The following is a 71775-nucleotide window of genomic DNA, read 5'->3' as shown; positions in this document are numbered from 1 at the left end:
TACTTGATTTCCAATACCCGTGATCATCTCCATTCCCTGCTGCAACTCCCACCCATCATCATCACGGGCACACACGCAAACTTTGTTTTCCTCCATTTACTCAACCAAACCTCATTCCCTCATCCAATCATTAACCATCATCCATCATTCACACCTGATACCACGGCCATCGTCTTCATCCATTTCCTCTTCGTTTTCATCTCCAACACCTAACACTCACGGCTACTACCAACGCCCTTCTAGCCACCTTTTCCTTCCACTCCCAATTTTCAGAGACCAGGGGACTAAGCCTTCAAGCCTCCTCTCATTTCCAATCACCATCACCAGCAAAGGATTTGAACCCATAGACACGCACAAAACAAAAACCATAAACACATCACAGTATCAGATCAAAATCCTAAAACCCCAAATATTTTCTCGGCAAGCCTCTGACTGTCCTCTCTGATAACTAAACGGTGGAACCACACTGGTGGTGGTCGGCGTACTGGTGGCGTCTTGGGCTGCAGCTGGCGGCGGCGGTTTTGGCTGAGACAGTGGCGTGTGTGCATGACGGGGTGGAGGTACCTCCGTTGGCTGCCTTGGAAGAGAGACTCTAGGTTTTGTGCTTGAATGAAGAAGAAGTACCGTGATTGATGTTTAGAGATTTCTTTCATTAAAGAATTAAGAGGTGTTTAGGTGGGATTTAGTGGAGATTCACGTACTTCCAGCATTAGGTGCGCTCGGTGATTGGAGAATGATGGTCCGGATGGTGAATTTATTGGGAGGCAGCAGCACGCGCAAAGAGAGGACACACTCATTTTCTTCCTTTTTGCTTTGAACATTGTTTATTTTGGAAGAAAATAATGTGGCAGACTTGCTTTTCTCGGAGGATGAGCTCTTAAATTATTATTCCCTCTTGCCATTTTCATTTTGGGTTTTTTATGCAGTGCATACGGGTTGTGAGGCCGTGACTTTATTCCTTTTCCTTGCTGGAAATTAAGCACGCAGTTGCACATTTAATTGGTTCAGCATATTTCACCCACAAAATGGATTTTCATCATCATGACCAAACACTAAAATCCTTTCTCCACTCATCTCTTCAAAAATTGAGCTGCAGCTAGTCCAGAGGTCCAAAAATTATGTGAGAGAATTCAAATGAAAGCCCTTTGAGTCTAGAATCTAACCCAAAAAGTTTCATTGCATTTAGAGCTATGTGGAAAAAAATATGAGCCAAACAGTAAACCAAGGTTAGTGCCAGAAACGAAACAGCCAAACCTGATTTCGAAATTATACTGCAGCTAGTCCAGAGGTCCAAAAATTATGTGTGAGAATCCAAATGAAAGCCCTTTGAGTCTAGAATCTAACCCAAAAAGTTTCATTGCATTTAGAGCTCTGTGGAAAAATATATGAGCCAAACAGTAAACCAAGGTCAGTGACAGAAACGAAACAGCCAAACCTGATTTCGAAATCATACTGCATCTAGTACAGAGGTTCAAAAATTATGTGTGAGTTATCAAATGAAAGCCCTCTAAATCTAGTTTCTATGAAAAAAAGTTTCATTACGTTTGGAGTTTTGTAGAAAAAATTATCAGTGAAGCATTCAGCAAAGATTAGTGGAAAAGAAAGGACTGAAGCCCATTTTGTCTCTGCAAAAAGAGAAGGTTGGGTCTGAACACATTATTTCGGGCTGCACTTCCAATTTCATCCTTACACCACCCCTGGCAGATCCAAAGTTGGAGAAGAGGGTTTTGGCCCAAACAAAAGAGTCTCATTTTTTTTCGCACCCCTGGTATTTATCTCTGTACAACCATTCTTGTTGGACTTTTCTCTTGCTTTATTTTTTATGCTTTTGTTCCTTTATTTGATTATTTGGTCTTTATTGTATGTAAAACTCCCTTGTATGATAATCCCATACCCCTTTGTTTTATATCAATTGGACTTATTTGTTTGGTGTTTTTGCATAAAAATTATAAAAATAAAATAATAAAATAATAAAAAAAATGAAAATGAAAAAAGATAAAATTTTAAAATTATAAATATTTTATATAAAAAATAATAATAAATACAAAATATATTTTAAAGGTTTAGGCACATGTGTGATCGCACGCATCGTCCTTGTGTTAAAACCTTTTCTTCTTCTTTTCTCAAATAAAATACAAAAATATATTTTAAAGGTCAAGCACATGTGTGATCGCTCGCATCGTCCTTTTGCTATAAACCTTTTATCTTTCTTTTAGAAAAAATACAAAAATACATTTTTAAGGGTCAAGCACATGTGTGATCGCTCGCTTCGTCCTTGTGCTAGAAACCTTTTCTCTTTCTTTTATAAAAATACAAAAAAAAATGTTTTAAAGGTTAAGCACGTGTGTGATCGCTCGCATCGTCCTTGTACTAGAAACATTTTCTCTTTCTTTTAGAAAAATACAAAAATACATTTTAAAGGTCAAGCACATGTATGATCGCTCGCATCGTCCTTGTGCTAGAAACATTTTTTCTTTCTTTTATAAAAATACAAAAACACATTTTAAAGGTAAAGCACATGTGTGATCGCTCGCATCGTCCTTGTGCTAGAAACCTTTTCTCTTTCTTTTATAAAAATACAAAAATATATTTTAAAGGTCAAGCACATGTGTGATCGCTCGCATCGTCCTTGTGGTAAAAAACCTTTTATCTTTCTTTTATGAAAAATACAAAAATATATTTTTAAGGTTTAGGCACATGTGTGATTGTTCACATCGTCCTTGTGCCAAAAATCTTTTCTCCTTCTCACATAAAAATACCAAAATATAAAACATTCACATCTTCAAACAACAATCAACCTTTCAGCCAGAACTACGTGATCCTTGATTCTCCATCAAAAGTGGAGATACGTAGCAGCAAGGCTGGTCCTTGTCAGGTTCACTCCCCCAAAATCATTTCAAAACGAATTCTCAATCAATTTCTCAAACAAATTCCTAAACAAAATTTTCAATACAGTTTCCAAAAGAACTACGTAACCCTGATTTCTCATTTTGAATGAGAATACGTAGGAGCAAGGTCAATCCTTGTCGGGCCCAAAAAACTAAAAAATATATTTTGTTTATTTAGAATTTTATTTTAGGGGATAGTTAAAAATTTTGAAAACCACATCATATTCGCGCATTTAGTTAAAGGTACTGCCTTAGGGCAGGCGTTGTAGGGTGCTAACACCTTCCCTACACGTAACCGACTCCCGGACCCAGAATCTGGTTCTTGTAGACCATGCCTTATCCTTTTTATGGTTTTTCTGTAGTTTTCCAGAATAAACTATGGTGGCGACTCCAAAATCTCTTTTCAAAACCCGTTCCGTTTTTTGGATCGTCGTCCCGTCGCGATTCCGGTTGCGACAGACAAGAAAACATCTTTTCCAAAACAATTCACAACCACATCACAGAATTTACAACAATCACTTAACATTTAATCAACAACTGAGATACACATCAAACTTAACACCCAATGTACCAACCATTTACATCTCAATTAGAAGTAAAATTCAGCAACATAGGCAAACAATTAAAATTCTAAAAACTGATGGAATTTATGACACATTAGTTAGAAAAGGAGGAAGCTAAAACTACTATGTCAATTACACCCAAAATGCACCCACTAGTAAAAAAATTGCTTTTTAACTCGCGGTATAGGTATCGGTTTAGGAAAAACCGAAGTCTATCAAAACGCGGTGGCATTTTTGTAATTTAGGTGAACTTATATGCCTCGGTTCAAGGGAACCCGAAACATATAAGTAATATTCCCTCTGCATCCCCAGGACGCTGCGGCTTCCATTCTCCAGTCCCCTCTCCCTCAACTCCACTGCGGCTCTCATTCTCCAGTCCCCTCTCCCTAACCTCCATCATTCTCTCACCAGATGGCTTCTCCCTCTGCATCCCCAGGACGGTGCGATGACGGTGCGGCGAGGCGAGACGAGACGAGACGGTGCGACGAGGACAGATCTCACGACGGTGCGACGAGGCGAGACGAGACGAGGCGAGACGAGACGAGGCGAGATGAGACGGTGCGACGACGGTGCGACGAGGACAGATCTCGCGATGGTGCGGCGAGGCGAAAGAACTCCGACGGCGCAACGAGGGAGCTCGCGACGGTGCGGCGAGAGCCCGCGACGGCGGCTGCAATGGCGGAAACCCTTTTCTGCGTTTTTTGGTTTTTGATTTTTGGTTTTTGGTTCTCTTTCTTTGTAGGTAGGTGGCGAAATGCATTGATTTTTTGTTTTTGGTTTGGATCTCTATCTCCCGTCTGTTCTCTCTGCTTCCTATTCCCCTTCTTCTTTGATTGTCAAAGTAATTTTGTGCAAAGACATGGATGAAAAGAATTGCAGAAAAGAGAAAGAAGTTTAACCAGAAAAGAGAAAAAAGTTTAACCAAATAAACAAACATAAAAACTCTAATCTCGTTCTGATCTCGTTGAAAATAAAAAAATTAAAAGACTCTACTGCCTCGGTTGTTTTTGAACCGAGTCAGAATCTGAAATCTTTTGATTCGGTTCAGGACCGAGCTAAAAAATCCATTTTCTTTTACCTTGTGTGCATATACACCGGTTATAGAACCGGTGTCTATTTGAAAAAATAACCGAGGCAGTATAGGTTGATTGCACTAGTGACCTAATTAATAAACCTAATTACGTTTATATATATATATATATATATATATATATATATATATATATATATATATAAAAGATTAAATAAAAATTAATTAAAAGTAAGAAACCATGCATAATGTGGTCCTGCATGAAGAAAATCACAAATTTGTGAATTACAAAATGTTTCATGTAAATAAGTAATAAAATAACCTTTATTAAGTGGGTAAGTTCATCATGTATCATGAAAGACACCCATTCGTGTTCTGCTTGTACGTGTGCCATGCATTTTATAAAGTATTCAAACCATCCTAGGCATCACATCAGATTGGATAATACACAGCTTAAACTAAGAAATTTGAGGAACCTCGTACAAATGCAAGTTGCTTCCATGCACAGTAATTCCATACGAACACCACATATTGATTAAAGCATTCAGAATTATACCAAAATAAACAATAAGGATAACTTTCTTACAATAATCATTCAAAATCATACAAAACAATCAATAAGGATAGCTCCATATTCCTGGTTTCCCACTAATTCTTTTCCAGGAATAAAAAATGTCCTTTTATTGCACCATCAAGCTCTTACAAACCTTCACTCAATCAAACTTTCACTTTCACGACATCTTCAAAGTTTCTGTCTCTTTTTCCTTATGGATAGGGTTTCTATCTTAACATAATATAAATATGAGTCATATATAACTTTATTGGATTTATTTTTTGAAATCTTTGTAATAGTCCATTATTTTAGAATATATTAAAATTAAATTATCTTTATCTTAATTGATTCTAATAAGCTCCTAAATAATATATTTTATTATTATTACTATTATCTAACAATAATATCTAATTATATCTAATCATATCTCAATATATCTTTTAATATGTACCAATATCTCAATATATTTTCCTAATTGAATAATTCTTCACCAAATCTTAAATAAAATAAACTCTTTAAATATAAATAACAAATCATTTTATCTTTTATTTAAAATAGTTAACCATATTTGTATATTTATCTTAATTCTTAAAATTTTTAGGATCTCACGTTCCCCCACCAAAAACAATTTACATCCCTGAAAATGTACTTACAAAATAATAAAGGTATATTTTACTTATGTTTTCCTATGATAAAACCTAAGAGAAATATTTAAAATTATAGTTAAACAAACACAACAACATATTCATACTTTAGTAGACAATGCACAATAATTATTATAAATATTAATACACATCACACTTGCACGTAAAACAAAGAATAAAAGAAATAAACATATATTATGCACACAACAATAATAAAACACATGACTACTATCCATATCAAGGATCTCTAATCAACTATGTGACCCTTCAATTTTATAATAATTATCTTTTCTTATTTTAAATAATGACTCCCATGATTACCAAGCTATTAATAGGGGGAGCATTAGACTTCAAACAAATTGATTTTTGGTGATGAATAGTTGATAATGAGTCGAAAATGTTCTAATCATTCTTGCATAACACAAATTGGTAAACAAATGTTTAAAACAATACAACTTTGTGTTAGATGTGTAGATCATGAATTTTTGAATGAAATAGGCATAAACAATTCAAAATTACGTAGTTCTGGTAGTATTAATCGATTACATAAGCGCCACTTACAGCGTAGTCTTGCCTGCTTGCCCTCCTAGGGGCGCTGAGCGCTAGTTTCAATGCACCATTGAGTGCCTGCTTGCCCTCTAAGGGTCGCTGAGCGCCAGATCTCTCGCAGTGTTGCCTGCTTGCCTGTAGTTGGGGCGCTGAGCGCCAATGACTTGGGCTTATGGGCCTATTTTTAATCTATTTAAGGACTTGCACACCCTAGGGTTGGTATCTTTGGAAGCCTGAAGTGCAAAAACAAACTTTTCGACCCTTTGGAGGCAAATTTGGATGCGAGAGCTCTCCTCTTCGTTTTCTAGGGTTTTTATCTCACTTTCATTCCATTGTACACCAAGGTTCTCCATGACGATGGAGAACTAAACTCATTTGTTGTTGGGGAATATGTAACATCTAAACTTTCATGTATTTGAATACGATTTGAATTATTTTATGCTTCTTTCATTAATTGTTAGTGATTTCCTCCTTTGCTCAATGCTTGTTATGTTTTGATCACTCATAGCATGATGTTTGAATTTCTTTGTTATTGGAAAATACCTAGAAACCTTGATCTGGAGAATTTCACCCAAGAGAAATATTGCCTAGGGATAAGAATAGGATGTTTGGTTGTCTTAAGCTTATGTTTGTAATGCAGAATTGATTATTAGGGATGTAAGGGATTGTGGTCTATAATTAAGGGTAGACTTTTTATGCTGAGGGATTGGGTTCTAAGTAATTTAGAAAGTGACGTTAACAAATTAATGAAGAAGATGAATTCTTATATACATGAAAGTAAGGAAGGTGAAATCTAAACCCCAACAACAAATCATCTCATATTATCAACACCATTCATTATTGTGTCAAGCCTCAATTGATCAATTTGCATTCATATTTACTTTTGTTGCATTTTGATTTAAACACCAACAAAATAGCTTTTCTGTCTTAATTAGTTAAGTAATTATACGATTGTTTAGTGTCGTGAGTCTTCTGGGATACGATACTTGGTCTTACCATTTATTATTACTTGATACAATTTGGTACATTTGCCAATGAGTTAAGAACTTTTTGGCGCCGTTGCCGAGGACTCGTGGTTTAAACTATACTTTTGTGTGATTCTTAACCAATTTTGACTTTATTTTTATTGTTCTTTAATTTTGGTTTGTTTATTTTTATTTTTAATTTTTAGGCTAATTGGGTGCTCTAGTGTTTTGTTTTTTTTAGTGGATGTAGGATAAGATTTGCACTAGGAGCACAAAAATATTTGAACCTCTCTTTTGAGGTTTGGAAAATAGTAGAAGAAGAAGGAAGAAAAGGAATTCCAGAGAATTTTTTCCCTCTCCTGATACTCTTCAACAGCCTTTCACATTATCTGACCAAGAAACAGAAGATATGGCTAACAATCAGAATGTAGACGTACCCTGGCAAATTATGCAGCGGTCATTGGACCTCTTCATTTTAATAGCATTGCAAGGCCAAAGGTCAATGCCGCAAGCATGGAGATGAAGCCTACTCTCATTCAATTGGTAAAGAGCAACCAATTCAATGGATTACCTCATGAAAATCCATATGAACATCTGACCACTTTCAATGAAATATGCAATACAGTGAAGATTAATGGTGTGCCAGATGAGGCTATTAGACTTAGCTTGTTCCCTTTCTCTTTAGGAGGCAATGCTAAGATGTGGCTTAATTCATTCCCAGAGAATAGTTTCACTAAGTGGGAAGATGTGGTGGCTAAGTTCCTGAACAAATATTTTCCTCAATTCAAGCTCAACAAAGGCAAGCAGGAAATTTCTTCTTTTCAACAGAGCATCGACGAAACTTTAGGTCAAGCGTGGGATAGATTTAAGAACTTGTTGTGGAAGACGCCCACTCATGGATTTGATGAACCGACGGTGGTTATTCTTTTTCTTCGAGGATTGAAATCACAGACAAAATTGATGTTGAATGCCTCAGTTGGAGGTAACATCAAGAACAAGACTCCAGATGAAGCTTATGAGTTGATAAAAAATATGGTCGCCAATGATAATGAGATGCATAATGAAAGAGCTCAATTTCAATCGAAAGGAGTTCTACAATTACAATCTTGTTAAAAGATTGGCAAGTGTACCAAATTGCACAAGTAATATAAAGGCTTAATTACCTACTTAGTCCCCATGTTCGGAGGTAATTTGCTGTTTAGTACCCGGTTTTAAAAATGTAGGCATTTGATACCTATGTTTTGAAATTTGTATCAATTGAATCCTACCCACTTAACACCGTTATAAATCTAACGTTTTTCTGACTGTGTATGTGATTTGTGGACGAGCGGTTATGGACGAGCGTTCGCTTCGTTGGACGAGCGTCCTCTTCTGCCTGACTGGGCGTTCGCTTCGCTGGACGAGCGTCCTCTTCTGCCTGACTGGGCGTTCGCTTCGCTGGACGAGCGTCCTCTTCTGCCTGACTGGGCGTTCACTTCGCTGGACGAGCGTCCACTGAACGTACTTGCGTCCACAGGGCGAGCGTTATCAAACGCTCGTCCACAAACGCTCGTCCACAAATCACATACACAGTCAGAAAAACGTTAGATTTATAACGGCGTTAAGTGGGTAGGATTCAATTGATACAAATTTCAAAACATAGGTATCAAATGCCTACATTTTTAAAACCGGGTACTAAACAGCAAATTACCTCCGAACATGGGGACTAAGTAGGTAATTAAGCCTAATATAAAATGGTAAGACCAAGTATCGTATCCCAGAGGACTCTTGGCACTAAACAGTCTTGTGATAACTTAATTAATTAAGACTTAAAATAAACGAGATCATTAGTTTGAGATGCAAAAACAGAAAATAAAATATGAATGTAAATTGTTCAATAGTAGAGTAACACAGAGATGAACAGATGTTGTTTAATATGAGATGAATATGTTGTTGGGGTTAGATTTCACCAAGTTCCCTCTCATGTATATAAGAATTCCTCTTTATGCATTAATGTTAACGTCACTTACTAAAGTATTTAGAACCCAATCCCTTGGCGTAATAAGCCTGCCTTAATTCCTAGTTCGTGCAATTCCTAGCGTTCCTAGAAAATTAAGTCTGAAGATCAAGAGCTTAAGACGACCAAGTACTCATACCCTTATCCCTGAGAAATATTAACCTTGGGAGAATTCAACAAGAACTTGAATTGTAAGGAACCTCCCGACACTCATGCAATTCATAAATCATGTAACTAAATGAGTTAAATAGAGCAAGCATTAAAACAGATGAATTCCCTAACAATAAATAGAGTTTAGTTCTTGAGAGTTCACAAGGTTACATCATTCCCCATCAACAAATAGAGTTTAGTTCCCCATAGACATGGAGAAACTAGATGTACAATGGAAAAGCATGAGATAGTAAAACCCTAAGAATAGAAGAGGAAGCTCCCGCCTCCATATCCGCCTTTAGAGAGTATAAGAGTGTGCTGTTGTGTTGCTCCAGCCAGAGATACAAAACCTAGAGCGCTTAGGTCCTTTAAATAATGTTGGAAAAGAGTAGAAACAGGGTCCAATCCAAAAGAGTTGAAACAGAGCAAAAACAGGGTCGGATCAGCATCGCACGCCGCTCGGGCGCCCTATTTGGCCGCCCGAGCGGTGGACGTTGATTTCCGTAAGGCTTATGCCTTCAATTTCGCCCGGGCTTCGGAGGTCCGACGCCCGGGCGGCCGTACCCACCCGGGCGGCGGGCATCGATTTTTCCACGCCCAAGCCTCTTGCAGGTCGCCCAAGCTTCGTGCGGTTCCCTCTTTTAGTGCTTTTCTAGGCCTTTATGAGCTCTATATCCTTAGCACTTCATCTTTGCTTCATGTATTAACTCATTTTCTATCAAAACAAAGGGAATTAGTCATAAAATCATCAAATTCAACCTCAACTCTCTTATTCACTCAACTTAATGAAAAAGCATGAGTCCAAGCAAGTTTCTAAGTCAAAAAAGGTGTATTTAGTATCAAAATTACATAACAGATAACGGTATTTTAAACCTGTTATCACAACCCCAAACTTAGAACTTTGCTTATCCTCAAGCAAAACAAAATGTAACTTAACTCTCAACAAATATCACAATGGTTCAGCAGTTTTTCAAAATCTTTTTCCAAGATAAGTAATCACTTAAATCAGCTCATCATAGGAATATCAGTCAAGATGCACAGATGCTTTCTCTCAAATAACTTAAAGTGCTACTCAAACAGTTCAACAAATGCTATCCTTAAGAGCAATTAATCAACCAAACATAGATGTAATCAGAAATTCAAAGAACTATTCCTCACCAAGGAAAGTGTTTCACTCAAATACTCAATAGTGTATCGCTCAAGCATTCAAAAGTATCTCACTCCCTTATAGGTGTGTAGTGTTGGTGCCTTTTTCACTCTTCTATCACATTGCCACACAAATTAATTTTGCTTTTCATTTAACCACAATCAAACAGACTCACAAGCAAGTTGTCATCATAAGGGCTTTTCATGGCTTGTAGCTTGGCTAGGTTAAGAAGAAAATTGGTTTTTTTTTGTCAGCAAAATTTCCTGAGTTAAGAGAGACATTTATGAATTTATCAATTACTCACAGGTTCTCTTTTCAAGAAGATCTTTCCCAACCTTTTTCCCTTGCAGTGAGCTCTATTTTCTTTTCTTTTTATTTTTCCTTTTTCCTTTCATTTTCTTTCCTTTTGATTTTTTTCCTTTTCTTTTTTTGTTGCTTTTCAATTGCTCACTACATAGAAAAGTGGGGTTGCTTACCAGCAACCCCAAACTTCAACCTTTATCAATACCTCACAAGTATTCTCAACTCAACTCAAGGTAAAGAATTTAAAACAGGATTTTCAAAACATGCTTAAGGCTAAAGGTTCAAAGGGTAGAGCAATTATTTTCTTTTCAGTGGAAAAATTTATGAAGGCTAAAAGAATAAAGGAAAACAACATATGGCCTTGGTCATATGAAACCTGCAAGCAAGTAGTTCAACCATAGAAAATTTGGGCAAAATCATTTATGCTTCCAAAGTAATAGCAATTATTCACAACAACTCTGAAGCCCAAAGGTAAACTCTCAAGTTCTAGAATTCAGAAAAACATCATGCTCAATATCTCAATCAAGTTTTACCTCAAGCACCTGTTTCGCATGTTAGAAGCAACCACCTGTGTATTTTTACATCATGCATCATCTCAACCTCAATTCAAACAATAAGCATAAAAAAGTAACTCTCATCAAAACATAACATCAGAAGAACTAAACCACTGTAATAAGATAGAGCATAGTACATCACTACATAAAAAACAATAAAAACAGGAATATTAAAAGAGTTCAACAAAAAAAAAAAAAAATAACATAAAAGCAAGGAAAAGTTTAGAAAGTTGGGTTGCCTCCCAGTAAGCGCTTCTTTAACGTCACTAGCTTGACCCAATAGATTCAATCTGGATCAACCAACTCCATGATTGTGGAAAGGTGTTCCACCTCACCACCCAAATAATTCTTGAGACGTTGTCCACTGACAACCCAACTTCTTTGTGGATCTTCAGATGCTAGATCTGTTAACTCGACTGCTCCATGTGGAAGAACATTCTTGATCATAAATGGACCAGACCACTTGGACTTCAATTTTCCAGGGAAAAGTTTCAGTCGTGAATTGAACATCAGTACCTGTTGTCTTGGATTGAAGACTTTTTTTACTAGCTTCTTGTCATGATAAAATTTCACCTTTTCTTTGTAATTCTTTGAAGAATCATAGGCATGCAGTCGCATCTCTTCATGCTCAATAAATTGCCTTCTCCTTTTTTCGGCACTGTCACAAGAATCATAATTCAAGAATTTTAAAGCCCACAGAGCTCGATGTTCCATCTCCACCGAAAGGTGGCATGCCTTTCCATAAACCATTTGAAAAGGAGATAATCCAATAGTTGTTTTCATTGCAGTTTTGTATGCCCAAAGGGCATCGTCCAACTTTAGAGACCAATCTTTTCTTGATGAAGCCACTATCTTTTCTAAAATTCTTTTTATCTCCCTGTTGGAAACCTCATCTTGCCCATTTGTCTGTGGATGATATGGTGTAGTTACCTTGTGTCTCACACCATAATGCTTGAGTACCTTTGCCAACTGAAATTGCAAAAATGACATCCTCCATCACTGATAAGTACCCTGGGTGTTCCAAACCGGGAGAAAATTTGCCTTTTAAAAAATTTGATGACAGTTTTGGAATCATTCTTGGGACAGGTCAGGGCCTCCACCCATTTGTTCACAAAATCCACAGCCACCAGGATATACTCATTATTGAAAGAGGGTGGAACAGGCCCAACAAAATCAATGCCCCAACAATAAAAAACTTCCACTTCCAATATGTTTCGCAGTAGCATCTCATGTCCTTTGGAAATAGTACATGTCCTTTGACACTTATCACAGTTTTTGGCATGATTATGAGCATCTTTAAACAGAATAGGCCAATAAAATCCTGACTGAAGTACTTTTGCAGATGTTTTCTCTCCAATAAAATGACCCTCATAAGGTGAGTCATGACAGTGTCATAAAATTCCTTCCACCTCTTGCTTAGTCACACAACGCCTTAGAAGGTTATTTGCCCCAATTTTAAACAAGTAAGGATAATCCCAAATAAATTGTTTGGCATCATGTAAAAATTTCTTTCTTTGTTTCCAATTGAGATCATCTAGGATTACTCCTACAGCTTTGAAATTAGCCATATCAGTAAACCACAGCCTTTGTTGGATATACATGAGTGTTTCATCCGAAAAAGATTCCCAGATTTATGCTTCCTTGCTTGTAACTTCACTGGTAACTAACCGGGATAAGTGATCAGCAATTAAATTCTCACTTCCTTTTTTGTCACGGATTTCCATATCAAATTCTTGTAAAAAAAGCACCCATCTAATCAATCGCGGCTTGGAATCCGGCTTGGTTAGCAAATACTTTATAGCTGCATGATCTGTGTAGATAATCACTTTAGACCCAATGAGGTATGGTCTAAATTTCTCCAAGGCATATACAATAGCAAGAAATTCTTTTTCTGTGGTGGCATAATTCAATTGGGTTTCATTCAGAACTTTGCTTGCATAATAAATAGTATGAAATACCTTTTCTCTTTTTTGGCCAAGGACAGCTCCTATAGCATAATTCCTGACATCACACATCAGCTCAAAATCTGGTTCCAATCAGGAGCTCCAATTACTAAGGTAGAAATCAATTTTTTTTTTCAAAATATCAAATGCCTAAAGACATTCATCAGTCATCACAAAGGGTGCGTCCTTGACAAGGAGGTTGCTCAGTGGTTTGACAATTTTTGTAAAATCTTTGATAAATCTTCTGTAAAAACCAGCATGACCTAGAAAACTTCTGATCCCCTTCACATTGGTTGGTGGCAAAAGTTTTTCAATGACTTCCACTTTGGCTCTGTCAACCTCAATTCCCTTGGAAGAAATGTTATGCCCCAAAACAATACCTTCTGTGACCATAAAGTGACATTTGTCCCAATTTAGAACAACGTTGGATTGGATGCATCTTTTAAGTACAACATCCAGGTTAGACAAACACTCATGAAAGGAACTACCAAATACTGAAAAATCATCATGAACACCTCAATGCACTTTCCTATTAAATCTGCGAAAATAGCTTGCATGCATCTCTGAAAAGTTGCTGGAGCATTACATAACCCAAACATCATTTTTCTGTAAGCAAAAACTCCAAATGGGCATGTGAAAGATGTCTTCTCTTGGTCTTTTAGATCCACCACAATTTGATTGTAACCTGAATATCCATCCAAAAAGTAATAAAAAGCCTGACTTGACAACCTCTCTAGCTGATCCATAAAAGGAAGGGGAAAGTGATCCTTTCTAGTAGCATTGTTCAACTTCCTGTAGTCAATACACATCCTCCATCTTGTAACAGTCCTTGTGGGTATGAGCTCTTTTTTTTCATTATAAATAACTGTCATCCCACCTTTTTTTGGTACCACCTGTACTGGGCTTACCCATGCACTATCAGAAATAGGATAAATAATGCTCGCTTCAAGTAACTTTAGCACTTCTTTTCTCACCTCCTCCTTCATAACTGGATTGAGCCTCCTCTATGGTTGGGCAACTGGTTTGTAATCATCTTCCATGAATATCATGTGCATGCAATATGTTGGACTTACACCTTTGAGATCTGAGATTGACCATCCAATTGCTCCTTTGTTCGCTTTGAGTATTTCTACCAACTTTTCTTCTTCTTTGGGAGATAGAGAGTTGTTAATGATAACTGGTTTGTTTCCACCTTCTTCTAGAAACACATATTTCAGGTGTGGTGGTAACATCTTCAACTCCTTTTTGCTTTCCTTGGCTTTTTCTTCTGTATTTTGCAAAGGATACTTTTTTAATTCTTCCAAATCAGTCAAGCACTCATCAATTAATTCCTCTTCTTTTTCATTCAGCTCTTCACAAGTGTCAACTAGTATTTCCTCCAAAAAAAGAGTATCACTTGCGTTGTTTTCTTGCATCATGCAAATTTCATCAAGTGCATCAAGATGAAAACATTCCTTATCATCTTTTTGGTGAGACATGGCTTTAAAGACATCAAAATTTACTTCTTCATCTTGCACTCTCACCTTTAGTTTGCCATTTTCCACATCAATCAAAACTCTTGTTGTCTTCATAAAAGGTCTCCCAAGAATAAGAGTGACATTCACATCCTCCTCCATCTCCATGATGACAAAATCCATAGGAAAAGGAAATTTATCTACTTTCACAAGCACATCTTCAGCCACCCCATAAGAATATTTCAGAGATCTGTCTGCAAGTTGAAGAGTCATCCGAGTAGGCTAGAGTTCCAACCCCTCAATCTTTTCAAACATGGATAGCGGCATGAGATTAAAACTGGCTCCTAGATCAATAAGTGCTTTTCCAACAGATATATTCCCTATAGTACAAGGAATGGTGAAACTTCTTGGATCTTTATACTTAGGGGGTAGGAGCTTTTGTATGATAGCACTACAGTTTCCTTGAGCTTCAATAGTTTCTTCTTCAATGTACTTCCTTTTCCTTATGAGGAGCTCCTTCAAAAATTTAGCATATGAAGGCATTTGTTGCATAGCTTCAGAGAAGGGTATATTAATCTCCAATTTCTTGAAGATTTCCATGAAACGCTCAAACTATTTTTCTTTTTTCCTTCCTGGAGTAATTCTTTGGATAAGGAAGGGGCTTTTCATAAGATTCTTTTTTCTTTCTCTCATCTTCTTCCTCTCTCTCTCTCTTTTCTTCTCTCTCTTTTTCTTTTGTTTTCTCTCTCTTCTTTTTCACTCAACCTTTCTTTTTCTTTTTTTCACTCTTTTTTTTTTCTTTTTCACTCAACGTCTAATCTAAAACTTTGCCACTTCTAGTAATAATAGCATTGCATTCTTCTCTGGAGTTGGCTTTCAGGTTACTCCCCAGATCATCCAACTTCTGAATCATGTGACAGAGTTGTTTCTCTATCCTCTTGAATGCTGCTTGATTGCTTTTATGATGAGAATCAGACACCTGCAGTAACTATTGAAGGGTGTCATCCATAGCCCATCTTTCTGATAGAGAAGGTTGTTGTTGTCATTGTTGTTGACCGACAGCTTGCCCTAATTGCATCCTGCAAGCTAAAAATTCTAAAAAAATATTGTTAGCAAAAATAAAAACAAAATTAAAAATAAAAGATACGAAAATAAAACAAAACAAAATCAAATCAAATCAAATCAAACAAAATAAAGTAAAATAAAGCCAAAATTAATTAAGAATCACACAAATAGAATAGTTTAAACCGTGAGTCCCTGGCAACGGCGCCAAAAACTTGTTAACAGATTGGCAAGTGTACCAAATCGCACAAGTAATATAAAATGGTAAGACCAAGTATCGTATCCGAGAGAACTCTCGGCACTAAACAGTCGTGTGATAACTTAATTAATTAAGACTTAAAATAAACGAGATCATTAGTTTGAGATGCATAAACAGAAAATAAAATATGAATGCAAATTGATCAATAGTAGAGAAACACAGAGATGAATGAATGTTGTTTAATATGAGATGAATATGTTGTTGGGGTTAGATTTCACCAAGTTCCCTTTCATGTATATAAGAATTCTTCTTTATGCATTAATGTTAACGTCACTCACTAAAGTACTTATAACCCAATCCCTTGGCGCAATAAGCCTGCCTTAATTCCTAGTTCGTGCAATTCCTAGCGTTCCTAGAAAATTAAGTCTGAAGATCAAGAGCTTAAGACGACCAAATACTCACCCCCTCATCCTTGAGAAATATTACCCTTGGGAGAATTCAACAAGAACCTGAATTGAAAGGAACCTCCCGCACTCATGCAATTCATAAATCATGCAATTAAATGAGTTAAATAGAGCAAGCATTAAAAGAGATGAATTCCCTAACAATTAATGAATAAAGCATATATGATTAAGAATCAATTCAAATACATTAGAGTTCACAAGGTTACATCATTCCCCAACAACAAATAGAGTTTAGTTCCCCATAGACATGGAGAAACTAGATGTACAATAGAAAACCCTAAGAGTAGAAGAGGAAGCTCCCGCCTCCATATCCGCCTTTAGAGAGTATAAGAGTGTGTTGTTGTGTTGCTCCAGCCAGAGATACAAAACCTAGAGCGCTTGAGTCCTTTAAATAAAGTTGGAAAAGAGTAGAAATAGGGTCCGGTCCAAAAGAGTCGAAATAGAGCAAAAACAGGGTCGGATCAGCATCGCACGCCGCTCGAGCGCCCTATTTGGCCACCCGGGCGGTGGACATCGATTTCTGTAAGGCTTATGCCTTCAATATCGCCCGGGCTTCGGGGGTCTGATGCCCAGGCGGGCGTCGATTTGTCCACGCCCAAGCTTCATGTGGTTCCCTCTTCTAGTGCTTTTCTAGGCCTTTCTGAGCTCTATATCCTTAGCACTTCATCTATGCTTCCTATATTAACTCATTTTCTATCAAAACAAAGAGAGTTAGTCATAAAATCATCAAATTCAACCTCAACTCTCTTATTCCCACAATGTAATCAAAAAGCATGAGTCCAAGCAAGTTTCTAAGTCAAAAAGGGTGTATTTAGTATCAAAATTACATCACAGATAACGGTATTATAAACCGTTATCAAATCTCAAGATTCTCTATTAGCTCAGAACAAAATAATGACTCAACAATTGGAGACTCTGATGAAGAAAATCTCTCAATTGCCTCAAGAATTGCAGAATGTTTCTAAAGCTCAACATCAACTTTGTGAGCTGTGTGGTGGAGATCATATCAATGGACAATGTGCCATGCAAGCTATTACCCAAGAAGTCAGGTAACTACAACCAAGGGTGGAAACCTCGCCCAATTATGGGTCAAGGGCAAGCTGGACAATTCAATAGACCACCACAACAACAATGGCAACAACAACCCTCCTTATTTGATAGAACTGCAAAGTTAGGGGAGACACTCCAACAATTTATGCAGGTATCTATCTTCAATCATAAAAGCACTAGAGCTGCCATAAGGAATTTGGAGATGCAAGTTGGCCAACTGGCTAAGAAGTTAACCCTAAGGAGGAGTGTAACGCCATTATGAGTATAAGTGGTGAGATGTTAGTTGAAAGAGACATTGAGAGAAAAGAGAAAGCTGAGTTGAGTGAAAAAGAAGAAGAAATTGAAGAGAGAAAGGAGGAGGCTGAGAGAAAAGAAATTGAGAGAGATGAGGGAGAGAAAAAGAAAGAAGAAGAGGAAGAGAGAAAAGAAAAGAAGAGAAGAGGAAGAGAGAAAAGAAAAGAAGAGAAGAGAAAAGAAAAGTGGAGAGAAGAGAGAGAAAAAGGAAAAGAAATTGAGAAGCCCCTTCCTTATCCAAAGAGCTTTTCAAAGAAGGAAAAAGAGAAGTAATTTGGGCGGTTCATGGAGATCTTCAAGCAATTGGAGATTACTATGCCCTTAACCGAAGCACTGCAGCAAATTCCAGCTTATGCGAAGCACATGAAGCAATTCCTTAGCAAGAAGAAGAAATATTTAGATGAGGAAACAATTGAAGTGCAGGGCAATTGTAGTGCCATCATGCAGAAGACTCTCCCTCCAAAATTTAAAGATCTGGGGAGTTTCACCATTCCGTGCACCATTGGAAACCATAATATAGGGAAGGCTTTTATTGATTTGGGGGCTAGCATCAACCCGATGCCCCTATCTATGCTTAAAAAGATTAGTGGTCTTGAAGTCAAGCAAACAAGAATGATGCTTCAGTTGGCAGATAGGTTCGTCAAATACCTTTATGGTGTGGTAGAAGACGTGGTGGTGAAGATTGATAAACTCCAATTCCCGGTGGACTTTATAGTGATGGAGATGGGGGAAAATGCAGAGATACCGCTCATCCTTGGACGACCATTTATGAAGACAGCCCAAGTTGTCATTCATGTAGATGATGGAGTTCTAACATTGAAGGACCAAGAGAGAGAGGTAACTTTCAATGTGTTTGAAGCTGGGCAGCCAATTCAAGAAAAACAGACTAGTCTTAAAACAACAAATGAAGTTCTATTAGTGATTAGTCTGCCTGATAAAGCTGCCAAGTCGGTCAAGAAAAGGATTAATTATTTTTTTTTCCACAAGTGAAGGAAGAGGATGGAGATAAGGAAGAGAAATTTGTTCACCAAAATCTTGTTGTGGAAAGTGATGAACCCAAACCTGGCATACCAGTGAAATTCAAGAACAGGATATGGGTTGTTAAGACTATCAAGGCAAATGGAGTTCTTCAAATTGAGGTTCCTTATTCTAGGAGAGTGAAGTTGGTGACAAGAAAGTTGTTGAGATTCTGTTGGTGTCATGAAAGGAAGAAGAACGCCGACATTAAAAATCCAAATTGAGCATAGTGGTGTCAAGCTAATGACGTTAAACAAGCGCTTACTGGGAGGCAACCCGGTTTTCCCTTCTTTTTGATTTGATTTTGTTTTGAGTGTTTATGTTTTTAGGTTGTATGTTGCTTCTCCCGGACTTCAGTGCATTTCACTTGATGAGTTCATCACTCGCATGTCTATGCATGGGGACAAGGCCCAAGTACGTGGAGGAGGTGGCACGTCCGGAGCCAAAGCCATGGCAGAGGATGATTTGGAGGAAGATTCAGATGCCTTTGAGGGGAGTGAAGATTCAGATGCCTTTGAGGGGAGTGATGACAGCATCTCCTGTTTTTTTCTTTATTTTTTATGCATGTTTGAACTTGGTTTATTTTGTTTTAATTTTAGTGAGCTATGTACTTAGTTAAATGGATAGTTTGCTGCAATGGTTTGGTGTGAAGTGATAAATTGTTTGTGAGAAGTAATATTGTCTTGTGTTTGATTTATTGTTGTGAAAGTGATGTTGAGATATTGATTGATTTAACTCTTAAGCACAAATGGTGGTTGCTCATAGTTGTTTAAGACAGATGCATGGTTTCAATTGTGATTAATGTGCTTGGCATGATGTTTATCAAATTGTGGAACCTTGAGTTAACCTGTGAGATATTGTGCTCTAGAGTTATTGTTGTTGAATGTTATTGCTTTAGAATCACAATTGATTTTGCTTGAGTTTCTCTATTTGAACTATTTGCTTGCTTGTTACAAATGATCAAGGTCATCTGTTCTTATCCCTTGAAAGCCAATGCCAAAATTTCAACCCAAAAATTTTCAATTTTTTTTATCCTTTGAACCTTGAGTTTAATGTGAAAAACCCTTGAAATCCTTGCCTTGAGTTGAGTAGAGTATGCATGTATGGTATAGGAGAATGGTTCAAGTTTGAGGTTGTTGGAAAAAATGAAAAGGGAAAAGAAAAAGAGCATTGAGCAAAGAAAGAAAGAAGAATAGAAAAGATGTGCTCAATGAATAAAAGTTGGGATTAAGTTAAGAAGTGGTTTCCCAAGTGAAAAGTAGAAAGAAAGATTAATGTTAAATTATGAAGTAAATTGTTCACTCTCTTAACTCAAGGAACTTTGTTGTCCAGAAAACCCAGTTTTCTTCTTAGCCTAGCCTCAATACAAGCCTAAAAAAGTCCTTGTGATGATAACTTGTTTGTGAATGTGTTTGATGTTGTTAAATGAAAGGCAAAGTTGAATTGTGTGACATTGTGATGGCAGAGTGAAAGAGACACCTCATTATACACTTTGAGCTTGAGTGAAACACTTTCTTTGGTGAGGAATGGTTTCATGCACTATAGGATAACACTTTGCTTTGTTGTTGATCACTCATAAGGCTTTTGCATCTATTGTGCATTATTTGTTATGTAAGCACCATAGTTGAAGCTTGATTGGCTAAGACTTCATTATATCTTGACTGATCTTTCTAGGATGGGCAGACATGAGTTATTTACTTGTCTTAGAAGAGAAATTTTTGGTGTGCTAGACCATTGTAGTATGGCTATTTTGTTTAAGCCAAATTACATTTTGCTGGAGGACAAGCAAAGTTTCAAGTTTGGGGTTGTGATAACGGTTGAATATACCGTTATCTGTGATACAATTTTGATATTAAATCTACTCTTTTTGACTTAGAAGCTTGCTTGAACTCTTGTTTTTAGTTTAGTTTTGTGAATAATTGAATCGAGGTTATACTTTATGATTTTAGCACTAAATTCCTTTAATTTTGTAGGTTGTTTTGGAAGGGAAGCAAAAGTATCAAGGAGTCGAAACTCAAGAGGGACAACAAAAGGATTAGAGAAGAAGGCTAAAGAAGGCTGAAGAAGACGCAAGGCTCCTGATTGCCTTTTCTGGGGCCCTCAGCGCTAGCATAAGGCGCCTGATTGCCCTTTTTGGGGCCCTTAGCGCCACTCTGCACCGCAACACGCCTGGGCGCCCTTCCAAGGGCGCTGAGCGCCAGTTACAGCGCAATCTCGCCTGCTTGCCCTCTTGGGGGCGCTGAGCGCTAGTTTAAATGCACCATTGAGCACCTGCTTGCCATCTGAGGGGCGCTGAGTGCCAGTTCTGTCCCAATGTCGCCTTTTTGCCCTTAGTTGGGGCGCTGAGCGCCAGCGACTTGGGCTTATGGGCCAATTTTTGATCTAATTAAGGACTTGCACACCCTAGAGTTGGTATTTTTGGAAGGTTGAAGCGCAAAAACACACTTTTCGACCCTTTGGAGGCAAATTTGGATGCGGGAGCTCTCCTCTTCGTTTTCTAGGGTTTTTATCTTACTTTCATTCCATTGTACACCAAGGTTCTCCATGACAATGGAGAATTAAACTCATTTGTTGTTGGGGAAGATGTAACCTCTAAACTTTCATGTATTTGAATATGATTTGAATTATTTTATGCTTCTTTCATTAATTGTTAGTGATTTCCTCCTTTGCTTAATGCTTGTTATGTTTTGATCACTCATAGAATGATGTTTGGATTTCTTTGTTATTGGGAAATACCTAGAAACCTTGATCTGGAGAATTTCACCCAAAAGAAATATTGCCTAAGGATAGGAATAGGATGTTTGGTTGTCTTAAGCTTCTGTTCGTAATGCAGAATTGATTATTAGAGATGCAAGGGATTGTGGTATAATAATTAAGGATGGGCTTTTTACGCCGAGGGATCGGGTTCTAAGTAATTTAGAAAGTGACGTTAACAAATTAATGAAGAAGATGAATTCTTATATACATGAAAGTAAGGAAGGTGAAATCTAAACCCCAACAACATAATCATCTCATATTATCAATGTAACACCCCCAACGGAGTGCCACGTTTTAATTTATAAAATCCAAAATCTACGCCAATTTTTTTCTTTTATTTAAATCACGTCGCGGAAACAAAAACCTCAAATTTCTAAATATATTAAAATATAAAGTAAACTTTTACAATTCTTGAAATGCATTATTCAAAGATATAAAAATAACTTTAAAACATAATAAATTCCCAGCAGCAAATTCCCATCTCTCTCGTCGACTACTCCAGTCCTGCCTTATCTGCAATGCCATCGACTCCCGTACAAGTACGATCATTGCAGGTGGAATCACAACCACAAAAGAAAAGGCTGAGTAACTAAAAACATAACATAGTATATGATTTAACATCATACCATCGCATCATAGACTAATATAGTCATAACATCACAATACAGACTAACATATTCATAACATCACAACACATCTCAATATTCAACTCATAACCCGGATCATCACCACCCAGACTATCAAAGTCATAACATTACAATACATCATAGTATTAAACTCACAACTCAAATAATTTACACAAGCTTCTGTTGCTTCCTTGAATTTTGTCGTACCAAACCTGTTTCGCAAAACAGGGCGATTCGAACCGCCTTCCATCGCAACTTCAGGCCTATCTCCCCGACTCCTCAAGGAATTACGAGTAAAACTTCGGTTAGGCGCACCCACCGAGCACTATACTCACACGAGCCGAAGTCATTAGGCGAGACATCCAACCCTCTCTAGTCCTCAGGATAGGGTGACACTCGAATCTCAGTCTCCGCAGAGAACTCAACACATTATTGTATCGCAATATGAACACCATCTGTTCGACAAAAATTCTAAGGAAATGACAGAACACTTACTCTCACAACTTCACCATCACAACCATATATAAATCACCATCATATACAAAGTCAATCAAATTCATTGACCAATAATTAATAAAAATTCACAAATATTTAAATAACTTAATTTAATTATTTTTCCTACTGACGCACCCCCATGAAATTACTAATTTCACACTTCCATAAACTAGAACAACATTTCTAGTGCACCCCCACTTTTTACTAAATTCCCAACACCAAAGAAAACACCTAATTCCAATATATCCCTTTTTACTCTAAACACACTTCCTTCTACATCTACTTTTTAAGTGGACCCCAAGACCATTAAATTACATTTTCTCTCACTTCCAAGGTAGGTCTCACGTGAAACCACTCATTTCTTACCGAACTCTCTCTTTCTCTCTCCCTTTTTACGTAACCTTTCACTTCTTTCCTCTCCTTTTCTTTTGTTTTTCACATTCAATTTTGGTTTTCACATTCAATTAAACAAAATCACTTCACCCACATTTTCTCACCAAAATTCCGTGGACCCCACTCCCTTTTCTAGCTCACTTTTCTTCCCTTTCCTAAGTTAAAGTTTATGACTTCTCTCCCATGCACAATGAAGTTTACGTAACAATCTCTCCATCCCATTTTACATTTTCAATCTTCTCTCTCTTGCCATTAACTCACGGTCTCACGCCATTTATCATCCACACTTTTATTTTGTTCTTTTTCTACATATTCTCACTACACTTAGGCCAATCCACCACACACCTACACTTTCCCCTTTGACTTTTCAAATCAACTCATCTCTCTTTTATTCAATTTCTACGGTCTCACACTTTGTTTTCCTCTCTTCCTTTCCTCCACAACTTACACTGCAGCACTACCCTTTCTCCCCCTATCTTTTCTTTAATTAACCAACCTTCCACCAACACTTACTTCTAATTTGTTTAATCTCTCATTGACTTTTCAATCCCAACTTCACACCCATTCCTCACCTCATTTACGTCCCACCCATGTAACCCCTTCTCCATCTCTTCTTTTTTTCTTTCTTTCTTAACTTCAACTCTAGACTCTCCACTTTCCTTTGCCTCTGCTAGGTAATTTGTAGTATGCTCATCTCCTCCTTCCACTTTCATAATTCTTCCTTCATGTTCTTCTTCCACCCAAGACATCAAAACTCCATCCTTCTTCACTGTTTTTCATCAAACCCATATACCCCAACTCACCAAACATCACTTTCACTCCTCTCATTCTCATAATTAATTCTTTTCTCTTCCTGCAACGGGAGAGAGTTCACAATACCCTCCTACCCACACTCTTGATCAAAGAGTGTAGATAAGTGCTTCCAAAAATGTATAAAAAGTATGCACGATAAGATACACACCATATAATCATGATTTTAAGTATGCCCATGACACTTTTTCATACCCATGCAACATCCCAAGTGCCCAAACATGTATACCCATTACAACAACAACATATTTCATAAAGTATGAACTTGTATAACTCAAGGTATACCCATTACAACATCAAAAACGAAAATACCAATATATACAACCCAAAGTATACCCTTTCACAACCCAATTCTGAAAATGCATGTAAATAACCATTCCCCATAGAACAACACATGAAACCAAACACAAAAGGGCATGCATCAACATGTTCATTTTAACCTCAATACAAAGAGAGAATGCATGCAACCACATTATAATGGTAACCTTCTACCCATCATACACCATATTATATCCGAAGTTAAACCCCTTACCTCTAGTTCCAAGCAATCTTTCAAAGTTCTAAGGTTCCTCCCTTCACTAGACACACCCATCTTCAATCCTCTAAGCTTCCTTTAAGTCACGGCTAAGACACCAAGGGTGGGTGACTCTTCCTTTTCTCTCACCAACTTGGTTGTTCTACAATGAAGTGTATCTCGCCACTCAATCTCACGGCTCTGTCTCTCATTTCCAAAGTGCTTGTATTACCACCTCCCTAACTTAAACTTTCACACTTAAGTGGAATTAACTCTACACCTTACTAACCCTTAACCAACCACTCAAGGGTACTCCAAAGGTCATCCTACACAACCCATTTCAGATTCTCCCATTCCTTACTCCAATAAAACTCCACTTTAATGTGTGTAAATGATAGTTTTAAAGTGTGTTAAAGTGTTCCCATAATATTCATTTATGTAGGCTACAATTCTCATGAAATGGTTGACCTCCTGATAACAGTTGAAAAACTGTTATTTTCATGCTTAAAATTGATACTAAAAGCAACCTTTAACACTTAGAAACTAGCTTGAAATCATGCTTTTGGTTATATTTATAGAAATAAGAGAGCTGGACAGGTTTATGCTTGATTTCAGTGTTTTTGTGCAGGTTTTAAGGTGAATTTGGTGAAAGAAGTGAAGAAGGACAGAGATGGAATCAGAAAAGACATCAAAAAGTGCAAAAGGAGAAGCCGCAACTGCCGCTCAGCGGTAGTTTACCGCTGAGCGACACTCAGGCAGTCACGTTGGATCCGCTGAGGGGTGATTTGGCCGCTGAGGGGAAGAAAACAACTCACGCACTTACCGCTGAGCGGTAGTTTACCATTGAGCGACACTATTTTGGGCTTGGGCCTAATTTTCTGTAATTTTAGAATAGTATATAAGCTTTAGGACGTCCTAAGGTTTGTATCTTTGGCAGAGACGAAGCAAACACTCTCTTTTCCACCCCTTGAAGGAAGATCTTGGATGCTCAGGCTACCTCCTCATCTTTCTAGGGTTTTATCTTTCATTCTTTCATTATTGTTCATCTAGTTTCACCATGAATATGGTGAACTAAACCTTGTATTGTTATTGGGGAATCAATGTAGTCTTGTGAAACTCTCATATATGGAATTTGTTTTAACATCTTATATTAAGATACCTGCTTTCTTTCATCTTTAGTTAGGGATTTTCCTCTTTGCTTATTGCTTGCTTTGTTTAACTCATTCATTGCCATGATTATTGATTTTGTCGATACGGGAACGTACGGGGAAGTCTAGATCCGGGGAATTTCTCCCAATAGCATATTGGTTGCCTTTAAGCTCCTGCACTTTAAGAACTAATTGCTAGGAATGCTAGGAATTGTATGAACTCGTAATTAGGGATAGGCCTTCTTGCAAGGTAATTTAGAGAGTGGCATTAGCTTTGATGATAAGAATGATGAATTCCTGAAAGTATATGAGAGTGGATAAGATGAAATTGATAACCCCAACAACATACTCATCCATCTAATTCATTGAAGTGTTTGTATTCTGTTTTTCTCCATTGATCAAATTCATGCATACATATTTAATTAATGTCTTTTGCATTAAAACCTACAATTAAATTGTTCTTAAGTCTTAAATAATCAACAAATCACATAGCTAAAGTAGGCCGTGAGTCCTTTGGGAAAACGATACTTGGTCTTACCTTGTTTATTACTTGATACGATTCGGTCACACTTGCCGATTGTTAAACAAGTTTGTGGCGCCGTTTTTCGGTGTTCATAAATTTGTCATCACCTCCCCAATGGATTCAAAGGTCTCTTACAAGCTTCCCAAGGCTACTAAAACATGTGCCCAACAATCATGCAAAGGCAAAAAAATAAAAAATAAAAATAAAACTCATGGACCCATGCAATGTAATGTACATGAGAATAGAAGAAAAATGAAAAATGAAACCCCTTCCCTGGGACGTTCCCGTGCACAAAATAAAGAGACCAAGTCTCTCTACAATTTTCTCTCACCATCCATGCAATGTAAATGCATAAAATAAATTAAAAACAACCCCAAAAGAAAATGCACACAAGCTGCAACTTTTATGGACGTAAGAGAGCTCACTTTTCTCTTCCACTTCTCATGCACAAAGTATAAAATAATACTATATCTCTTAAACCATTCTCTTTCCTCATTAAATGCAAGAAACAAGCAAGGAAAGGAGCTTAAATCCACACACTTCCAGCACTCAAAGTTCACGCACAATGAAGGTTTTTCTCCACTTTTTCATACCAAAACTCATGCATAAAAATATAAAATAATACTACACATTTACCCCTTTCTCTTTCATCATTTAATCCATGATACACACAAGGAAAATAGCAACCAAAATCATTCATGGATTCACACGGTGATTGACGTTGAAATCACAAACTCAAGATAAAGTGTATTTTAAATCCCTCTTTCTTACCTCATTGTGGGACCCACATGTGTTAAGATGGAAATACAAAAAGTTAGGAATCTTTTTAGTCTTGGAGTTTGAACTTAAGACCGTGTATAAACACAACAATTACTAGAAAAAGCTTCCTTCATTAATATAAGGTTTAATAGGTTCGGAGGTCCCTATATTTGTGGGTTCGTTTCAATTGGGTCCTCCAATTTTGAAAGTGATCAATTTGGTCTCTAATTTAACAAAATTGAGTCAATAATACCCTTTCCGTTAAATGCAATGGACGGTATTAACTTTTTAAACATGTGGTATGTTGAAGCATCCTTCAAATAAAACTGTGCAACCTGCAAATAAAAGGATGCCTCAACATGCCACATGTTTAAAAAGTTAACGCCGTCCATTACATTTAACGGAAAGGGTATTATTGACTTAATTTTGTTAAATTAGGGGCCAAATTGATCACTTTCAAAATTGGAGGACCCAATTGAAACGAACCCACAAATATAAGGACCTCCGAACCTATTAAACCTTAATATAATAACACAAATAATTATATTTAACTACTCTTTATACTCTTTTCGTAAATTAACATTACAACAATTATTAATTTTATTTTATTCACTTTTTTTTTCTCAACACCATTTCACAAAATAGTTTATTATTTAACATTCCAAAATAAAATAATTAAATTAAAACATCGTTTTATTTATACGGGTCTTACATTCTCTCTTACTCCAAAAATTTTCGTCTTTGAAAATTTAGGCTATTATGCGAACATATGCGATTATTCTTTCCTCACATATTCTTCAAGCTCCCAAGCATCTCTTGTGTTTCCTCATTCCACAACACTTCACCATGCATATATTCTTTTCACTTAGATTCTTCGTCTGAATACCAAGACCCTTATTGGCCCAGCTTCGACCATGAGATCTTCTCGAACTAGTATATCCTCAATCTTTAGCACATGAGTTGGATCTGGAATGTATTTCCTCAACTGAGACATGTGAAACACATTTTTGCAGGTTTGCCAACTGTAGTGGTAACACTATCTCATACGTTATTTGCCCAAACCGCCTAAGGATCTCATAAGCACCGAGAAACTTAGGGGACAACTTTCTCGCCTTGATAGCCCTACTTACACCTGTCATCGGTGTCACATGTAGAAACACATGATCTCCTTCACTGAACTCAAGGAGCCTTATTCTCCGATTGGCGTACGACTTCTACCTACTCTATGTTAGTCTCATTCTATCTCGAATTAACTTCACCTTCTTAGTAGTTTGTTGCAACAACTAAGACTTACTAGTACCGTTTTTCCATCTTGAAACCAACACAGAGGACTTCTACATCTTCACCCATACAAAGCTTCAAAAAGCGTCATACCGATCCTAGAATGGTAGTTGTTGTTGTATGTGAACTCCACTAACGGAAGAATCTCACTCCAACCGCCAAGTTGATCCAACACACAAGCCCTCAACAAGTGCTCTAAAAGGCTAAATGATTCTTTCAGTCTGTCCATTTGTTTGAGGGTGATATGTTGAACTCATCCTCAGCTCCGAACCCAAAGCATCCTGCAACTTCTGCCAGAACCCCGAGGAAAACCTTGGATCCTGATGCAATTCTATCTGTTACACCATGCAATTCTTACAATTTCTCGTATGTACAGATAAGCTAACTCTTTTGATTTACAAACAAAAAGTGGGCGCTCTTTTTCAACTAATCAACTATCACCCATATGGAATCGTGACCCCTCGATGATCTCGGTAGGTGAGTTACAAAGTCCATCGAGATATTGTCCCATTTCCACTCGGGATTATCCAGCTGTTGTACATTCCCCTAGGTCTTTGATGTTCAATCTTCGCCTTCTAACATACCAAACAAGAAGGTACGAACTCTACAACATCTTTCTTCAATCCACTCCACCAGAAGGATTCCTTTAGGTCCTTATACATCTTAGTCATCCCCGGATATAATCTGAGATTGTTTTTATGCCCTTCCTCCAGTATCAACCTTTACAACTCTTCTTTTTCTGGCACACACTTTTCCTTAAAATGAAGAATACCCTTCTTGCACAAAGCAAAGTCTTTGGCTTGATCAGTTCCTAACAACTCCACAATTCACAGTAGCTCTAGATCAGTTTCTTGTTTTGCCTTCACTTGCTCCAAGACACCACTCGTAATTGTTAGATGGCTCACCACATTTGACCTTTCCCCAACTTTGTACACCGAGATTCATGTCCCGCAACTTCTCTAACAATTCTAACTCTTTGATCATCAAAGCTGACATATAAACCTGCTTTTGACTCAAAGTATCCACCACGACATTTGACTTTCCCGGATGATATAATAACTCAAGGTCATAGTCCTTCAGATATTCCATCCACCTTCGCTACCTCATATTAAATTCTTTCTGATCAAACAGGCATTTCAGACTTTTGTGATCAGTGAAAACTTGAAACTTTGCCCCATACAAATAGTGACACCCGAGCACTGACGAGGGCGGGGAGTGATCGCCGGTGCAAGAGGCACGAAGTGCAGGAGGCACAAACAAGGAGCGGCTCCTGGCAGGCTTCCAGTGGGAGGGACACATGGACAAATCGAACATACACCAGAATGAGAGGGATCCAGAGACTGTATAGGTATGAGACTATACAGTTGAAGGATAGCTTAAAGGAAATGATTTGGCTACTCATATTACCAAAGTGCATTTGTTTTTCGGTAGTCTAACCCATAAGAACTCCATGGTTAAGCGTGCTTAACCTAGAGTAATTTAGAGATGGGTAACCTTTTGGAAAGTTTTCTCGGAAAGTGTGCAAGTGAGGACAAAACACATTGGAAAGCCTCGTGGTGATGTGTGGGGGTAGTCAACATTCTCTGTTTGCATTCATATTAACTTTTGTTGCATTTGCATTTAAACACCAACAAAATAGCTTTTCAGTCTCACTTTGTAATACATGAATATGAACGTAATTTCACCCTCAAATTCGTCTTCACCAATATTTGTAAACAATATTTCATCCCCAAATGAACACAACATAAACTTATCTTGCAACGTCCTCTCTAACGATATTTTGGTGAAATTTTCATCCGAACTTCGACTTAAACTCATGAACTTATCATACAACAAGTTTGTTGAAGGAACACTTCACTATGTGGGAATGTCGCCAAATTTGTAGTATCTATGGTTGGACTCTAACCACATTCACGAAATTGTACATTGTTTATTATGAATTGTTCCTCTCTAATGCACCTCACCATAAAGGATGACACTCTAACTGAACTTCTTCCTCTCACCACAGGAATCATATCCAAGCTTCATGTGCTTTTGCTTCCAAAACCAACTTTCCATTTCAGTCTCCACATATTTGTTCTGCAACGTGCACCTACAGAGTGTGAAGTTCAGGTTCAATTCCTCCACTGGGTTTTTTGTGCTACGAAGGTCAGAATGCAATGTTAAAGAGAACCACATTGTTCGCATATGATTTCTCTTGTTATTGAGCCTCATGACAATGTTTTTAAAGGTCTTTGACCTTTCTAAAAACTTATATATCAGTTTTCTCTCATCGAAGAGGTGGTCAAAGATTTCTTTGATCAAGAGATTACTAATGAAGTTGATGATTTATTGACGTTGGATTGTAAAAAAATGGGACAAATTATAGTAGTTGAAATTGGTAATAAAAATAGTCACATTAGTGATAATTAAATTATAAAATTATGAGTTAACAATTAAAGAAAGCAACGAGACAATATATCGGTTACATCACTTAGCTAAAAGAAAAATTAAATAATAAAAACTCAATTGAAAAATGTAAGTTTTAATATACTTCATATATCATAACAATTCAATAAAACCCAATTGAAAATTTTAGAATTTAAGAAGTTAAAACTTATTAAACCTAAAACAAAAATAAAATTAATGAACCATTATTTTTTTATCTAAAAAATAAAATCAATCAACTCCATAAATCATAACAACTCAATAAAACCCAATTGAAAATTTTAAAATTTAAGAAGTTAAAACTTATTAAACATAAAACAAAATAAAATTAATGAACCATTATTTTTTTATCTAAAAAATAAAATCAATCAACTCCATAAATCATAACAACTCAATAAAACCCAATTGAAAATTTTAAAATTTAAGAAGTTAAAACTTATTAAACATAAAACAAAATAAAATTAATGAACCATTATTTTTTTTCATCTAAAAAATAAAATCAATAAACTCCGTAAATCATAACAACTCAATAAAACCCAATTGAAAATTTTAAAATTTAAGAAGTTAAAACTTACTAAACCTAGAACAAAATAAAATTAATGAACCCTTATTATTATTTTTTAAATAAAGTACCAACAAATATGTATACTCTAATGGATATTATTCATTTATTTCCATCATCATAAAACAATTATTAAGGATGATAAAAAAGGTTCAGCTTGGTGGGCCAGCCTCCCAGTCCAACTACAAAAGGCAGATTGAGACAAGGGTGTTGCTCCCTCCACCACCCCAAGTGCTTCTGCACTTCCTCACTATTTTCTTTTATTCCCAAAATACCTTGTACCTTTCCACTATCCTCAACAATCTTTCCCTTTCTCTCTCTGCATTAATGGAGCATTCATATGACTTAGATTTAAACTTGTGATATATTGCAAAATATAAAATTCAGAGGAAACTTCAATATTAGTGCTTCTACCACTTCCATTTTATAAACTTAAAAGTATGATGCAAATACAAAATAATAAACATAATAATATTAATAGTAAATAATATATTATTATTATTATTATTATATACTAACTTTATAATGACGAAAGAACTAAATAAATTCTAAATCTTTAACAAATAACTTTTCTTTTATATTTTAAGTATTTAATAATATTTTTATATTATTTATCCAATAAATTAAATACTTTATTCAAGTTATTTGAGTCAAACATGTTGGTAAGTTAAAACATAATATAATGTTAAAAATTATAGATATTAAATGTAAAAAAAACACACATATATATAAACATTTTTCTAGAAATTTAGAACAAAATTTTACCATTTATTAAGTAATTTGAAGAAAAATATATATATTGAACAGTGAAAATAAGATTGAATCAAACTTATTTAAGGGAAATTGTAAATAAAATTTTGCAATATATCACAAGTTTAAATCTGAGCCATGTGAATGCTCCATTAATGTGGAGAGAGAAAGAGAAAGATTGTTGAATATAGTGAGGAGGTGTAGGGTATTTTTGGAATAAAAGAAAATAGTGGGGAGGTGTAGAGTATTTTTGGAATAAAAGAAAATAGTGGGAAGGTGCAGGAGCACTTGGGGTGGTGGAGGGAGCAACACCCTTGAGACAATATTTTCAGAGTGATGCTCCTTCCACCATCTCATCTTCTCCCTACACCTTCCCAATTTTTTTAAAATTCTAAATTTACCTTTTTTACTTTTTACTTTTACCAATTTTACTTTTTATTTTTTAAAACCCTAATCCCAATTCTCTCTCACTTTCACTTTCCCTTTTACTCTCAGCAGCAAGCCCCCATCCCTCACTATCACTTTCTCTCTTTCTCTTAATTTTCACTTCCGTTAACACAACATTTTCCATTTCCTTTCAAATTTCGCGAGATTCACCAAATGCCCAATGATAAATTGAACTAACTATTTTTTCTTTTGTTCACTTTTTATTTTGTACTCAACAAACATACTTCTCTTTCATTGCACCATTGTAAGTACGAATGTAATTTTAAGCATAGATTTTCAAGTTTGGTTATTTAAAGACAAGGAAGTGGGGAAGAAATTTTTAATAGATTATATTATGGAATCATGATACTTCAAAACTCATCAGAAGTTATAAATGTTTTAAATTTATACCATGCATAATTTGCTTTTTCTGTCAAATTTTGTGTTAACGGAAGTGGAAATTAAGAGAAAGAGAGAAAGTGACAATGAGGGGTGGGGGCTTGCTGTTGAGAGTGAAAGGAAAAGTGAAAGTGAGAGGGGATTATGATTAGGGTTTTAAAAAATAAAAAGTAAAATTGGTAAAAGTAAAAAGTAAAAAGGATAAATTTAGAATTTAAAAAAAATTGGAGAGCTGTAGGGAGAAGATGAGGTGGTCGAGGGAGCATCACTCACATTTTCAACGTGAGAGCCCAAACCAACCAGGTTTGCCAAGCTCGACAGCCAACATTCTAGTCTGTGGATTAGTCAGGCTAGCCCACCAGCTGACTTCGTTAAAGAAATTGGAACTTGTGTCGCGACAGTTCGTATTAACACAACCCGATGACCTGACCGAAGTCCGATACAACTCAACCAAGATTGGATACAACTTGGTTGCGGTCTCATACAGCTCAACCAAGATCTAGCTCGACCAAGGTCTTATATAGCTCGGCCAAGGTCCGATACAACTCGATCGAGGTCTAATACAACTCAGTCAAGATTTGAAATAGCTCAGACAAAAGCCCTCTTAGCCCGAACGACAACCCTTTCAACCCAAATGATAGAAAATAAATAGGCGGGCCAAATCACTAGCTTGGTTGACGGGAAGGACAAGCTGGGCGATCTGGTGTGTTGTTGGGAAAAAGAGCGCAAACCAATCTGTCCCCAAGCCCGACAGCCCAACCTCGCGAGTTAGTCGAGCTAGTCTACTAGCCCCGACTTCATTGAAAAAAAATTGGAACCCGCATTGCATCTTTTGATATTAACATAGTCTGACCATCCAAGGTTCGATATAGCTTAACCAAAATTATATATAACTCGATTGAGGTATGTGACAAAATTTAACAAGGTATGATACAACTCGATCAAGATATGATACAATTCGATCGATATATGATACAATTTGATTAAGGATCTAGGATTTAGAGTTTAAATAGATATGAAACCTTTGAACAAGAATCTTTTCCGCTCGAATGATCATCCTTTGATCCGAAACGATAAGAAAAAACAAACAGGCTGAATGAGATGGAGAAAGTGACCCGCCAAACCTAGTCCCTTTTATCATCTACTTAAAAAATGAAATAATAAAAAAAAAAGGCCTACGCACAAGTGAAGAGAGTAGTTTTTACCAAAAAAAAATAAAAAAAGTTACACCCGATAACTAGCAATAATAGTGGGTGTGAGAGAGAGACTCGCCACTTTGTGATGTGCTTTTCGACAATTCCAAAGACCCAAATTCAACTCTCAGTGGCCTGCAGCCGCTATACACAACAACAAAGCATTTTTCCCATCCTCTAAACCCCAAATTCTTTTCTTTCTATAACACTGTCTCTACTCATTTCCATGCCTCACATTGGCTCTTTTATCACATATCAGGTAACCCCCACTTTCCATTCAGGCCTTTATGGCATCTGTTTGTTAAATCACTCGACTTTCGTGGTAAAATGTTTGTGGGGTTTTAGTGAGAAGTGCAGATTTAGTTACTACGCTTAAGAATGTTGCTGGGTTTTTCTTGATCGGCAGAATATGAAGTTTTGTTCTTTTTACGCATTCTGGGAGCCTTTTGCTGCATTGTGTGCTGGGCTTAGCTTTTTGTCCTCACGGTTCAGTAACCATTTTCTGAAAACTGGAGATTTTAGATGTGATTTGACTAAATGACTGGTAGATAGGTAACACCTCAGGATTTGAGTATTTCCTCTGTGGTTCTCCTTTTTTAATTGCATAATTGTTCGTGAATGTCAGATTGCTGGTTCTATGTGAGTGTCCCTGTAAAGGGATTTAGCAGTCGTAAATCATGTTTTGAAAATAATTTAATAAGTTGGTTGAAATAATTTGCTATTATTTATTCTTTTTGGACTTTTAAGTACTTGCTAAGTATTTTAATGTCCACGTCCCTTTTGAAGCCGCTTGTTTCATATGATTTATAATGTTTTCTTCTCTTGTTGGAGATGACGTTAATTTGTTGGATTTGTGTTTTCGTGCTTGTTAAAATATATGAAGGAGATTATTCAGCTGCGAAGAATTCAGAGAAGTTATGGAGGTCTATTGAATATTATTTTGTATATTTATTCTTAGACTACTTTCATACTTTGATATTAATTTAATCTTAAATGATACCTACCCTTTATATGATAAATTCTGTTCAAACGTGAAAATTTGGGACTTTATGACTACTTTAACTCAATAATAATCATGTGGACATTCTCAATCGTCGAAACTTTATTCTGTAATCAAGCTGTTGGTGACTAGAACGCACTGTTTCTCCATGTCACATTTAACGTTTAAATACAATATCCCAAGAAAAAGAAATCAGTTAAGTCTAGTCTAGAAGTGATTTTTAAGGTATTGATGCTTGTTTTCTTATGTAGATTTAGGGCCCCTTCTGCCATTCTGCACACATTGAAGATGGCGACAGCATCATTCTCTGGTTTGCAATTTTCGATGTCAAGATCATGCATTCCTTCATCACAGAAGATTGCTGATGCAAGTGCTGTGGTTCTTGGTGGCAAGTCCAAGATTGGATCATGGAATAAACTTGCAAGTGCATATAATGTTGCATCAGTGCAATCTTTCCAGCGGGGCTTCACTTCATCGTCCATAAAATCTGTCAAAAGTGTCACAAAGGCTACATCCGAGTCTAGTGCAGAAAGTGCTGTCTCAGGATTGCCAATTAATCTGAAAGGTATCATTCAGTTTCTCTGATGCTCTTTGTTAATATTAATTTTTATTTACATGTCTCGATGACGTTTAACTAGAGTTTAGGCAACATGTTAAATTTATGATTATTTAACCTGCTCATTCCATATTTACTACAATTATTTCAAGGTATACTGAGCCCCTGATTAATGTAAAGCATAACCTGTTTCCTCGCAGCCACTCAAGAGATGGTGGTTACTTGGCTGTAAAAAGCTATTGAAAGTTGGCCTTTTTAACTGAGGCCAATTTATATAGTAGTTCGATACGTTAATAGCATCTAATAGTCAGATTTATCAGTTTTTTGTTGATAGTTTCAAGAAAAGTGAGTTTTCTTATGGAATTTTGTAATTTGAGTGATTATCTTTTTTATATATATATGGATTTTGCTGTCATGGCGTATGAAAGTTATTATAGCTTTACTGAAAATAGCAATATATGCATAGGTAAAAGGGCTTTTATTGCTGGTGTTGCTGATGACAATGGATACGGATGGGCAATTGCAAAATCTCTTGCTGCAGCAGGAGCTGAAATTCTCGTCGGCACATGGGTTCCTGTAAGTTATTTGTTTTCTTTCGGATAAAAAGCTTGTTACTTATTATTTGTTATACAAATTCCCTAGGTTCTGTCTGCTGACTTTTGGAACAAGACCTCCTCTCCTCTTGTGAATATGTTTTCTACCAGTCCAATTATGTTGATACATTCACTATTTGTAAATAATTTCTACAGGCTCTGAATATTTTTGAGTCCAGCCTACGGCGTGGAAAGTTTGATGGGTCACGCATGTATGACTTTCAGTACTGTTACTGATTTTGTCTGTTAGACTATGCAATATTCTGCTAATACAAAACTATGTTCTTCAGATTACCAAATGGATCAATGATGGAGATTACCAAAGTTTATCCATTGGATGCAGTTTTTGACAATCCTGATGAAGTGCCAGAAGATGTAAAAAAGAAAGGCATAGGTTTTTTTCTTGTTTTTCATGTCAGAATTTATATCCTAATGTTTTCTTTGTTTTTCTTTTTGAAATTTGTATAGATAAAAGCAAACAAGCGGTATGCAGGATCCAGTAAATGGACCGTTCAGGTATACACTAAATTTTACATGGTTAAAATGGTCTCATGGTTGCCATCTTGGATAAAATTGTTGAATGATATACTTTTGAGAAAAAAACTGGAATTTAGGGCTGAAAATTATGATTGCTTATTGTAATGCTTAAGACTGATTTCAGTAGACTTCTGTAGCCTTTACTAATCTGGTGTCACATACTGTAGCGTGTTTGACGTCTTTAGTCAAGAAGAACACGCCTCTCTCTCCCCCACCAAATAGAAGCTTAAAGTCATTTTTTCTTTGTTTTCATCTCTATGACAAAAAATGCTAAACTAAGAATGTATTTTGATTTACCCTTACACATTTTGGTTGTTTTTCTTCTTTCCTCTCTTGTAAATGTGAACAAATGATTTTCTTATACATCTTAAGTAGTAATTCAAAACTAGTGTTTGACATGTTTGATATAAGATTATTACTTTTGAACCAATATGTTTCATGCCTTGTGTGACTTTTATGTACAAATAGCAGTTATGACGACCATGTCGCCCTATATTTTTGAGTATGAATTATGCATAGGTCATTCAACTACTATTCTTACATCATATCCTCTGGATATCGTATTACAAAATGTCTTAAGCTAAAGCTACAGCACTTTTATATTCTACATTAAGGAGGGAGACGATTCTTTACCGATGTCTTTTCATTTGGCTAGTTAAGCATATGATATTTTTCTTCTGGGGAGTTGAAGAACCCTGGCATTCTATGAAATATTTAAGCCTAGTGGTATTTTTTAATGATATTGTGAACTGTGCCTCAAGCTGTCCTGATTCCTGCCTGACTTAATTTGCGAGCTTTGATATATCGGTTGTTTATTGCTATACTTTTCAGGAAGTTGCTGAATCTGTTAAGGAAGACTTTGGCAACATAGATATCCTTGTGCACTCACTTGCCAACGGACCAGAGGTACAATAGATACGTTGATAAATTTTAAAGTTCCTTTATGCATTTGGCATCTGGCTTTAGTAAGAAGTTAACTTTGATATAGGTGACAAAACCATTGTTGGAGACATCTCGGAATGGATATCTTGCTGCAATATCTGCGTCTAGTTACTCCTATGTCTCTTTACTAAAGCATTTTCTTCCAATTCTGAACCCAGGTATGTGCCCTATCTTACATGGCTTGCATTGTATTACTTCCTACTTTCACCTATATAATTTTATCTTTTATGATTTGATTTTAGGTGGCTCTTCAATCTCTCTGACATACATTGCTTCTGAAAGGATCATTCCTGGGTATGTTGATTATGCCATAGAAAGTACTTATCATTCTTGGATTCATAATTTTAGACTGGCAGTATTCATGATCTAAATACTGATACAGATACGGTGGTGGTATGAGTTCTGCAAAAGCTGCACTGGAGAGTGATACCCGAGTAAGCTTCCTCCCCCCAAAATTCTCCATTTCATGGACTGACTCATATGTGCTTCGTTGCTTCTTCTTCTTCTTCTCTCTATTTACATATTTCATACCTTTTCAGGTTCTTGCTTTTGAAGCAGGAAGAAAGCGCAAAATTAGAGTCAATACTATATCTGCTGGTAACCTCTCTCTTTTCCAGTTTCGGGAATCTTAATTCTGTCTTGCTAAGATTTCATAACGGGGAAGACGTTGGTGGGGACTGATGGGTGCCTTGCTTGGTCTGTGACATTTTGCACAAGTGGGCATGCGGGTGCAATCTGTCAATTACGTTGGTTGGGTATCTTAAATTTGTTAAACAAATGCCAGACCATCTCTTTTGTTATGGATTGGTAATTAAAAATGAACTATTCATTTGGGCACGTATGTATGGACTCGGTTTGAATTTCCACACCATGATTTTACTATCTGTTACATTCAATGCTGGCTCTAGTCAACTGTGTCCTTAACTGCCACCAAAATTATACCAAATAATTGAGTGGTATTTTATATAATTAACACGAATTAAGTCTTCTCTTCAATAGAGTAACCTTCTAGTTCCATTTAGATTACGTGTTTTTTGCTATTTCGTGGTTCTCTCACCCACTGCGGATAATTCCATGTCTGTTAAGTTAACAAATTTCCTTCAATGTTTGTTAACAAATTCACTGAATTTAGTTTTTGTGATTAACATGTTGACACTGTATTTTTGTCCCTAGGTCCACTGAGAAGTCGGGCTGCAAAGGCTATTGGATTCATTGATATGATGATTGATTATTCATTGGCCAATGCACCTCTACAGAAAGAACTATCTGCAGGTAACAGTCATCAGAATGATTCCTTGTAATGTAACTTCCAGTTTCAATCTGTGATCATTTGCACAACTGAGTTGAATTGTGTTCTTACAGAGGAGGTGGGCAACGCAGCTGCCTTCTTAGCATCACCTTTGGCTTCTGCTATCACTGGTACTGTTCTATATGTTGACAATGGTCTGAATGCTATGGGTGTTGGAGTTGACAGTCCAATATTTAAAGATCTTGACATTCCCAAAGACCAGCATTAAGTGGCAGCTACCCCACAAAAGCTAGTGTCACCGGAATTAGCATAGCATTGGCGATATTATTTATTTTTCTTTTTTCAATCAGACAGTAGGATTTAGAGTTGAGGATTTGCTTTGCGATTTGTAGGCATATTTTTGGAGTTTTTCCCTTACGGCTTTTAAACCTTTCTTTTGGCACTATGCCAAAAAATGCAGGTCATATGAATATGAATGTAAGAATCATTCTGTGGTCTATGTTCACGAGAATTGAAATATAAACTTGCAATAAAAGTGTATTCTTGTGTGACGTCTATCCTGTGGATAAAACCTTGTGAGTTGTGACATGACAGAGAGTGCCTTAGCTAGCCATTGCTCTTGCACATGGCCATGCTAGGCATGAAAAGTCGCATGCACCTTAATACCATAATACAAGCTCGTATATTTTTAGATTCGTTGGTAACTTTTCATATATTGATTGTTTATAGGATCAAATAGGAAGGTTTCGGAAACTGATATTACAATTTAAGTGTGGACAGTAAGGTATGAACTGGATTGATAAATTGATAATACAAAATTACAATCATGGATTGATCGAAGTTTAACTATCAAATTAAACTTGTGTAATAAGTGTTTCCTTTGTCGACGTGGCCTCTAAAAATGATCATTGGAAGCTTTTAATGGAAACTTTATCCTGGGGTCATATACAAATATACACTCAGAGCGAGGGTTCAAAACCTTCTGCCATTGAGGAAGTTCATAGGTGTCCTTTTCTTCTGTTGAAGAGAGACCCCATAAAGAGCCTGTGACGGTAGTAGGTTGCACCTCCAACAGTCCATGTGCTACTTATTGAGAGAAGAAATTGCACCGGGACACCTGCAACACAACCTTATCATTCTTTAGCCAGTGATCATTAGATTTAGATACCTTCTGATGTTTTAGATGCCGTTTCTTTTCCTGTATATGTGCCTATCAAGCCAACACATGACAGCCAGAGCAGAAGTTTTCTAAATTAAAAAATGGTTTAGACTCTTTTTTCAACTTTGCTAGTTTAGTTTATGGTATGCATATTGGGAAACCAAAGCCAGAAATAATGTCAATTATGTTACATAATGTAAAAGCTAAAACTATTAGCTTCTGAGTAAACATGAAAAATCACAAATGAAAGTAGAACCAAACAAGTTCTATAGACTATAGTACTCACTCGGTGTTTTTTGTTGGGGCACTTGTGATTCATCTTGGTTGTACCCTGTGACATGTAGGAGAAAAGTGATGAGGGTTCATAGTGTACGAGGAAGACAACAGAGCATAGTAGTTTAGAATAGCGATTATCCTCACATCTGGACGAGGAACTAAACAAGTTCAATGATATTTACTGTGTTTTTTGTTGGGGCATTGGTGATTCATTATGGTTGTAACCTGCGACAAGAGAAAAGTGATTGAGGATTCATACTGGAAGAGAAAAAGACAACAAAGCAGATTAGTGTACGAGGGATGGAGATTACGCCTCACCTTCACCTATATTACAATACAAACTCTGCAGTTTAGCAAAGATGTCCACAAGAGGAGCAGAAGCTGAAAGTGTAGGCTCAGTTTGTTCATAATTGGATCTGTCATCAGAGAAGCCATCATTTTTATCTGGACCACCCACGAGGGCACTACAGATGACATTAGGATTTGACTCAGCACGGTTATACCACAGCTCAAATCCTTGAGTGCAGCCAACCTCACTGTGAAGAGAAAAGATTGAAGCAATGGAAGTGCCTCTGGTGAACATGAAGAGGATATTTTGCTTCATATCCAACCAAGTAGCTCATATCCGCCGGGTTATTACCAAGGATATAATCAGCCTGTGTCAATCAAAATTCACAGTTTCAGTATACTATTTAAACCACGCATTAAACCATGATGGGCAAAACTTTTATTAGATGCATTTTATTCAATTAAAATTGGAGTTTCGCTGGAGTGACTAGTAGTAATCTTTTATACAAACTTTTATTATGCGGAATTCTGAGACTAAGAATAATTTTTATTAGAGAACATCAAACTAAAGATTTTTATGGCAGATTGCAAATGATACTTGAGACTTAACAAAGTTGAGGAGCTCCTGAGGCTGAGTTTGTCCATCTGGACAGTTGAGATATGCTTTTGTTGCTGAGACGTAATTAGAGTAAACAGCTAAAAGGAATGTAGCAGAAGAAACATACTGCATGTTGTTCCATTCACGCACATATAGTAAGCCAAGGAGCATAATAGGCTGTAGAATTAATTTTCTAAATTAGCATCTAACCTGGTGTTTTCTGGTCATTGTAACCATCATTCTTTTGCAAGCAGGCACACGAAAAATAATCTGCCTTGGCCTGGTATTGCTTGGTTGGACCGGTGCTGACGAAATTGTCGGAATGGACCAGGTTGATGGACTAACGGGCTAACGAATAATAGACAAGATGGTCGATCTTGTCGAACTGGCTAGACAGATAGGATAACCAGATGACCAATTGGACGAACTTACATATATTAAACTTATTTATACAAATATATTATTTTTTAAATTTATTATTATTAAAAAAATAAATTAAAACAAAAAGCCTCAGCAATGCTAAAAATACACAAAACCATCTGAATAAGATGTTTCAGGGTTTAAAAAGGGGCAATTTTGGAAAATCATAATAGTAAACTTTCTTAATATTATAAACAATAACAGCAGTGGTGAAGATATTTCAATTTTTTCAATTAGTATGGGGTTGCATTTAGTAATGATGGGTACAAGAATCAAAATCTGAAAACAAAGGCCCAGAATTCCAAACCTAGGAGCTAGGTTTGTTTGGGTTCTTCATACGAAAACGCTTTAAAACCGTCAAAATACACTCCTCACTCCTCATCGCAGCTTGATTAAGGTATTATCTAAGAAACCCTAAATCATTCATTTCTTTTCTCTCTAATTAGGTAGAGAAGGTGAACATGATGAAAAAAGGATGAGTGATCATCAAACATTACATAACGTGTTTGATATGATCAAATTCTCCATCGCTACGTTCTTTCTGATTCACCTTCCTTCACAGTTCACCCGCCTCTTTTAGTTTTATTTACAGCTTTATTTTATTTAATGTAATATTTCTGCGCAAAAGGAACGAATTAAGAACCTGTGTTGTTGCAGAAGCGAGTCGCGAATTAGGAATGGGCTTGGTATGGGCCACGGCGGAGGATTTGAGCCGCAACAAAGCCCGAGTGCTGTCGCTTTATAGGCAAATTCTACGGAGCCTGAATTCGCCGGCACTGCCATTGAGTTTCGCGGCGAGGCTCTCGAAGAAGGCGGAGGTGCGAGCAATGTTTTGGGTGGGTTCCGATGAACGCTCTCAGCACAACATTGCTGACCTAATCGACGCAGCAGAGTACTCTCTCTCTTTTCTCAGAAAAGGCCAACTGCCTCCTCGTCACATTAACTAAACAATACTAACATGTTTTTTGATTTATAATGTAAATGCATTTTAGTACAGTATATTTATAATGTAAATGCATTTTAGTGTAGTATATCTATAATTTTATGATTGCATAAATGCTCTCTGTAAATTGATAATTTTTGGAGCATTTATTCATAATTTTCTCATAAAAATTATACATATGTATGCGTAATGTTGTATTTCATATCATTTTTACTTTATTTGTTTTCATTTCTTTTTGTGTTTTGAATTTAGTTTCTCTTTCATTGTAACAAAATAAATATATGTATGATTGATCCGTTTAATGCAATCATCTAAGCCACATTTCCTAGAATGCAATGGATCATGCATAGAATAATAGAGTAACTTTCAAGGATCAAGGAATGTCAGTGTTATCCTTTTCGGATGGGTCACCTCCAATTAATCTAACAAGATCAATTACTATTAAGTTCACAATTTCGCTCACCACAGCTTATGTTAATCTCTTTTACACAATATCGGTGGGGAAGAATGAGAATAAAGTCCTAAAATTATTAGGAAATAAATAATATGTAAGTAATATAAGTATATCTTAAATAATTATGGTATGCATTTATGTAAAATATCAGCTTTATGAAATAATTAAAAAGGTAAAAGATTTCGTTTAAATTCTTATATTGGATGATGTATTTGAAAAACAATTATAAGATTTGGTTTAAATTCTTATACTAGAGGGTGTATTTGGAGACAAATGACATAGAAGAGAATGATGCTCCCTTCCCCACCACCAAATGCATCATTCCATACCTAATTTGCTCTTTCAATAAAACAGATGTCAACATCCGTTTCACCTCCAACGGATGCCAACATCCGTTTCACCTCCAACGGATGCCAACATCCGTTTCACCTCCAACGGATGCCAACATCCGTTTCACCTCCAACGGATGCCAACATCCGTTTCACCTCCAACGGATGCCAACATCCGTTTCACCTCCAACGGATGCCAACATCCGTTTCACCTCCAACGGATGCCAACATCCGTTTCACCTCCAACGGATGCCAACATCCGTTTCACCTCCAACGGATGCCAACATCCGTTTCACCTCCAACGGATGCCAACATCCGTTTCACCTCCAACGGATGCCAACATCCGTTTCACCTCCAACGGATGCCAACATCCGTTTCACCTCCAACGGATGCCAACATCCGTTTCACCTCCAACGGATGCCAACATCCGTTTCACCTCCACGGATGCCAACATCCGTTTCACCTCCAACGGATGCCAACATCCGTTTCACCTCCAATATGAAAATTATTATAATAATTAATTAAATAATAATATATAAATTAAATTAATAATAAATATTTTATTAGATAAAATAAAATTAATTTATATATAATTATATAATAAATTAATAAACTAAAAAAAACGTGACACATCCGTTTAACTAATTATATAAAAAAATATTAAATTAATAAACTAAAAACTAAAAAAAAAAAATCTTAAACAGATGTAGCCACATCATGTGACATATCCGTTGAAGTATTTTTTATTTAACGAAAGTTGATATCCGTTGAAGAAAAAATGTGAAAGTGTAGAATATTTTAAAATATAAAGGATAGGAGTAGTGTGTGGAATAACTGATAATTTATCTGTTATAAAAAGTTTCTCATAAGTTAATTTTTAGGAGTAATAACATTGATGATGAAAACCGTTTTTTCCCATCAATATATAATTAAGAAAAAAATAACTCAATTCTAACTCATCTTAAAAATACAATATGTGATGAGACAACAATAAAAACAAGAATTATATACGTAACAATAACTTACTCATTTTGTTATGCCAAATTAAAAGCATGTATAAAATATAAAAAATTTAAATTTAACCCATTTTAATTTTATTCTAGGATTAAATTTAATTAACATTTATGTTTAATTTTCTTATAATTACAAGAAATTTTTTAAATAATGACTAAATGAGTAAAAATATGTTTAGAGATAATTTTTTAATTAGAAACTAATTTTTTTAGTAGTTAAAATTGTTAGCAAAATGATGAAGATGAAGTTTTGATGATGTCCAAATCAAGTCAAGATATATCAAGATTCATGAAGATTCTTTGAAGACTTGTTTTTGTTATAAAAAGCTTTTGTAATAATTATAGTTTAAGGTTTAGAACTTAGATTTGTAGCAGGTTTTGATTCTTGTACTTTCATACTTTGTATTTGCTGTTCAGAATAAAAAACACACGGTTTTAATCGATTAAATCAAGTATTAATCGATTAAAACGTTGCAGGTGCTGAAAACTCAACTGGCATGGAAATAATCGATTAATACATATTTTAATCGATTAGGTAATCGATTAATCCTTAAAATAATCTATTAAAGATGACCGTTGAAGTTTTCTGACTTTTGAAAACTAGTCGTTGCACTCGTTTTAATCGATTAACAAAGATATTAATCGATTAAAAGCGTTAAATGGCTGGAAACGAAGAACGGAAGAGTATTTGCGTGAGTCTATAAATTGGCTCTCATTTTCCATCAATAACAACTCTTCCCTTGTGCTCTAGTACTCAGAAAATCATTGAGATTTGTGTTCTTGTTTGGCTTGTGAAACTCGTGTCTGTGGAGCTGGTGGAGAGCTGCTGCGATGACAGAGGAAATAGCCGGTTCATCCTTGGTGTGTCTAAGGAGGTGTTCGGAAGAGGAAGTTCATCCTTCGTGAAGTATTCGGAAGAGATGTTCATCGTTTGTGAAGACTCAAAGGAGGTGCAGGTAACAAGAGAAGTGATTTCTAAACTTTTACAAATTGTTTCTTTGTGATTGTAATTTGTAATTGTTTTGTGAGTAGTAAACTGTTTATCTTGTTTTGAGATAAGCGACTGGACGTAGAATTGGTAAGATCCAAAACAGGATAAAATCATATGTGCAAATTGCTCTCAAACAAAAATGTTAGTAATAAATTTAAAAATCAATTCATAATAGATATTATTTATTATTAATTTAAATTTTAATTATAAATTTTAATTCATAATATAAAAAACTGTTTTAATTACCAATCATTTTTAGTTTATAAATTAATATTTAAATCGGTTACTACAGTAATTAATTATTTTAATCACTAAAATTTGTTACTATTTTAAAATTTTCTTTCTTTTTACATCATCATTCAATAAGTAAAATAATTTTATTATCCTTTATAATACTTACTTTCTAAATTAATTTCATCTTGTGTTGGATGGTTTAAAAGTAAAAATTTGGGATATAGAAATGAATGGATAGTATTATGTACAAGGTCACAATTTTCATTTATGTATATGTTGGAGTATTTAATGAATTACACATGATGCTGTTGCGAGGTGATATGAATTTGACACCATGTTCCTTTGTCGGGAGTTACTATTCTTGAGTTAAGGGAAAATTATTTGAGTTTTTATTTTCTTGCATTAAAGATAGACTCTAAGTATATTATTACAAAAAATGGTTATCATAAAACACTTATATTTATTGAATGGATATTCATAGATTTTTTTTTCTTCATCGGTCAATTTAAGTATATATGGTAGAAAGTACGTTTTCCTGAAACAATAAACGTGAAACAGAACAAAAATGTAAAATAAAAAGCATAGAAAAAGCCAGTCAACATTTTTGCTACTTTTCACATGTATTATTATTATATTGAAAGGAAATAAAATGACAGAAATAAATAAATAAATAATTATTTACAATTGTGGTCATAAAAACGTTAAGGAATTTAATGATTCCACAATATAATAACTGCATTAGCATGTTTAAAAAATTCTATAATATCAAGAGTCGTGACAAACTGAAACCGCATATTGAAACCTGAATTTGACAAGGTTCTATAATTCTAATCAATCACTTAAGTATATCAATTATTGGGAGTTGCTCCCTCCACCCCCACGCATCTCTTCCTCCACCTCCCCTTTACCTTTTTGCCCCTTCCTCTATCTTTCTTTTACTATTTTGCCCCTCAGTAACATTTTATTTTAAAAATTATTGTTTTTTAATTTTATTCATTTATAACATATTTCACTGATAACCTACGTAGTTCCTTGTATGAGTAAAATATTTTTCTGAAAAGCTTGGTGATCGTGAAAAGAATTATCAAGCAATCTTCCTCCTCTTGTTCTCAGTGGTGCAGTGTGTTTATGGTGTAGTGTCCTTATTGTGGTTCTTCTCCAGGTACGTAGTCATAATCCTTCCTATAATCACAAACCCTAAACCTTTCCCATACTTCCAATAATCTTTTTAATATCAAGCATATAATCTTTGCATGAACAGTAAAATAAAACCGAACGTAAAAGAAGCTGTTTCTGGGAAGACATCCTTCAACGGATGTTGACATCCGTTGAAGGATGTCTTCCCAGAAACAGCTTCTTTTACGTTCGGTTTTATTTTATTTATTTATTTTATTTATTTATTTTATTTATTTATTTTATTTACAGTAACTTATATTTAAATTTATAATTTAAAATGTTATATATGGTTAGTTTCGTTTTTATTTTATTTGTTTATTTTATTTACAGTAACTTATATTTAAATTTGTAATTTTAAATGTTATATATGGTTAGTTTCGTTTTTATTTTATTTGTTGATTTTATTTACAGTAACTTATATTTAAATTTATAATTTTAAATGTTATATATGGTTAGTTTCGTTTTTATTTTATTTGTTTATTTTATTTAGAGTAACTTATATTTAAATTTATAATTTAAAATGTTATATATGGTTAGTTTCGTTTTTATTTTATTTGTTTATTTTATTTACAGTAACTTATATTTAAATTTATAATTTTAAATGTTATATATGGTTAGTTTCGTTTTTATTTTATTTGTTTATTTTATTTATAGTAACTTATATTTAAATTTATAATTTTAAATGTTATATATGGTTAGTTTTTAAACGTAATAATTTTGTTAAAATATGAATTTGTTATAGATGATTTTTGTATCTTTAATTCTTTAATAATTTGATAATTATATAAAAAAATTATTTATTACTCTATTTATATCAAATATATAATTTAATTATATTAATATTTTTATATTTGTTTGATTAATTATTAATTATGTTAATAAGGGTCATTATAATTTTGTAGGTGATTATTATTAAAAATGAATGAATATCTTCATATGGATTCTCAGATTGGTTGTAGTTTGAAATCTGATTTGTCTTCATCAATTAGCAAAGTTGTAGAGAGAGATTTAACAAATAGATTTACAACAAATGAAATATTTCATTCACGGGAGCACTTAATTCAATGGGTAAAAGGGATGGCTTTTGATTTAGGATTTGTTGTGGTAATAGTAAGATCTGACATAGCTACTGGTGTACGGGGGAGAAAAACGTATGTCATACTTGGATGTGAAAGAGGGGGAAAATATAGGAAATACAAAGCTGATGCAGTGGCTAGTGTATACGGCACTCGTAAATGTGAATGTCCGTTTAGATTAAAGGGTAAACCATGTTCAGATGGGGCCGGATGGGTGTTGAAGGTGATGTGTGGACATCACAACCATGAGTTGGCTGAAACTTTAGTGGGTCACCCTTATGCTGGCAGGTTAAATACGAGTGAGAAGTCATTACTGGTTGATATGACAAAGAGTAAAGTTACACCTGCAAATATTTTATTAACACTCAAACAAAATAATGATCGAAATGTCACAACGATTAAACAAATTTACAACGCAAGGCATGCGTATAAACGATCATTAAGAGGGTCCAGAACTGAACTACAACAACTTATGATGTTGTTGGATCGGGATAAGTACATTCACTGGAGTAGGTGTGCTGATGATTCAAAGGTTGTTACTGACTTGTTTTGGACACATCCTGATGCGGTGAAATTGTTAAACTCATTTAATGTTGTATTTATGATGGATTCCACATATAAAACAAATAGATATAGACTTCCGTTGCTTGAGATTGTGGGTATGACGTCTACAGGGTTAACCTTCTCAGCAGCATTTGCTTTCTTGTCTACTGAAAGGCAGAGTAATTTCACATGGGCTTTGGAAAAGTTGAAAGGTTTATTTTTAACATCTGAGGGTGGTCCTAAAGTTATTGTGACTGACCGAGACTTGGCTTTGATGAATGCCATATCAAGTGTATTCCCTGAGTCATATCAGATGTTATGTCGGTTCCACATCCTTAAAAATGTTAAAGCTAAATGCAAAATGTTAGTTCATGCTACTGAGGTTTGGGAAGTGTTGATGGATGCATGGGTAAATGTGATGGATTGTGCTGATGAAAGCTTGTTTGCTGAGTATGTGAATGGTTTTGAATACGCAAGCAGATCATGGCCTTTGTTCTTTGAATATGTTAATCAGAATTGGATTATTCCGTACAGCACATACTTTGTAAAGTTCTGGACGAACAAAGTAATGCATTTAGGGAACACAACCACAAATAGGTATGTTGTAATGTTATTTTATTTATTTGTTTTGTAGATAAATATTTATTTGTACTTGTTGAACTATTTTTTTTGTTTCAGGGCTGAATCTGCTCATTGGAGCCTGAAGAAAGTTCTGGGCAATAGTATGGGTGATTTGTGTTCTTGTTGGGATAGTATTCATAACGTCATTATCTTACAACACAACAAGATTAAGGCGTCATTTGAAAGTAGTTTGTTGCTCAGGAGTGACTATTTTAAAGGCTACATATATAGAGAACTTATTGGGCGTGTGTCTCGATATGCATTGGATCTCATTGCTAAGGAATTGAAAATAGTGCAGCAGATAGGATTGGACTCCTCAAAGTGTGGATGCGTATTGAGACGTACATTTGGTGTCCCATGTGCATGTGAATTAGCACGATATGATCCTAGGATGATCCCTATAGGTGAATTTCATATCATGTGGCGAAGATTGCATTTCTCAAATGTTGAATTAAATGAAACTAAGCCTCAGTTATCCATTAAAGATGAGTTGAAACAAGTAGAAGAACGATTCAATGAGGTTGACATTGGCGGTAAAGTCACCATCAAGCAGAAGTTACTTGAAATTGTTTGTCCTACATTGACATCAATGGTCCCTCCATTACATAAAGTCAAGACAAAGGGTGCACAAAAAAGTAAAGTTAAACGAAGTGAAAGGTCTACTACGCGGGATCCATCATATTTTGAGTATGTGGACGCCTTTCATTCAACCATAGAATCTTCATCTGTGAGAAGTAAATTACAATCAAAGCCAAAAGCAATGAAGAAAAGGAGAGTTCCAATGATAGACCAGTTTCATTCTACTACTCACCCCTTCATTGTGGACGTTGTTGATGTTGTGGCTGATGGTCACTGTGGGTATAGATGCATTGCTGCGTTGTTGGGACTCGGAGAAGGCAAATGACGCCAAAGGGTGTCACCAATCCGAATCCATCCAGAATACATACAGATGCCGAAGAATGGCCGAATGCCTCGATGCCCCTCATACGGATGCCATACAACTCCACTGTATGTCAGCGCATCCAACTGTGACCGAATCTCTGCGAGAGTGGAACTCTGTCTAGGGCTCTGCCACCTCATGGCACGTGGTGTGGTATCATCGTAAGAAGTCACCAACCGCCTCCTCCCCAAGCCAGGGAAATGTTCGTATATCCAACTCTAAAAAAATAATCATTCAATTAAATTACATCCATGTTCGAACATGGAAATAAATACATGAAATAAATGTCAAAGTTATAACTGTACCTGAAATAGAGTCAAATATCCAGCCATCTGCTTCGTGGACGCGAGACTCGCATCCCCGAGCTGCTCGTACAAATAGGCGAGTGCAGCAACACCCCAGGCATATCTGCCACACGCGTGTACGTCTCTAAATAACAATAAGTAAGACACGCGTATAGAACTGGCACTCTTATTTGCAAAAATCGTACATCCTACTAGATGCAACAAATATGCTCTAGCAGCATAGTCCCAATGCTGCGACTCACACCTCTGAACATATATCTCTCTAAGCCAGCTGAGTCTGACTTTCGGACCACGTGCGTCCTCCATCTCAGCACCTGCTGTGCCACCATCAACGCCGAGCAGTTGCACAAGGGCTGTACGAGCCTCCTCAAACTCCAACTCCTCCAAATCACACATTTGTCCCATCACGGGCAGGTGAAGTAATGTCGAGACGTCATCAAGAGTAATCGACATCTCCCCTATAGGGAGATGGAAACTACTGGTCTCAAAATGCCACCTCTCTATGAATCCGAGGAGTAACCCCTTATCAACGTAATCATAACAAATCCCTGTAAGAGGCATCAAACTGGAATTCAAGACAATGTCTTGAATTCCCTCGTGGCATGGTCCTAACTTATTTACTTTTTTTCCGTGGGAGATCAACTTCAGTGTGTCCCCTCGATCCTACACATCAATATTTAATAAATTTTCTATTAAAAAAATAATAAAATAAATTTTATTTTTGCACTCACCCGGCCTTGGGAAATAGCATAAGCTACATGCTGAACATAGTGCGTCAGCAATGAATGATCGTGTGGACCTCCAGGAAATCCAGCGACATCCTCTTGTATGTCATGAACATCTGCATGCTCCTCTCCATGAGTCTCATACGCCTCATATGTTTGTTCCTCAACGGCTCGCTCCTCAGCTATGGGGTCATGCTGGATAGGAGCTGCCCGACTTCTACGAGCAGAAACGGTAGGTCTTCTCCGAGCTTCGCCCTGCGACGAACTCTCTCCTCGAGAACTCTCTCCTCGAGAACTCTCACCTCGAGAATTAAAAGATGCACCACGTGTTCTTGCCATTTCTAACAATAATTTGTTTATTTAATTTCAAAAATTAAAATAAATTATTGTTTCAAATATCATTAATAAACTATAAAAAATGCAATTCAAAATAAATTAAACTAATAATAATTAATTTATTAACTTACAACAAAAATTAAATAAAAGAAACAATTAGCTAATTAATTAAAATAATATATTTAAATACATTTCCATTTAATTATTATTAAATTAATTATTATTACAAATACAAATTTACTATAAACAAAATAAATACAAATACAAATTTACTAATATTAAATAAATTAAATTGATAATATTTATTTTAAGAAATAAAAATAATTTAAATATATAAAAATTTTCGTATCTAATTCTTAATCAATTTATTTACAAACTACAAATAAAAAAATTTATAAAATATTCAAATAATAATCTAAGTCAAAAGAAAATTTAAAAACATTTAACAATAAATATATCAAATATATAAATATATATTTCAGTTATAATAATTTAAAAACAATTAAAAACGTAAAAAAAATTCAGCACAGCCGAAACGGATGTGGGATATCCGATTGGCCTTCAACGGATATCCCACATCCGTCGACGGAAGTCGGACATCCGTCGAAGGCAAACGGATGTCCCACATCCGTTTCAGCCTTTCCTGCACAGTAACATCGTCGACAAAGCACGGGGTGAAAGACGAACCTGGGACGCAGATCTGCTCGTTTCCTCCGCACACGCTGTTTCCTCCGCACCAGTGTTGCTCCACACCAAACGATCTTCTACAAAAACGAAAAACAAAGAAAAAATTGAGAAATAAATGGAGAAAGAAATGGAGAAAAATGGAGAAGTTGGAGACGGAAGTGAGAAATCTTACGGAAGTGAGGGAGAGTGACGAAAGTGGGAAGTGAGAAATCTTACGGAAGTGAGGGAGAGTGACGGAAGTGGGAAGTGAGAAGTGAGAGATGAAGATTGGTAGGGTTAGGAAAAAGTAAATTTAAATTAATTAAAATATTAAAATAAAAAAAGTAAAAAAATTTAACTTTAGGACATAATTGGAATTATATAAAATTGGGACAGGACATAATTGGAATTATATAAAATTGGGGAGGTGGAGGGAGAAGCACGTGGGGGTGGAGGGAGCAACGCCCTCAATTATTTTGACTAATGCACCAATCAGACACCATAAATTAAAAGCAGGTGGGTTCTGCTTCTTTGTTTTTTTGTTCATAATTAAATTTTTCAATACTTATTATTATTAATTATTTATTTTAATATTCCTTGGACACTTAATTTATTTTATTATTATTATTAAGATAATAAACTTAAATCTACCTTAATTTTATAAATTATTAATTTAATAAAGTGTAATTTGTAATCTAGTGGGTTCCAAAATGTTTTGGAAAGTGAAGTCAAGAACTACTTTTCTACATTTATTGGTTTTCCTTTGTTATCTTCTATTATTTGTGAAAGTGGAGTAGATGCAAAAGTCGCTCCAACACTCAAGTTAGTTAGAGAATCTAATTGGTTATTTTTATTAATTTTACAATAAATACAATCACCTACTTCCTTATTTTATTTTTATATTTATAGGTTTGGGTTTTTGATTAAGGTTGGCCACGACCCAATAGTTCATAAGTATGTTTTCACTAGTGCAAAAACAACGTATAACGTCATGCGTTTAACGTCGAACCACTAAATAGTCAACATTTAAAATGACCGGTGACATTTTTGTAAATAAATGCAATTATTAAACGTCGTTTATAATTGTAATTCGACATAAAAATATATAAAATGTCGAATGTCCTAGAGTTAGACGTTAAAAGGTTAGTGAATTCAATAAAAATTTGAGCAGGAGATTGAAAATTCATTCACTTTATCTTAGTGCGCGAGATCCTCTTCTCTTCTCAAACTTTTCTCGAACGAAGTTTGACGACCATCACATGTAATCTTTCTTTCATTTTATACAAATGCATGTTAATTAACTACTTTATGTATGATTTTCGTTTGTTTTAACCGATTATTTTCGTGTTCTTGTCCTTCATAGATGCATTCTGCTTTCTCTCTCACGAGTGACGACACTTTATTCCGATCAACCCACCTTTTGAAGGTTAGTTTTTGTTTTCGTTTTGAAGAACTTATTTGTTGAACTTGTTTGTTGTTGTTTTTAACTTGTTTATGGTTGTTGTTTGGTTGAACTTGTTTGTCGTTGTTGTTTGGTTGAACTTGTTTGTTGTTGTTTGATTGAACTTGTTTGTTGTTGGTTATTGTTGTTTGTTGTTGATCAAAGTTCATGCTTTATAAAATACCAAAAACTTGAAATTTGTTGTTTTTCTGCTTTTCAGATCTCGTAGAGTTGTTAAAAAGGATCACAATTAATTAAAAAAATTTGATTAACATCGAATATTGACAAAATTCGACGTCGTATATTAACAAAATTCGACGTTAATTTAATGTCGAATTTTTTAAAATTCGACGTCAATTTAACGTCTCCTGATATGACGTCATTCGCGAATTCGCCGTTAAAAGCCCAAAATATTCGATGTTGTACGCGATTTTTTACTAGTGTCTGTCCTTTTAATCATGTTGTATTTATGAAGAATAATTTACTTTGCACTTACTAATTGGTCAAGTCTAGGACAAAGACCAATTGATTGTATGATATAGGATCTCTCAAGCTTGTTTAGGAAGATCGACCAATTATATGGTACAATAGTTTTATCATATATTTAAGTCAATATGAAATTACCGTACATTTATCAAGTCATGCATTCATGAACACCTCATGTAAAAATTTAAGAGAAAAAAGAAGTCTAATACAAATGACATGTTCAAATTTTAATAGATATTTATAATTTTGATATCATATTAAATCAATGACTTTAAACATATGAGTCAATAAGAGAGTTACATTATGTGTAAAATAGTGAGTATAAGTTTTAGAGTGTTTTTATAAAAGAAATATCATATGTATTTATAGGGTTTAGATCCTATGTTATTTATGTGATTTAAATAGAGAATATGTTTCTTAGATACATGCTATTAAAAAGGCATTTAAAGACTATTTAAAGATATAATAAAACTGTCGAGATTTTAGTAATGGATCTTTGTTGAGTCATGCCACTTGACATATTTGGTTAGGTATATGCATAAGCTCCTCTAGTCCCGAAAATTTGATTTAGCATTAGTGATGCTCTTGATCGTCCTTACGGCCAAGTTATGCCAACTTATAAAGTTTTCAGGTGGATTGGCTATTCGGTCGAGCTTGTAGGTGGATTAGTCATTCAATCAAGCACTTATATCGTTTGACCATTCGATCGAGCTCTTATATCGTTTGACCATTCGGTCGAGCTCTTAAATCATTTGACCATTCAGTCGAGCTCTTAAATCGTTTGACAATTCAATTGAGCTTGTAGGTGTTTTGGCCATTTGATCGAGCTCATATATCGTTTGGCTATTCAACCAAGCTTGCATGTAAATTGATCATTTGGCTATACTTGCTTGTAAATTGGTCTTTCGAAAGCCATTGTGTAAGAATAACATTTCCATCTTATGTTGTTGACTTTAAGCAAACTTAATGCTAGACAGTCGACTTGGACAAGTTCAATTAGGTGTTGCCAACTTTGAGCAACTTTTATTAGGTGATGCTGGTTTGGATATATCCTTGATGTTCATTTTTTGCTAAATTGATGATGACTTTTTAACTTGCTTTTATACTATATCTCTTTATCGTTGCTTCACTTTGAGCACCCTCTTCTAGTATTTTTCACATCATTCATTCTCATTCTTTCTCAAGCTTGTTCTTACGTTTTTTGTCCTCTCTTGAAATTGCCTACTATATACAAAAGTGAATGTGATTAAGGTTAAGACTGATCGACCAGGCTGACCTGTGTTAAAAGATTGACCAAAAACTAATGAGCAAAAACTTGGAGATGTGCCAACTAAAAGGGATGAAAGAAAAATCTTCAAATGAATCTTCAAGTGAAAGCAGTCATGGTGAAGATTTATATGGATGGCCTTGTCGGCTTATAAGCAGAGATTGGTCAAAAACCTGATGAGTTCATTTCAAAATTCCAACAAGCAAAGGAAGAAAACGACTTTGACGCCAAAAAGACCAACAAGTTTGGGATTTCCAAGAGGAGGTGATCCAGGTATTGTAATGTCAATTTGCTCTTGTTTTTGTACTAGGATATTGGAATGTCGAGTTCTTCTTATTTTTGTACTCATATTTGAGATGTCGAGTTCCTCTTATTTTTGTACTTAAGATGTTGGAATGTCGAGTTGCTCTGTTTCCGGTCTAGTGCTTTGTTTGATTGACTTGGTGACTTGCCTCGCTTGGAGGGCTTTTTGCACCTTACTAGGAAATCTTTTCTCAGTATCAAGTAATTTGAATATCAACTCCATTATCGGTGTGAACTTTGAGTGTTAACTCTAATTTTTTCTTATATTACAATTATTTTCATGTTATATAAATTTGATTTTATTTCTAATTAATCCTAATTTTATAATGAAAAAAAAACAATTTTATAAAAATAAAAAGCTCTAAATTATCGTTTTTTTAAACTTAAATAAAATTTTCAGTTTAAAAAAAAGATAGTTAGAAGGTCAAAAGTTCATTATTTTTGCCGAGAGACAACCGACCTCTGATTTGGATTTATTAGGCCCATGTGAGTGACTAGAATATTAGAATGTGTTGTTGGTGGGGATTCATGTTTCTTTAGAAAAATGTCTATATAAGTATTGATGAAAAAGAAAGAACTGTGTTTATGAAATAAAATTTATAGAGATATTTTAATATTTATTGTTTTTAAGTTTTAAAACTGATTTTTTTGTTATGCTTTCTTCAATTTTTTTCATTAAAACTTTTGAATGTACATTTTAATAAAAATATTATATACTATTAAACTTTACAAATAAATAAAAGTAAAATTCTCCAAAAATTCAACAATCATATAAAAGAAAATCAAATTTAAGTTCAAGTTTCTTTTTTTGAGGAAAAAACTCATGTTAATAACTTTTTTTTTCTTTTACATTACACGTTAATAACTTCAGTGAATTAAAGTTAGCTAATGTAATTGATTACCTTTTCTAATATATGTCAAGTGAAAGAAAGCTAATCTTTTTATTGATTATAAAATGATTCTACATTTGGTTAAAAGTTTTTAGTGCGCTGTTATTATATAAATTTTTTTATTAAGAAATAAAAAGTGAAAAAGGAAAAGAAAAATATGAAGAAATCATACTAAATTCTTGCTAAAATTACATTGCATTTATACAGAAAAAAAGAACCATTTATGAAAAATAAACATGATTTCCTACACCAAAATCATTTTATATTTTGAATTTCATATACCATGAAAAAGGAAAATTCCTCCACACATTAAGAAGTTGATCATATTTGGAAAATGACATTTAATTTTTACAAGTTTTTGCTTTGAAGGATTTATTATTAGTCTTCTTTGATTTATTCCAACTAGATTTCTTTTTTAGTTTGAACTGATTCATCATTCTCCTCAATATTAGAATTTATCAAGAGTTGTAAAATGGGTCAAGTAGATTTGTTTAAACCCGACTTGAAAAATGGGTCCGGTTAGGTTGGCCTACCAATTGAAAATGGGTTGAAAGGGTTGTCATCCGGTTGTTTCAAATCTTGGTCGAACTGTATCAAATATTGGTTGAGCTGTATCAGACCTTGGTCAAACTGTACTCGACTTTGGCTGAGTTGTATCAGACCTCAGTCGAACTATCTCAAACTTGGACTTGACTGTTATACTGTGTTAATATAAAATGTCGTAATGCGAGTTTCAATTTCTTTTAATGAAGTTGGACTAGTGTGTTAGGTTAACTAACGCAAGACTTATATGTTGAACGGTTAGACTTGACGAATCAGATTGATTTAGGATTCTGAGTTGGAAATATTATACGAGCCTACTTATTAGACAAGACTAACATACTCATCCGTCAAACTTAATTCTTTTTATCATCTTAGAATTTTCTTTCTCATCCAACATATCAGTCTAAGTTAAAAATTATTTTTAATTACTCCACAAAAATAGTTTCTTTAAATATAAAAATACTATAAAATGTGTTTACTGCGTATATAGGATAATCTCAATATACTTTATCTAGTATTTTCTATAAGATACATTTGCATTATAATAGCTGTTATTTAAATTTGTTTTCTATGCATATCATATGTAACAATAAATATGTTACTTATTGAAATTATTTTAACAGTAATTATACTCTCAGTAAATATATTACTCTTACATGTTACTAATTACAAACATCATGCAGTTTATTTACTCAAAGACACATTTAAAAAAGAAAACGTTAAAAAATATTCTGTATTCTGCAATCAATAAATTATAAATATTGATTATGGACTAAACCAATCAGAAATTGTAAAATAATAAGGAGACGGTGTTCTGCATGTTTATTTGATCCACAATTACATTTCTAAATTATCATTCTGCAGAACACATATCACAGGGAACAATATTCCGTATACACGTGTTCAAACTTGCTTGATCTAACATTTGTATCTAAATTATTATGATTATGTTTTTGATTTGCATATAGGTTACGGAAATGATATGGTTGAGCCAGAAAAGCAAAACTGAGTGGACCAGCAATGTTGAGCAACCAATTCTTCACATCATATATCTCCAATGTCATATCAGACCCCACATACCAGGTTGTGCTGCTTCCGTAATATGAGTGATATTAATCAATCTTTCTTTCATCACCCTTCATCATTTTCCTCTTCAAAATTATTTACATCACATAATTTCAATTACTTAATATCTTTTCAACTTGAGTCCAATTCATAGTCTAATCAGATTTGTTTTTTCTGTTCTGGTTTATTAACCTTTGACACCTAATTCAACTATCTTTGCTTTATCCGTTGCATTACTACCACAATTATTAGCTCTGCCTCAAACCATATCATCCAGCTGAATTATTGGAACATCCTTTGTTCTATGCATTCAATGGCTTCTTCCTTATGCAACATCTTCCTCTTACTTTGTTTGCTTAAGGTTCTGGCCTCCATAGGGCCATACCCAGTTGCAGTTCATTCAGCTGGTGATGCTCCGATTAATGTGACAAAGCACTTTTCCTTCTACAATTTCAGCTTCAGCAACAACCCCAGACTAGTCCATGATGTGAAGCTTCTTGGCAGTGCTAAGTTCTCAGATGAAAAGGGTTCTCTTCAAATCCCAGATGAGTCACAATACGCAGACATAAGACACCAAGCTGGTAGAGGGATCTATTCCTTCCCAATTCGCCTGCTAGATCCAACCACCAAGACCCCAGCTTCCTTTCAAACAACTTTCTCTTTTCAACTCAACAATTCCACTGCCTCTGAGCAAGCTGCATATGGGGGTAGTGGCCTCACTTTCATCATTGTCCCTGATGAGTTCACTGTGGGAAGGCCCGGGCCATGGCTTGGCATGCTCAATGATGCTTGTGAAAATGACTACAAGGCAGTGGCCGTGGAGTTTGACACAAGACAGAACCCAGAGTTTGGAGATCCTAATGACAACCATGTTGGCATCAACTTAGGTACCATAGTATCTACCAAAGTTATCAATGTTTCTGACGTTGGTGTTTCCCTTAAGGATGGTTTTGTTCACCGCGCTTGGATCACCTATGATGGTCCTCAGAGGAGAATGGACATTCGTCTTGGAAGAGCCAATGAAGAGGATTATCCTTCCACGCCTATCTTCTCAGAATCTGTGGATCTCTCTCCTTATCTGAATGAGTACATGTTTGTGGGGTTCTCAGCTTCCACTGGTAACCATACACAAATCCACAACATACTCTCTTGGAACTTCACTTCTGTAAGCCAAGCTTTTCTGCGCTTCCCTTCATCTGAAACCTGCCAGGGTAAGATCTTACTTGAGAATAGTACAGCAGCACCAACTACTGAGAAGTCTTCTAAGAATGAGCCACCAAGAAGCTTTTTGATTTTTATGGCATCTGTGGCATTGGCTCTGGCTCTTTTCCTTGGCTTTTACTTCATCAGCAGGCACAGGAGAAATGCTTCCAAGATAAAGACTTCAGTGGAGACAGAGATTCACTTGCCAAGGCCTCCAAACAAACCACGCCGCTTCACATTTTCTCAACTTTCATCTTCAACTCGGTCATTCAGTGAGATAGAGTTGCTTGGCAGTGATTCTAGAGGAGAATACTACAGAGGAAAGCTTTCTAATGGAAGCCAGGTGGCTGTGAAAAGGTTCTCAACTCAGTTTCTCCACACACATGGATCAGACAAGAAGCGTTTGCTGAAGGAAATCAAAGTCATTGGCCATGTTCGCCACCCGAATTTGCTTCCTGTCAGAGGGTGGTGTCAAGACAACCATGAAATCATGGTGGTCTATGACTTTGTTCCCAATGGCAGCCTAGACAAATGGTTATTTGGGGCTGGTGTTCTTCCATGGACTAGGAGATTAAAAGTTATTAAGGATGTAGCTGATGGCTTGAGCTTCCTCCACACTAAGCACCTAGCCCACAAGAACTTGAAATGCAGCAGTGTGTTTCTAGATGTCAACTTCAGAGCTGTTTTGGGTGATTTTGGCTTTGTGCTGTTGGGGGCAGAATCAAAACAGTTTGAGTCAGCAGTGTGCCATGGTGCAGACGTGTTTGAGTTTGGTGTCCTTGTGTTGGAAGTGATAGCTGGAAGGGTAAGGGATGAGAAAGAGGAGGGAAATCCAGAAGAGAGGAACCTATTGGATTATGCTTGGAACTTGCATCAGATTGATGAGAAAGTTAAGCTTGTGGACAGAAGGATGGGATCATTGATCAACTTGGAGCAGGCAATTCGTGTTCTCGAAATCGGGTTGCTTTGCACCTTAAATGAGAACAAAGGAAGACCCTCAATGGAGCAAGTGGTGGAGTTTTTTCTGAACATGGATAAGCCTATTCCTGAACTGCCAAGAACTCGCCCTGTTTCCTTGTTCCCCTATAATAGCGCCAACACAGGACTTTGCAATACATATTCTTGCACTTTTTAGGCAAGTCATGATCTTGGTGAATGATTATGTGGGAGATGTAAGAATAAATGTTGAAGGGACCATTCTTAAGCCTGCAACAATGGATTGGATTGATTTTCCAAATGCTGCAAGTGCTTAAAGTTTGTGTGTTTGTGACATGCTACATAAATAGTGTTGTATTTAGCCTGTGGTATTCAATTTCAGCCTGCTTTGGCATTTCTCTACAAGATTCAAAGCTCGAGGTTAGGAGGATTTGTGCCTCCGTTTAGAGTCCATCTAGCTACATGGCAAGTGAAAGATGGTTGATAATGGTAAAAAGGGAAAACATAATCAATACTATTTTTATGAAGAAATGTTAAATTGTATGAATCAAAGCTCAAGTGTACTTTGTTTTACCCCGACCAGTTCTTTAGCCCCAAGGCCATTACTCTGATTATTTTGTTTTTGGTTTGTGCATGAAATTATGATTGGGCTAATGTGTTTTTATGTCAAGGTAACACTGAAAAAGGCAGTGAGAATTCTTCTTCTTAGCCTTTTAGTGATGTCTGTCTATCATTTTTGTACAAATTACTAGCAATAAAGGGCCTAATATTCAAATCACAATGCATTATGCTTGTATTGATAATTTTCCAACAAGATTGAAGGTACTTTTGTAACAACGAAAATATATTAATTTTGGTGGATAGTTGGTTGTTCCATATAGCATGTAAATCGCATGTAATGTAGTTTACAATATGTTTTTTTCGGTTATGGAATTAAAGTTAGTTGTTTACTAATTCACATTTGTCTTGAAAGTCCAAAGTCTTCACTTCGTCATTCGTCCTAGCAGTCTGTTTGGTTGAACTTGGAGGTTACCTGCAAAAGATATTTCGATGTCAAAGTCAATAAAAGTTCGACAATTCTAACAATTAACGTGTATTAAATACAATTACCTACTTCTTTATCTGAAACTTGTATTTATAAATTTGGAATGAGCTTTAGATTAGCAATAGCCTAGTTACAGTCCAATTAACTATAATCATTATTTGTCTTAAACTGATCTGTGTTAGACCTAATTCTTTTGTAAGTTGATTGTTCGATCTTATCTTATCTACTTGGTCGATGTACAACTGTGAGGTCATACGATACATCTTCGATTTTTAATTGATATAATGATGATTTTTTTTTATCTTTTTTATGGTCATATCTATAATATGTTATTGGTGAAGGAGTAGGGATTATGAAGGTGCAATGGAAATTGCTAAAGTAACGAAACAAATTGAAAATTTTTGAGATTAGTGAAATATCTTCCAATGATAAAAATGGGAGATGATTCCTCTTAAAATTATGTTTACCCCAATTCAAGAATTACAATGAAACTCCAAATACTAAAGAATCAAGATATGATGAAATAAGTTTGTACAAGGTGAGACTGCCAGCAGTCAATACAATAACTATATAAACACTAGTTAGCTACTTACAATGTAAACTTAAAAGGAAATAGAAAATTACAGTAACCTCTAGTCATTTAACCTCCAATTATTATTACGATTGCAAGTCTTCTATTAAATGTGCTTGTAGGGTTTCAAGTCGTCATTGTCACAAACTTTGATGGTGTAGTATATTCTAAAAGAGAATTTGACGACACAAGGCACAAAACATTTGTGATGTTTATAATCCTTTATCCATCACAGAGTTACAAAATTGTGGGAACATGGTACCAAACTTTCCACAAAACTCCTCTAATAATCGATTGCAAAACGGACCATATTTTTGGGCAATATTTTTGAACGTGAATATCTCATATTATACTCGTATTCCTATAAAATAGGAGTTGAACATGGGCAATTGCCAACATTCTTTTACTTGGTCAATTTATCCCATTATCAACAAAAACAAGATCTAAATATATGAACCATGGTGATAGGTTCTCTGAATTTAACTATTATCTCCCATATATTACAATATATCAAGTCTCTCATCAAAAATTAAATGAAATTTTTTAAAGTAAACAAATATGTGCACAACAAATGAGAAAATTTTAATGATTGTCACGACATGGAACCAAGTCCCATTTGCACTATACATGATGCTTAAAATTCTTTGGTGGCACGCCTTTAGTAAAAGGGTCGACAATCATCAATTTAATACTAACTTGTTCAATGATCACTTTCTTTTCTTTAACATGTTCTCTTATAGTTAGATATTTAATGTCAATGTCCTTCAACTTCTACTTCTATTATTCTTAGCTATGAATAGCGCAACAAAGTTATTACAATATAACTTCAATGGCCAGCAATTTAGTCCACAACTCTAAGTCCAAATAAAAACTCTTCAACCAAACATTATGTGAGGTAGTCTCAAAACAAGAAATGAACTCAATCTCTATAGTGGAAGTAGCAATCAAGGTTTGCTTTTTGCTACTCCAAGATACAACTCCACAAGTTAGCATAAAAAAATAATCAAATGTATATTTTCTAGTATCAATGCAACCAACAAAATCTGAATCAAAATAGCCTATCACCTCCAAATTATTAGTTCGTCTATAGATGAGCATGATATCCTTTGTTCCTTTATTACTCTAATATCTTCCCTAAAATTCCAATTGCGGATGCAATGTCACGTGCAAACTTGAGCATACATCATACTTCTGACAATTAAAGCATATGAAATATTTTTCATATGATCCCTTTCAAGATTAATTTTTGCGCTCACCTAATTCAAGCTTATCACCCTTCACAATAGGAGCTACACTCGATGAATAATTTTTCATATTAAACCTCTCTAAATAACCTTGATGATATAGGTCTTTTGAGACAAACACTAAATACCTTGAGATCTTTCTCTAGGGATCTTAATGTCTATGACATAAGATGCCTCACCTATATCTTTTATATCAAAGTTCTTTGAGAGAAACTATTTCACCTCATATAACATTCCATTATCATTATTTGCAAGAAAAATGTCATCCACATATAGAACAAGAAAGCATTAACCTTCTGGTGTATTCATTGATCCATGATGTTTTATTCAAAACCAAATGAAGAAATAACTTCATGAAATTTTAAATAGCATTAAAGTGAAGCTTGTTTTAAATCATAGATGGATTTATTAAGCTTACAAACTAAATGCTCTCCACCACTAGAGGAGAATCCTTTAAGTTGTTTCATGTAAAACTTTTCCTCTAAGACAATATTAAGGAAGGTCATTTTCATATCCATATGATGTAACTAAAAATTAAAATGAGCTACTAATGCCATGATTACTCATAAAGAGTCTTTTTGAGATACAAGAGAGAAAGTTTCCTTGTAATTGATTCCTTTGAGTGAACCGTTTGATAACAAGTCTTGTTTTATGTTTCTCAATATTACCTTCTTCAACCTTTCTTAGTTTTAAAGACTCATATATGCATCCAATGAAAATTACACCTTTAGATAACTCAACAAGATCCCATACTTGATTAGATGTCATTGAATCCATCTCATCTTTCATAGCACTATACAACAAATTCAAGTTATTAGAAGTCATGTTTTGTGAGAACGTTTTAGGATCATTTTTGGCTCTAACGTTATAATTTGATTCTTGTAGATAAACCTCATAATCATTAGCAGTTCTTGATCTTTTGATTCTTGTAGATATTCTTAGTGTTGCTTCACTATCTTGATGAGAAACTTGTTGTTTAATTGGTTCTCCAACATTTATATTTTGTTCCTCATCAACTTGATCTACATTATCATCTTCAACAACTTGTGGAACTCGAATAATTGGTTGTCTAATATGCTCTTGAACTCGAAGAGCATTGTTGACCTACTTGTTTTAATCCCAACAAGTGCACAAGATCAGTTGTAGTACAACAAGTATCGTATCCACAACGCCATATGTGAATATTCAAGTAATCTAAACATGTATGATTTGCTATAATTGTTTCAATGGTGATGTTGTGAATTGTTGAAATGTGGCTCTAAAAAGAGGGGGGCGAGGGGTGAATATAGTCTGAAAATAAATTCAAAATCTACGTGCATAAATATACAAAGACAAGCGAACTAACCATTAAAAGTAAAAGTGTAAGGAAAGAGAAAATGGACACAAGAGATTTATATGGGTTCACCTCCAAACGAGGCCATGTCTACACTCTTAAGCAATCTACTTAAGAAATTTCATAATCAACACCTTTGACTAGAAATGAGTATCACCCTCTTAAGGTACACAAATACAAACTTCTTTAGGCTACACCAAGTATCGATCTCTCAAGGTATCATGTCTCAATCTTCTCATGTGAACAATAACTCTCAATTATAATGAATAATTAGAAAACACTCTCACAACAAGAGTGTACAATATAGCTCACAGGTTATAAGTTCACTAAGTGAACGATATATTGTTTGCTCTCAACCTAATTCATTAACCATTAATGACATGACAATTTCTCAACACTTTTATCTTTTTCAATTCTCTTTGTTAATCTTCTCATAAGTCTTTGCATTCTTCATATAGTTGCTACATTTGATAGTCGTTGACAATTCAAATTACAACTTTTATCACAATCTTCTTGATATGAAATGACTTAATCAATTTTTTAATTTGATTTTTTAACTTGAATCTTCAACGTCATTCTTCATTACTTCAATTATATATAAATCTGTTGATGTTCTTCAAGTTCACAATTATCATATTAAAAGGAAACTTTGTACAATATGTTTCTACATTTGAATTGTTAGAGCAGTACTATTTTATATTGAATTAAATAATTTTTTCATAAATCATTTTCTAATTCTTTTTTTTAGAATGTAATTATCAAAAGATAACTTTCTTGAATGTTATAGCTGATATCATCAATTCTTTGTTTCAAATACATAGATCATATCAATTCATATTATCATTTAGAAAATAAAGCATTAAAGATAAGAAAGTGCCTGGTATTCACTCTTCTAATTAAACCATCTAATACCTTAGTGGTCTAATGCTTTGTGTTATTTAGGAACCAAAACTATAACACCCTGATTATGTAGCAATCTGGTGTTTGGTCATAATGACGAGTGAGAAAGAATACTGTGTTTAGTGTGGTATTTACACCTAATTTAGGAAAGTTTTTGGAAAATGAAATACTTGGGTAAGAAGATGCATTAATGTTTATCCTTTATTTAAAATCTTTGAAGATAGAAGGAAATTTTCGGTGCAGGCTAAGGTGTGTGGTTGAAGGGGTAGGTAGGATCTTCACGTGGTGCAGTTCTTGCATGTGCGGTTTGTTGCAATTGTGTCTGTACTTTTTCAAGTATTGGTCCAAAATCTACATCACGTTTGGAACGCTGAACCTTGCAGGCTTTGCCAGGGTTTGCAGTTTGGCAGCAGTGTTTGCAGGGTTTGCGGCTGAAGGTAGTTTAATGCGTGGTTTGGGCTTTTACGTGGCTGGAGAGCGGCTTTGTTCAGGTTTTATTTCATGGGCCAGCTATTGCGATGGTCTTTTTGGAACACCAAGGTCTGCAGCAAAGACGTTTGAGGGTTTGGAGAAGTATAACTTCTTTTGAGGTTTTATAATTTTTGGGGCTGGTTTCAGGATTATTAGGATTGGGGAAACTATCTTCCTCTCAATCTTTCAAATGTATGAACAGTTATATTTGTCCATCTTTAATAAAGCGTGTAACATTCCTTTATCATAATTATTATTTTTATAAAAGAGATAGGATTTCTGTACAAATTATTGAAGAAGTTTGGAAGAGTGTAAAATCATTGGTATGGACGTGTTGTGTTGACAAAAAAGATAAATCGTTAACACATTTAATTTTTTTTGTAATACACTTTATGTAATTTTGAAACATTTTGTAAAAGATTAATTGATTAACATTCAACATCGTTCGGTCCATCCACTCAGGTCAAAGATTAGGCCGCAATTGGACCATCGCTTAAGCTATTGTTGGGCCAATAGTCCAGTAGATGATAAAATAATCAAAGAATATCTAATTAAAGATAGGTTTAATACCTCTTTTGGTCCCTAGAAAGGGGGCCAATGTTCAATGTGGTCCCACCTTTTTTTAGAAGTTCAATGTGATCCCATCTTTTGTAAAAAGTGTGCAATCAAGTCCTTTTTGGAAACGGCGTTAAGTTTTTAACGGAGCAGCTGACAGGGTGGACTGAAGTTAGTTACGTGGCTTTGTGTGGGTAATACGTGGCAGTGAGAGGGTGATACGTGGCTGTGAGAGGGTAAATCAGAAATTAGGGTTTGAGTTGCAGAGAAATTGAGATTTATTGTCGTGTTTCTTCTGAAGGGTGTTCGTCGTGTTTGAAAAGTTGGGGTAAAGGATCTTCTCAGTGTTTACATTTCTTACCCAGTTTGCTAGAGTCATCGGCGGCGGCACCAGTGGAATTTGACTTCTTCCATTTTCCTTCATTTCAGCTTTCTCAGGAGCTAAAGTCAATTCCATGTTTACAACTCACAGGTGCTTCTTTGCTCGGTCTTCTTCAAGCAATTGCTGTCAGACTGATAAATAAAAAGACTAATGGTATAAAATAGTATAAAATTCCTTCGAAATATAGTAGAAGAAACCCCCACCATCTTCAGTGTTCATTTTAAAGTTTGAAACTTTTCACCATTTTCGTTAACTGGCGGAAAATGGGAGTTCTGGGTTTTATCCATTCAGTTTTCTTGAAAAAAAAAAACTGAATTTTATCAGTTGCTGGTGTATTTTGTTCTTGAAAAATTCCACTCTCTTTTTAATTGACCACCGACCCTTGTGATTGATCCTTCAATTGAACTGGGAGAAAGGTATTTGGTAATGTTCTATGCAAGATATTAGTATTGGTTTTTGTTCATGGGATTCCTCAATGCACATTTAAGTGATAACATACGAATTATTCTGCTTTTGGTTTTGGTTTTTTCAGGTGGCCTCTGTTAGCGTGTAGTGCTCACAGATTCTGTCATGGTGAATACTGAAGGTGGTGTCCTTTTAAGGCATAGAAGGTTTGAGAGCTTGTTGAATACAAGATCTAGCCAAAGTGTGGAAGAAACTCCAAAAGTTGCAGTGAAAGATGGACTGGGAAAAACAACAAGGAAGGATGATGGGTGGGTTTCTGCAACCATATCTTGGATCAGAACAAAGTTCCTGTCTATATATTGTAATTTGTGATTCTATATTATATATTATAATTCAGTGCTCTTACCTGAAGAATATGATGAACATCCTTCAGAAGAAACACGACAATAAATCCCAATTTCTCTGCAACTCAAACCCTAATTTCTGATTTACCCTCTCACAGCCACGTATCACCCTCTCACTGCCACGTATTACCCACACAAAGCCACGTAGCTAACTTCAGTCCACCCTGTCAGCTGCTCCGTTAAAAACTTAACGCCGTTTCCAAAAAGGACTTGATTGCACACTTTTTACAAAAGATGGGATCACATTGAACTTCTAAAAAAAGGTGGGACCACATTGAACATTGGCCCCCTTTCTAGGGACCAAAAGAGGTATTAAACCTTAAAGATATTGATAAGCAGGTTATAAACAACCAACCGGATTTTCAGGTAATATGTGTATATCTTCTGTTTATATTTTATTGGGCTTGTATCAGCTCAGGATCCGGTAAATTATAAATACAAAGTCAGGGCCGAAAGTTAGGTACGTTCCACTTACATTCCATTCAGGGTCTGCTCACACTTAACTCATATTCTCAAATATTCAAACAGTGATAACCATTCACTAAATACTCAACCAAGAGCCGAGGCTCTTCAAATCACACGCCTAACTTGAGCGTTGGAGTGCCTTTTGCAGGTACATCCCCTGAGCACGAAGGCAACCGATCGACCAAGACTGAAGTGACCGAACGGTCCAAACGGAAGTCAACCGAACGGCTCCGACAGAAGAAAGGCAAGCAGCCCAGGCGATTCCAGCCTTCGGAAGGAAGGAAGACACGTTAGCAAAGGTTCGTCTCTTGGTCCCGTAAAATCCTACCAAAACATAAAGGTTTTGGGAATTTGTTTTTTCTCTCTTAAAAGACATATAAAATGTTTTGACTATTGACACTTCGAAATTTATCTTGTGACATTATTTGTGTTTTTCCTTGGACAAAGTTTTGTCCCAACTTTTATCAAGCTCAGAAAAATTCAACATTGGAGTATTGACCCTGTTAATACCCAATTTCGTCCGGGTAGTTAAAAAATATATATAGAGTTAAGAAGGGGTAATAAAACAAAGTAAACGGGCAAAGATAAATTTAATACGAAGTCTCAAAAATGATTTGTGTTCCGTTTTCCGTTTTCTTTATTTTTGTTCTTTTATTTTCTACTTTGTTTCGTTTTTATTTATTTCCTCTCCTGTTTATATTTTATTTTGCTTCATTTTATTTTTATTTTTACTTCATTTGGTTTTATTTTATTTTGTTTTTTTCTTTTTTCTTTTTTTTTATGTTATTCCATTTTGCTTTATTTCATTTTATTTTATTTTATTTTTTATGTTTTTCAGGGTTTATTTTTATGTATTTTACTCTTTATTTTTTTATGTTTATTTTTTTTATTTTATTTTATTTTTGTTGTTTCCCTTTTAATTTCGTTTTTTTATTTTTATTTTTTATTTTTTATTTTTATTTTTATTTTTATTTTTATTTTTATTTTTTTAAAAAAAAAGGATTTAAGAAAAGGTTACTTTTTTTCATAAAAATTTGCACTGCAATGCTGACATATATAAAATAAAATATATAAAAAAAAAAGAAGGGAAAAAAGGAAGTCAACTAGGTTCCCTCCTTCTGAAGCCATCCGTTACAGTGATCAAGCACAGAGAATGCTCAAAATGTGCTTACACAGTGGCAGCGTAAAAAGGTATTTGCTTTTCTTGCTGAAAATCCTTAAGCAGCAGCAGCCATACATGGAAGGGGAAAGATTTTTGAAAGAGCACCTGCCAACTGCAAAGTGGAGACATGAAGAAAAGAAAAAGACAAAGAAAATCCTACGCCAGAGGATATCCGAGAGTTCCCAGGAAGTGTTACAACAGGAAGGAGGGGCTTTGGCTTTGAAAAGGGGGATCAATCACATTGCAGGGGATCACTGGTCATCACCACGAGAGAGTAAGAGATCTGAGACTAGAGAGAAAGAAGGAGGACCGACGGTTGCGTGAACCTACCTGCTCAGTTAACTTTACTTTCCGGCGCCTGCAAGATCAATTTTGAGTACCAAAAGAGAAGTTCGGTCGAGGAAAGCAAAGGGGATTAGAACCGAAGAGGAAGGACATCTTGAAGCTGCGAAGGTAAGTTTTCGTACATATAAGCTCTTTAATCATGATATGCCTTCCTTATGCGTGCTGAGTGCTGAGTGCCAAGAGACGAATGATCGATGTTTTGCGTTTGTTTATCTTCCCCTGTTAATCCAAACTGCACCCAAAATGCAGTTTCAGTGCCTGCAAACTTCAGTCTATTTTGCTAACAATAGAAAATAGGCATATACTCCCCAACGTCAAAGCTTCAATACCCTTTAAACATCCAGAAAACATGTAATAAAAAAAGAAAACAGAAGCAGCAGAGACGTCTTCATACAAATTCTCATAAGAAAATAGAAAAAGGAAGTAGTTTTTCTTTCTTGTAAACCATGCGCATGTCTGCCACAGCTGCCTTCCGTCTCAGGATCATATCATACTTCACCTATAGTAAACCCAGTAAACAGACCAAATCACAGATCCCATGCCAATACACTCAAAGCTTGTCCTTTAGAGTAAGCCATTTTATCCTCTGTTATCTCCAACACATTCCAACAAGGGTGGCAAATTGACACTTCGGACTATATCATTAGTTCAACATCCTCAAGTTTATTGACTTTAACACCAAGTGTGAAAAATTTCTGTCATCCTTACACAGTAACACAACCTATCTGTTTAACCAACTCCCTCCATCACGCACATCACTGGAAACTTACCATTCCCCAACCTGTATCTTCATTTCCCTAGTCTCTCTCCCTCGCAAGCCACAGAGAGAACCGTGTTTATCACAGGGATCACCCCTTCAGATGCACTTGGAAAATTCGAGAGACCCATTGCAGAGAACCAGAATCAGACACTGGTTACAGCACAACATACATACACAAAACAAAACCCAAACACAGAAATAGAAAATAGACAAAGAAGAGAAGGAGACGTCGAGGTGGTGACCGGAGGCAACCCTGGCGACAACCGGTGATGTTGACGGGAGCCTTGGCAGGCGCGGCGTCTGAGCTCGCCCAAGGGGCGATTCACGAAGGAGAGTATCATCTCTCTTGTGCGCGAAGAAGAGAGGGGGAGCGAAGGCGACGCCCTGAGTCGCGTCTAGCGGTGGCTGGTTTGGCGGAGACAGCCGTACGCGCGCGAAGAAACGGAGAAGTAAGGGACCTCCCGCGCGCGAGGACGGAGAGGAAGGAGTTGGCGGCGGCCCCGGTGGCGCCTGGTCGCCGGTGACGCCTTGGGCTGAGCGGGGATCCGTCACGGTGGCCGGCCGTTTGAACGGAGGCTGGGCAGAGTGCGTGATGAGTGCCTCTAGGATTTCTCGTCCATGGGAGAAGCTTGAATCTCTGATGCATGTCTGAAATGAGTTGGGACGTAAGAACCCCTAGGGTTTTCCAAACCTGAGAAGTGAAATGGGCCCTAGGCCTGCTCCAGTTTAAAAATATTCACATGTATATAATTAAAAAAAACATTTCTTTCCTTCGCGCACCCCCGTTTCTCACTCGCGCACCCTCTACCCATTCCCTTGGTCTGGGCTCAGGCCCATTCTGTTACTAAAAGAGTAGAAAAAAAACTTCTTTCTCCCGCAGCCCCTGTTTCTCACTTCCACACCCCCTTTCAGCTTGGGTTTTGGCCCAATTCATTTCCATAAGAAAAAAATATAGTTTAGACACCCCAATTTCCTATTTAGGCACCCTTACTATTTGTTTTATTATTTATTTATTTATTTGCTTTTCTTTATTTATTTTATTTTGTTCCCTTATTTATCTTATTCTATTTGTTTTTTTTATTTTATTTTATTTTATTATTTTTTATTGTTGTAATTATTTTTATTGTTGTAATTATTTTTATTGTTTTTATTTTATTTTATTTATTTATTCTAAATATCTAAAATGCATATTTAATAATGCATAAAAAATAAAATATTTATATATATATATATATATATATATATATATATATATATATATATATATTTATATACAAAATTTACAAAAATATTTTAAAGGTTTAGGCACATGTGTGATCGCACGCATCGTCCTTGTGCTAAAACCTTTTCTCCTTCTCTTCTAAAAAATACAAATACAAAAATATTTTAAAGGTTTAGGCACATGTGTGATCGCACGCATCGTCCTTGTGTTAAAACCTTTTCTCCTTCTCTTCTAAAAAATACAAATACAAAAATATTTTAAAGGTTTAGGCACATGTGTGATCGCACGCATCGTCCTTGTGTTAAAACCTTTTCTTCTTCTCTTCTAAAAAAATAATACAAATACAAAAATATTTTAAAAGGTTTAGGCACATGTGTGATCGCACGCATCGTCCTTGTGCTAAAACCTTTTCTTCTCCTTTTCTCAAATAAAATTATAAAAATATGTTTTAAAGGTTAAGCGCATGTGTGATCGCTCGCATCGTCCTTGTGCTAAAAACCTTTTCACCTTCCTTTTTAC

At 35.5% G+C, this 71775-nt stretch overlaps 7 protein-coding genes and 1 non-coding gene across 8 annotated transcripts; 6 read left to right on the top strand and 2 right to left on the bottom strand.

The window, feature by feature from the left end:
- Positions 1–7705: 7705 nt before the first annotated feature.
- On the top strand, positions 7706–8305 carry LOC148204364 (uncharacterized). Its single transcript, XM_088105592.1, has one exon. It carries the CDS (start codon positions 7706–7708, stop codon positions 8303–8305), a length of 600 nt encoding a protein of 199 aa, XP_087961718.1.
- Positions 8306–33944: 25639 nt separating this feature from the next.
- On the top strand, positions 33945–39316 carry LOC124843574 (enoyl-[acyl-carrier-protein] reductase [NADH], chloroplastic-like). Its single transcript, XM_047320352.2, has 13 exons — positions 33945–34147; positions 35140–35453; positions 35911–36020; positions 36194–36249; positions 36328–36412; positions 36506–36553; positions 37406–37480; positions 37563–37674; positions 37759–37810; positions 37899–37950; positions 38056–38113; positions 38690–38788; positions 38879–39316. Exons 2-13 carry the CDS (start codon positions 35177–35179, stop codon positions 39031–39033), a joined length of 1179 nt encoding a protein of 392 aa, XP_047176308.1. The 5' UTR covers positions 33945–34147; positions 35140–35176; the 3' UTR covers positions 39034–39316.
- Positions 39317–40507: 1191 nt separating this feature from the next.
- On the bottom strand, positions 40508–41314 carry LOC148204363 (endoglucanase 5-like). Its single transcript, XM_088105591.1, has 4 exons — positions 41297–41314; positions 41087–41212; positions 40771–40856; positions 40508–40664 (listed from the first exon to the last, which is right to left on the bottom strand). The coding sequence occupies exons 1-4, from the start codon at positions 41312–41314 to the stop codon at positions 40508–40510; spliced, it is 387 nt and encodes a 128-aa protein (XP_087961717.1).
- Positions 41315–41959: 645 nt separating this feature from the next.
- LOC124843576 (small nucleolar RNA R32/R81/Z41) lies at positions 41960–42058 on the top strand. The gene has a single exon (XR_007029294.1). It is a non-coding gene; the product is annotated as a small nucleolar RNA R32/R81/Z41 (small nucleolar RNA).
- A 125-nt stretch (positions 42059–42183) lies between these two features.
- LOC148204362 (uncharacterized) lies at positions 42184–42677 on the top strand. Its single transcript, XM_088091387.1, has one exon. The coding sequence runs from the start codon at positions 42184–42186 to the stop codon at positions 42451–42453; it is 270 nt and encodes an 89-aa protein (XP_087947513.1). The 3' UTR covers positions 42454–42677.
- A 5046-nt stretch (positions 42678–47723) lies between these two features.
- LOC124827635 (protein FAR-RED IMPAIRED RESPONSE 1-like) lies at positions 47724–49790 on the top strand. Its single transcript, XM_088105590.1, has 2 exons — positions 47724–48862; positions 48944–49790. The coding sequence occupies exons 1-2, from the start codon at positions 47724–47726 to the stop codon at positions 49788–49790; spliced, it is 1986 nt and encodes a 661-aa protein (XP_087961716.1).
- Positions 49791–50631: 841 nt separating this feature from the next.
- Positions 50632–51195, bottom strand: LOC148204361 (uncharacterized). The gene is made up of 2 exons (XM_088111194.1): positions 50863–51195; positions 50632–50679 (listed from the first exon to the last, which is right to left on the bottom strand). The coding sequence occupies exons 1-2, from the start codon at positions 51193–51195 to the stop codon at positions 50632–50634; spliced, it is 381 nt and encodes a 126-aa protein (XP_087967320.1).
- Positions 51196–58052: 6857 nt separating this feature from the next.
- On the top strand, positions 58053–60773 carry LOC124821833 (putative L-type lectin-domain containing receptor kinase S.7). The gene has a single exon (XM_047293780.2). It carries the CDS (start codon positions 58158–58160, stop codon positions 60189–60191), a length of 2034 nt encoding a protein of 677 aa, XP_047149736.2. The 5' UTR covers positions 58053–58157; the 3' UTR covers positions 60192–60773.
- Positions 60774–71775: the final 11002 nt, after the last annotated feature.

This window comes from Vigna umbellata, chromosome 1 (assembly GCF_029865625.1).
Source record: "Vigna umbellata cultivar VRB3 chromosome 1, Vumbellata_1.0, whole genome shotgun sequence".
Classification (NCBI taxonomy): domain Eukaryota; kingdom Viridiplantae; phylum Streptophyta; class Magnoliopsida; order Fabales; family Fabaceae; genus Vigna; species Vigna umbellata.
This window is presented reverse-complemented; position numbering and strand designations above follow the sequence as displayed.

What these genes read in the sequence shown, in the direction of transcription:
- LOC148204364 (XM_088105592.1), top strand. Translation starts at nt 7,706, where the DNA reads ATGGAGATGAAGCCTACTCTCATTCAATTGGTAAAGAGCAACCAATTC.
- LOC124843574 (XM_047320352.2), top strand. Translation starts at nt 35,177, where the DNA reads ATGGCGACAGCATCATTCTCTGGTTTGCAATTTTCGATGTCAAGATCA. An exon ending in TCTGAAAGGATCATTCCTGG is followed by an intron (nt 37,811 to 37,898) that starts GTATGTTGATTA and finishes ATACTGATACAG; the next exon opens with ATACGGTGGTGGTATGAGTT. An exon ending in CACTGGAGAGTGATACCCGA is followed by an intron (nt 37,951 to 38,055) that starts GTAAGCTTCCTC and finishes ATACCTTTTCAG; the next exon opens with GTTCTTGCTTTTGAAGCAGG.
- LOC148204363 (XM_088105591.1), bottom strand. An exon ending in TCAACTTTGTTAAGTCTCAA is followed by an intron (nt 40,857 to 41,086) that starts GTATCATTTGCA and finishes TGATTGACACAG; the next exon opens with GCTGATTATATCCTTGGTAA. An exon ending in CCTCTTCATGTTCACCAGAG is followed by an intron (nt 40,665 to 40,770) that starts GCACTTCCATTG and finishes TGTCATCTGTAG; the next exon opens with TGCCCTCGTGGGTGGTCCAG.
- LOC148204362 (XM_088091387.1), top strand. Translation starts at nt 42,184, where the DNA reads ATGGGCTTGGTATGGGCCACGGCGGAGGATTTGAGCCGCAACAAAGCC.
- LOC124827635 (XM_088105590.1), top strand. Translation starts at nt 47,724, where the DNA reads ATGGCTTTTGATTTAGGATTTGTTGTGGTAATAGTAAGATCTGACATA. An exon ending in GGGAACACAACCACAAATAG is followed by an intron (nt 48,863 to 48,943) that starts GTATGTTGTAAT and finishes TTTTTGTTTCAG; the next exon opens with GGCTGAATCTGCTCATTGGA.
- LOC148204361 (XM_088111194.1), bottom strand. Translation starts at nt 51,195, where the DNA reads ATGGCAAGAACACGTGGTGCATCTTTTAATTCTCGAGGTGAGAGTTCT. An exon ending in ATGCTATTTCCCAAGGCCGG is followed by an intron (nt 50,680 to 50,862) that starts GTGAGTGCAAAA and finishes TGCCTCTTACAG; the next exon opens with GGATTTGTTATGATTACGTT.
- LOC124821833 (XM_047293780.2), top strand. Translation starts at nt 58,158, where the DNA reads ATGCATTCAATGGCTTCTTCCTTATGCAACATCTTCCTCTTACTTTGT.